General features: G+C 43.5%; 1 pseudogene; it reads left to right on the forward strand.

The window, feature by feature from the left end:
- The first annotated feature begins 39,043 nt into the window (after positions 1-39,043).
- On the forward strand, positions 39,044-60,445 carry LOC123171460 (uncharacterized; annotated as a pseudogene).
- The last annotated feature ends 503 nt before the right edge of the window (positions 60,446-60,948 follow it).

A 60,948-nucleotide genomic window follows, 5' to 3' on the forward strand; every position in this document is an offset into this window, starting at 1 on the left:
GTTCTCTAAAACTGTCCAGCGGAAATTAATTCTCCTAAAATCATACGATTATAAATCGAGAGTCTGTTTATTTCTCTTTTTTTTGGAAATTATGTTCAATGAAATTTTGTACGACATACATGCTACTAAAATCAGACGCATATTAAATTTGCTTCCACCGTCATGAAAATGTGCTTCCTTGAGTTAATCAAATTGCTTCAAATTTATAATATGTTCGATCTTAACCAAAAGTTGTTTTGTGTTGGATAAAATTATTTATCCCATCACATCTCGAACGGGCAATTTGCTTGCTTCCGATGCATACCAAATTTTCTTTGAGGCAACACACGTTTTCAACACAATGAAATCTTGTTTCAATCAATTCGAGAATTTACTCCTGGTGCAACTAAAATGTGCTTCTGGGTTTTTTTTTTGCAAGGAACTAAAATATGGACTTAACGCAAAATGTTATTCATATAATTATTATTTTCATCCATCATAGCTCAGTTAGAGAATTGGCTTCCATGAGATAGATACATGAGTCCAATATAATATAATATTCTCGTTTCCAATCACAGTAAAAATTGGGCGCTCTAATTGTACATTTTGCTTCCATCATGGTTCAAATTTTAGAAATTTGGGTCACTTCTTGGATGTCCAAAAAACACCATGTTCAACTGATGGTGGTCGGCTAGGACAAAAATCTCGATTTAAGAGCACATTTTTTCGGCATCCTTTAAATGACACCAATATTTATTTCCGTGAGCTTATATGACCAATTAAAGGCACCGTGCCAAGTTGTTTTAGTTTTCGACAAATTTTGCATTTTGGGAGTTTTTCGCGGGCAAAAAAACTCATAAATGGCCGAACTTGTCACAACTTGCATACGATTTTGGTAATCGTTCAAATCTGACCTGGATGCCTACCATGGGCATTCCCACCTACTTGCAAGATTTGGGATCATTTGAAGGATGTACAAACATAGACCATGTCCAACGGAGGGTGCCCGGCTAGGCCAAAAGGCTTCATCTGAGAGCACGATGTTTCCCGATATCCTTCAAATGACCCTAATTTTTTTTCTATGCCTTGTATAACTAATTCAAGGCACCATGCCAAGTTATTTTGGTTTTTGATAAATTTTGCATTTCTTGGAGTTTTCTCGGTTAAAAAATGGTCAGACGTGTCGCAACTTGCATAAGGTGTCGGAAATCGTTCAAACCTGGCATGAATGCCTACCATAGCCATGCGCTTACCAAAGTTGGGGTCAATTCAAGAATTTCTAAAACTAAACCATGTTTAATGGTGGATGTCTAGGTATGCTAGAAGGCTTCGTCTGAGAGCATGTTGTTTCTCCACATCCTTGAAATGGCCTAATTTTTTTCATGACCTTGTATGATCAATTCAAGACATCATGCCAAGCTGTTTTGGTTTTCGGTAATTTTTGCATTTTCTGGAGTTATCTCGGTCAAAAAAGGTCGATACAATGACCAAACGTCTCGCAACTTGCATACGGAGTCGGAAATCGTTCGAACCTGACATGGATTCCTACCATGGGCATCCCCACCTTCTTGCAAAAGGTTGGTTCATTTAAAGAATATCCAATACTTGACCATGTCTAACATAGGGTGTCCGGATAGACAGAAGGCTCCGGTTTTGGGAACCTTTCAGAACGTTCCTGAATCACTTTTCTGACTGGTTTCCCTTTTAATATTTTGTTTTATTTTTTTGTTTTCCATGTTTACTTTTATTCTTTTCTGCTTATTTTCAAAAAAAAGTTCACAATTTTTTTTCACAAATTCAATAAAAGTTCCCGATGAAAAACATTTAGAAAATCTGTTTATTTTTACCATGTTTGAGAAAACATGTTTCTTGATAACAAGTGTGTGTGCATTAGTATACATGTAGGCACGGTAAACAAATGCAAGTTTTCTTCCATCGATACAGTAGTTGACCCTTATACATTTCCTGCTTCTAAATATCACGAGCGGCGGCGTAGTCTGGTGGCAAAGAGTGTAATCAGGATGATGAGTTTAAAAAATTTGTTCCCAAATTCAAAAAATATTCTTGATTACAACAGTTGTTCACAAATTCAATAAATGTTTGTAGAATTTCAAAATAATGTTCGCACTTTAAAAAAATTGTTTGTAGTTTTCTAAAATGTTCGTGCTTTCAGTTTTGTTCCTGTTTTTTGAAATGTTCTACTTTTCAATGTTTTTTCCTTTCTAAAACAAATGATTGAGATTCCAAAAAAATCACATTTTCACAAATGTTTTATTTTTTAACTCACAAATTTGAAAATGTCGCATTTCCCAAAAGTTGTTCACAATTTCAAAATTTTTATCATTTTCAATTTTGTTCATTTCCTATTTCCAAAAAACGTTCACGTTTTCACAAAATGTTCTAGTTTCTTTTAATAACAGATTTTTAAATGATCGTGTTTCTAAAAAATCCAAAAAGCAAATGAGATCTGATTTTAAAAAATTCATGGCTTATGGTTCATATAGACCGGGCTACCTTTTTGGACACCAAATCTCATTTAGTATTGTGGCTACCGAAATTGTAGACTGGCGCGAGGTTCCAAGTTCGTTCCCTGTCGCACACTTTGGTTTATCTTAATTTTCTCAGCTCATGTTTTAAGTTTTGCCCGGACATTAAGTTTCTTAATGTTTCGCGTTGATACTTTAAATTCAAAGGACCGAAGGCACAGCGGCTAGCACAGCACGCTCCTCACGTAGAGGATGCAGGTTCGAATCCAATCGCCATCCTTTTTTGTAACGAATTTTCTCCCCGCACCAACAAATGGGCCGGCCCAGCGCAAAACATCGGCTACTTGCCTGGTATGGTACGCAGGTTATGTATTGGAGGTCTTCACGTGGAGGACGTACTTTAAAAAAAAGACCATAGTATCCTTTATTATGAAGGGGTATAAAGTAATCTCAGCCATTGATGTGTTTAAGGGGGTCTACCGAAGCAGAAGTGTCTTTGTAAACAAGAGATTTAATGGTGCCATTCAATCACAAGTATACGAGTGCACACCCTCGCCTTGCCCGGTCAAAGCAAGTAAAAAGACACTCTCTCCATCTCCATTCAACAGAAAAGACCAAGAGCCTCTCCTTCGTAATTCAGAGCATTTCGTGGGAAAACGACAAAATAGAAGATATAAAACAGGAACAGAGCCGTGGTTTTTCTCTCCTCTCATCGATGGAACCATAGGCCAACGTAAATACTGTATATGCACATATTATGGAGTAGAAAGTACTTTATGCAGTGCACACACGCACGATGGCAGAGTGGCCTTCCACCTCTCCACCGCTAGACTTCCACCCCTCTCTCCTATAAATAGCCCCCTGGATCCTCTAGCCCTCTCACCACTGCAGTCTTTCTCTTCTCCAATCCACATTGTTCTGTTCAAGGACGATTTTAAGGGGGGGCCGGGGGGGGGGCGCCTAAACGCCCCCCCAACGATCTCGTTATCCCTTGATAGCGATTAGTTAGGAGCGATATTTTTCCTCGTACACACACAATTTCTAGTTGTCTCGCCCCCCCCCCCCCCCCCATGTACGAAGGCCGCATGTACATACACGGTACACACAACACCAAAGGCCCAAATATATCAGCAAAAGGGAAAAGAAAACACAGCCCGCCATGGTCCGTGGATGGAAGACAAGGAGTTGGAAGCAATACGCACGACCTACGCAGCGCCGCAGTGGCGTGTACCAGGTCTTCTGCTTCCTTTTCAATTTGCTCGTTCTTGCGATCCGAAAAACTTGCTCGCTGCCACCGGCCGCCTCTATAGTCTATCCTCTATGTAATATCTCCATCCGTTCCATTCAGAAGGGAAGGCCTCCGTCCGATCGTCCCTGAGACCCAGACGGCCACACTCCCTTGCGGCCCGGCGTATTCTGGCCGGCCACACTGATGAGCGACCAAACAAGGAAGAAATGTTAGTTTTTTTGCAGCACCAGCATTAGAATAATTTCTGCCTTGGAATGTAATTGTAAGAATATAGACATTAAAAACTAATTAGAATTTTTTTTATTGTCCAAAATTGTGTTCTGTAGACATGAAGAGGAAGAGAGCTCAATCAATCCATACTTATTTCAAGCCAATTGGTTCAATCTCCCAGCCATGTGAACATGGTGATGGTGCTAATACAAATGATCTGCAGCCTAGCGAAGAGAACAACCCTAGTCATGCTGAAGGTGATGCTCAAGATGTTCCAGTGCCAGAAGTTACAGAAGAAGCTACAGTCATAACCACAAAATATGATCAAGACCCAGGGAGGCGCCCTCAAATTTGGCAACTCCCTCCAGAAAAGCAAGATGATGCTAGGCGTTTTTACATATGTGAGGGGGTCTATCAGCCCGAATTGGATAATTATGAATATAATGATAGAAGTGTTGTTCGTCGGCGATTCCAAAAAGATTGGTACACAAATTTTTGGTGGTTGGAATATTCGACTGATACAAAATGTGCCTATTGCTTGCCTTGTTTTCTCTTTTCGAAGAAGCCAGTTGGGAAGTGTGGTTCGGACACATTCACTGTCAAAGGATTTGATAAGTGGAAGAAGGTTAACAATGGAAAAGAATGTGCTTTTCTCAAACATATGGGCACTACTCCCAGCTCTGCTCATAACTTTGCAGTTCGGTGTTACGAAAATCTGAAAAATAATCCAATTCATATTGACAAGGTGATGAAAAAGCAAACTAAGCAAATGGTTCTTGATGCAAGACTGAGGCTTAAGACTTCTATTGATGCCATGAGGTAAGAAACATATATTTAATTTAAGACAATTTTCTTAATACATTACATCTAATAATTATTCTCTATTGATTGCATCAGGTGGTTAATGTTTCAAGCATGTCCATTTAGAGGAAATGATGAATCTGAGGATTCCAAGAATCAAGGTAATTTCAAGGAAATGATTAAGCTTTTGGCTTCTTATAATAAGGATGTACAAGAAGTTGTACAGAATGCTCCTAAAAATGCAAAGTACACCTCCTCAACTATTCAGAAGGAAATTGCTAGCATAATTACACGAAAAGTGCAAACCTCAATTAAAGAAGAAATGGGTAACAGCAAGTTTGCAATACTGGTTGATGAATGTCGGGATGAGTCTAAAAAAGAGCAGATGGCAGTAGTTGTTCGGTTTGTGAACATAGAAGGGTTGATAAGGGAGTGTTTCCTTGATCTTGTTCATGTTAGTGACACTTGTGCTTTGACTCTCAAGAATAAAATCATTGCTGTCCTAGTTGATAATGGGTTGAATGTGCAAGATATTAGAGGCCAAGGGTACGATGGAGCAAGTAATATGAGAGGGGAGTGGAATGGGCTAAAGGCTCTAATTCTCCAAGAGTGTCCTTATGCTTATTATATCCATTGTCTAGCTCATCAACTCCAATTGGCTTTGGTTGCCGCTTCAAGGGAGGTAAATGAGGTTCACAATTTTTTCCAACATGCAAATTTTGTTGTGAATACAGTTAGTGCATCTCCCAAACGTAATGATGAGTTACTAGAAAACCAGGCATCTCAAATTGCTAGAGAGATTGAATTGGGAGAGCTTAACACTGGAAGAGGGGCTAATCAAATAGGATCTTTACAAAGGGCCGGGGACACGAGATGGAGTTCACACTATAAGTCAATCAAAAGTTTGCTCAAGATGTTTGCTGCAACTATTTCAGTTCTAAGAAGTGTAGCAACTGATCGCTCAGCTACAAGGAATTCAAGAGGAGACGCTGCAGGTGCCCTGAAGATATTAAACACATTTGATTTTGTCTTCATTCTGCACCTAATGGAAAGAATTATGAAAATCACGGATATCTTGTGTGTTAAACTTCAAAATAAAAGTTTGGATATTGCTAATGCACTGGATTGTGTTTCTAACACAAAGTCGTTGCTTGCTGAACTGAGACAAGATGGATGGGAAAGTCTTTTTGAAGATGTCAAATCATTTTGTGTGAAACATGAGATTGATATCCCGGACATGGATCAAAGGTATGTCTCTTTCCCTATCTCTATGTTCATTAAATGCCAATGTAGAGATTTAGTCACTTACAAACTTACTCATTATTGTCTAAATCATGCAACTAATTCATGTTTTTCATATATATTGCAATTATAGGTATGTTGATGTAACAAAATCAAGAAATAAGCATGACAACACCACCGTTATCCATCATTACAAAGTAGATGTGTTTAATGTTGCAATAGATCAACAAGTGATAGAGTTGAATGATCGATTCAGTTCTCAAGTTACGGAGCTTCTAGATCTTTGTTCATCATTGGACCCTAGACATGATGCCTTCGACAAGTCAAAGATATGCACTCTAGTGGAAAAATTCTATCCTGCTGATTTTACTAGTCAAGAAAGAGATCGGTTGGAGTGTGAATTACCACATTTTCAGCTTGATACATTGAACCATCCAGAGATCAAAAATTGCAAATCACTTGCTGATATGACAAAAGGGATAATTAAAACTGGCAAGTCTTCTGATTATCCTATGGTTGAGAGGTTGTTACGATTAGTAATAACTCTTCCGGTGTCAACTGCAACAGCAGAGCGAGCCTTTTCCGCAATGAAACTTGTCAAGACACGTCTTCGAAGTAAATTGGGAGATGATTTTCTTCGTCATTGCACTATAGTCTACATTGAGAAGGAAATAGCAGCCAAGTTTAGCTCCGACGATATTATTGAGATATTTGATACTGGTGCTCGTAAATCCGACTTCAAATTAATAGATATGTAATTTTTATTCTTATTATGGAGCAACATACGTACATTGACTATTTTTATCTTCCAATATTTACTAAGTTATGTGACTATGTATCCAAAGATTTTGATGTTTTTTGTTCTTGCCCCCCCTATCTCTATTTTCTGGCTTCGTCCCTGGTTCTGTTCTTCCTGCCGCGAGGAAGCCATTGTAGGAGGTGGAAAAATCAGAGATCTCATCTAATAGAGGTTTTGGGTTGTGCTATTAGATTGTAGCGGGGTTTGTGTTGGTTAGCTCCCGTTGTTCTTAATTAGGGTTTTCTTGATGGTGTTTGCTTTGCCAGGTCGGAAGAATTTCGGAAAACATGGCCGCGATGGGTGGGGACCAAAGACAGAGGATGGAGGCTCCCGCGCATGCTTGCCGTGGACGACGACTGCGTCTGCCTTAAGGTACTGGAGGCTGTCCTGCGCCGCTGCAAATACAACCATGAGTCTCTCTTGATCCCTCCACAATCGGACCCATAGTCCATTACAATGGGAGCCATGTGATCGTTTTCTGTCAGTGATGAATAATCCTTGGTCCTGTACAGCAACGACAGTGATGGATGGGATGAAGGCGTTGAAGATACTCAGAGCGGGGAAGCAGGAGTTCGACCTATTGAATATTGATCACGGACGTGCGCATGCCAGGCATGGACGGCTTCAAGTTCCTCGTGATGGATCTGCCCTTCATCAGTACTACTCTCACTGCTCAAACCAAAGTCTTATTTTTTCATTCTTTTTAACACGCATGAGCTGAGAATACTTTTACTCCTGAATTTTGGAGATCGCAAGGACAGCATGTGAGATCCTGCACCACCCATCCTTCGCTCGCCTCCCCGCTGCTGCTTCCATCGGCCCTTGCACCACCACCTCGCCATCTGCCGCAGCTGCACCTCTCCCCGTTTGCTCCACTTCCGCGCACGAGCTGCTGCCGTGCACAAGCTTTGGCCGATGCCAAGCGGGCTCCCCGGCCTTAGCTCTCTGCTCTTCGCCTACGAACACCAAGTGAGGCTAGCTTCCTCCTCCGGCCACATCAGCGCATGTTTCCTTCGTAGACCACCACCACCCTCTTGTCCCTCTCCCTATGACGAGAGGATCTTCACCACCCGACCCACACCTCGTACCTCCAACAGCAAGGCAATACGGCAGGGACGCTCCAGCGACTACCGGAATGCCAAGTGCGAGACGACCTCGGACATATACGGAAATTGTACAACTACCGTCACGAAGACCGAGACTCCCATGTACTCGTCGGATCACCAAGTTCGTGTATCGACGCCGTGTGCTTTCTACCGCCAAGTACAACAACGACCCGAAGGCCCTAGGATTCGTCAAGTTTTCCTCTAAGCGTGAATGACTACCACCGCTTGGATTCAACAAGACAACCGTGAACATCTACACCGCACCGACTCGCTCCGGTCCAAAAATGCACGCTTTCAAGGTTTAACCCGAGACGGTGCCCGTGGACGAATGCATGTTTTGTATGCACCGTATGTTTGCTCCGTGTCCGAATTGTTACGTGCATGATCCTCATTTGCAATGCCACCGACACATAGGACACCCGGTAACCGGGATCACCCCATCGACACTTTGGACGACACATCCATGCACACCCACACTTATTCTTTTGCGTCGATATCTCAATGAGTTATCGAAACCGGAACGTTGCCGTGGCACCATTTCCTTTTTAGCCGTCATGGGCCCCTTTCTTTCCGCCATGGCGACTAATGCTACATATCATATTATGCCACTATTTCCATAACATTGCACATAACTTGAATATGTCGTGCTCATGCATTTAATAGCTCGTAAACCATGCATCGGACTAAAATGATCTATATATGTTAAATGCTTAGGGTTTTGTGTAGTTTTATAATTTCCAACCTACATCCATGTTATTTTTTTTCAAAATGTTGTTTGATTAAATATGCATAAATGTCTTGCTAAAATCATTTATTTCATAACTAAATATCCTTAGCTCCGAATTAAATAAATTATATATGTAACTTGACTAGAAAAATGCGTAGAATAACATGGTGCACTTACTTTGCATTTTTTACAATAATAAAATTTTGTTTAGGGAAGAACAGTACCAATTTCGAAAATTACATATGGGGATTTCCCTGAAATGTTATGTGTTGTTTCCGGCCTCAATTAAACTCGCCTAGATAGGTAGTTTAACTATGTTTCATCTCTTGCATGTTTAACAAAACTTAATTTTGCCATGTACATAGACAAGAGTGAACTAAATACTTTAATGTGAAGTTCGTCAATATGCAACTTGCTGCATATTGAGCAACACTTAATGTGTAGTATGTGGTTGGTGCATCTTGCAGTAACATGACTCATTAAACCGGACCTGGATCATACTCGATTGTGCATCATGCCATGATTATGCTTCTTCTCGATAGATCCCCGGAACATTACAAGTGTGAGGGTTCGTTCGACTACGATTGTTCGTCTACCATCTCAGCAAACCGTTATCTGGCTATGTTGTCTAATAAAGCCAAATATTGCACATGAACCTGCTAGCCCCGCGGATAATTAATCAACAAACCGGGCCAGTGCTCCACATGAGTGTTGGTCTACATTTCACAAGTATGCCAGAGATCCTCTAACACACCGGTCATGATGACCTCCACGTACCCCACATAACAACTAAAACTCCCACCATCCAAGGAGAATCCTGCTCTCAAAAGAAGCCAAACTAGGGTCGTTCCTTGTTTGGGGAAGACAGTTTCTTAAGAACGACCAATAGCCATTGTCTTCGTACCATGCCAAAGACACCCTTCCGCACCGAGGCAACCTTGCACGGATCAGGATATACCCAAAGAATAAAAAGTGACACAAGGCGTTCGTCGATCGTCCTCACACCGCCGACACCCTCGAACCTCATCCAATGCAAATACAACCAAGACCCCAAAAGTTCCTCTAAGATCCCCCGTCTATGAGATACGGGTCACAAACCCATAACCAACTGTATTGTGAATATATCACCTAAGGAAATACATTCGCCCCCATATCGAACAAGCTGTCAACCACATCTCACATAGGCACAACATCATGATGTTGCTACAGCCTCGACTTCTACTCAAATATGTGACCATTTTGCTAACTCCAACATTCACCATTCCCATGCATGTTAGCGACTTCCACCAGCCTTTCTCCCTATCTATATAGGCCACTACGCCTGTCACATGTCGGAGCTTCTCCTGCATCTCCTCAGGGAAAAACTTCATTTCACATGCCCACCATGACACCAACCAAAATATTGGTTTCTTGTTCGCACCACAGGCGCGTAGACCAATGGAGGGTGTGTGGACGATAACCACATATGGTTGATGCCAGCTAGTGGGAGTTGCGACATGTGGAACCATGGTGAGATATTGATACGCCTTCAATGTATCTATATTTTTGTCATGTTCATGTATATTAATCTCATTTATATATAGTTTTAACACATATGCATACCAATCTCTCTCTCTCACACACACATACACACACACACACACGCACACCATCACACATACTGACACACACACCATCGCACAAACACTCACACCCACACACACCAACAACACAAACACTCACACAAACCACACACAATTCTTTTTTGAAAAAACTACAGAGGCCGCGTCGGCGAACTTGGTCTTGGGAAGCAAGCTCGGGGAGGCGCATGGAGTCGCGGGGCCTCGAGCGACGACAGTGGAAACAGAACGGGGGAAGCAGGCTGATGGCGAACTAAAGAGACAGTGGCATCAACAGCGGTGCTGCTGGGCCATAGAGGGTAGAAGTGAATGGGGACAAGGTGAGGAAGGAGGGGCGAGCTACGCTAGTGCGGGCAAGGTACGCAATCACAGTTGAGCCGGTGACCAGCGAGGAGAGGGTGCCAGCGGGGTGGGCTAGGGGAAATGGCGACGTCCGGATCTGGGCCACGGTGGAGGCGGAGCTGGGGCATAGAGGTGTCATATAGGTGTGGAGGCGGGATGTCCACGACGGGGTAGGTTATAAATTTAGAGGTAAAAGAGAGAAAGACGTGTGTGGCAAGTGGGTTATTTTTGCTAAGTCCCCTGCCCATGATGGCTAGTGCCAGACATGGGGATCTCCGCAGAGACAACGTTTCCCGAGAGCGTGACAAATAGAACTTAGCAAAGACCATTTTTTGTTTTTCCCTTGTTCCATATTTTTTTCTTTAAATTGATGTTTCATTTCGTTCTCTTATTTTCGTTTCTTTGCTCCTTTTCCTAGGACCTTATGTAGATGGGGGGAGGTCTGCACTGAAGCCTTGGATCTTCATGTGAGGCGGTCTGATTTGTGAAGTAGGTGCCACTTCAAAGTTGTGTATTAAATTTTCCATCATTGAAAAACACCTGGATACCCATATTATGACCCCATGCAAAAGGCAGAATGCTTCTGACACTTCCTCCCATGATTTCATATGCCACACTCTCCAACGGGCCCTAGGGTGTCTAGCCCAATTTTTTCTTCTGAAGGATCCACTACATGTGACTTTTAATACTTGTTTGTGCTAAAATATGATATAAGACCAAGAAAACTATGAACAGAGCCAACCGTAGCACGTGTTGGGGTGGGTGAGCCAAAGAGGGAAGGTTCATAGTAAATCACGGAATCTTCCTACGGATGGTCTGGTTTGTGAAGGACATGCCACTTCAAAGTTTGGTATTGACTTTTTCCTCATTACACAAACAATGGATGCACATATTAGGATCCCACGCAAAAGTTGAAGTGACTCCAACACTTCCTCATGTGATTTCATATGCTCCACTCTCTGGCAGGCCCTATGGCGTCTAGCCATAGCTTTTAGCTGGAAGAGGCCACTCGATGTGAATGTTAGTCTTTCGTCATATTGAAATATGTCATAGGATCGGGACAAACCCAAATAGAGGCTAACTCCTACCAGTAATTGTGTTGGGAGCATCAGAAAGTGGGAGGTGCACATTGAAGCCCTGGATCTTCCCGCTAGAAGGTCTGGCTTGTGAAGGAGGTGCCAGTTTATTGTTTTGCATGGAACTTTTTCCTCATTGCAAAACCCTTGGATACCCATATTAGGACCCCATGCAAATGAGTGATTTCGATACTACCCCATACAATTTGACCTGCCACCCTCTCCTTTGGGTACCCTGATATCCATATGTAGCATTTCTTGGGACGGGACCACTCCATGTGACTTTTAGTCTTTTTTATGTTGGAATACGCCATTGGATCATGAAAAACACAAAGAGAGGTCAAATCCTAGCAGGCATTAGGTTGGGGGCACCGGAAGGAGGGATGACCACACTGAATCCTTAAACCTTCCCGCGAGATGGTCTGGTTTGTAAAAGAGCTGCCATTTTCCTTATTACACAATTCTGGGATACCCGTATTAGGACCCATGCAAAGGAGGAGTGGTTCCAACACTTCCTCGTGCGATTTGAGCCCCCTTTTTCAGCAAGCCCCATGGCGTCTAGCCCTTGCTTGCCTCTGGAAGAGACCACTTCATGTAATTTTAGTCTTTGTTTATGTTGGAATATATAATATTATCATGAAAAACCCATAGAAAGGCCAACTCCAAATTGGATTTAGGTCTGGGGCACTGGAAGGGGAAGGTCGCAGTACTGCAAAGCATGCTAGGTGTGGCAGGTGCAAAGCGGGCTGCCGGAGCGGCGGAGGTGGGGAGCTCGCCGAAGATGTCCTCGAAGGCCATGGCGACTGATACCAAGTTAGAGAGAAGATTGCCTCCCTGCACTGTTGTTCTGTTGATGTGAGAGGTACAGGTTACATATACACAGAGGTCCAACGTCTCCCGTGACTATAGGCACGCAGGCCAGCATGGTGGAGAGTTGTTTTTTTTTTTTGCGGGGGAGTGGAGAGTTGGTTGAGATCCTGTAAACTAGGAAAGGACTACAACACATACATATGATACATGCAGTGTATTAGGAAAGGACTGTCACGTTTGACAATTCTCCTTGGAACTAGGATGGTAAACCACGGCCATGCCCAATGCACACACCAGCCATGCCTTGGACACCTGCACGCACGCATCCATAGACAGATATGTGTACACCGTGCCTGGGCCACACACACACACACACACACAAACTGGCCCTTGTCACACACGCATGGGCACACATGCCTCACACAGGCGCTCTCGACCATGGCCGTGCACAAGCGGATGCAGACGTCCAGCGATGCACGATGCACGGTTGCACATCAAACGTGACCATCCGTGCAAAGATGCCGCCAGTGGTAGAACAACTTGCAGGATATTGTTGGTGCTACTTGTGTAAGGCACGCCAGTGGAGTTCGGGTGTCAATGAATGAACTGGCACGTAGTTTCCTATAGATTATACTTCTCCACGACTCATGTGATTATGCTTCCTATGGGGATCGATGCACCATGACATTCAATCATGTAGTTATCCCATTTATATGTTCTCACAATCACGCGTGCAAAAATAGGCCCTTAAAATGCAAAGCACAATACATCATATGTTAGAATATGCATATGGTGAGATTTGAAAAATGCAACGCTGGTTTTTTAAGACAAAAGAAACAGATGGCATAATCCTGAAGGTGAACATATCAGTTACATAATTCCACAGAGCAAGATAAAGAGAACACACATCACTAACAGGATGCCTAATGATTTTGGTAGCACCAGAATTATTAAGAGAAATAAACGATGACTACTCTTGCCTTGATCTCTTTAATGGGGAGGTCACCTCATCATCATCATCCTCACTCAAATCGACAAGTGGAGTGATATACGTTGTAATCGCAACATCCTCATTCTCTGGCAACTGCATTACCTCCTCCACTCGCTGGAAACTCACGTACTTCAAGCCAAAAATATCATGTTTCTTCTTGCATAGCTTCTCAACATGATCCAATTTTGGTAAGCTGATGTAGATATCTCCATTCACATCAAATGCAGAACAATAATTGTTATTTGTGAGACTCCTGACCACATGCATCGCGATGTAGCCCTTGTCGTCGGAACGTGGTTCCACATCAACTTTGAAAACGTTATTAACCGGCCCAACTTCAATCTCTAGTTGCATAATGGTGGCCATTGACAACGTGACTCTCAAATGCTCCGCACTACAAATTAAAGGAAATTTACAATGTTGTGAAGTTAGCGAACATGAAGCATGTAACTTATAGTATCTTATTAAACAAATGTATCATCAAAACTAGCAGCATATGCACATCCTCGATCGATATTAGAACTAGGATAAGATAATCTGTCACACATATAGTAAATCCCCAAAACTAAATAAATCAAACTGTGCAATCCCAACAAAACTTTGTCTTTTCACCTAAAAGGCAGTTTGCGTAAGATATCTTGAAAAAATACAAGAGATTGTGTTGTTGAAATATTAATACAAGCCAGTCCCAGAGGACAAAACCTGAAAATTTAATAAAAAATACTACTTTTTAATTGATGAAGGTTTTCACAAACATCTCTAGGAACTAAACGCGTCCAGAAACACCACGATCGGAGATAGAAAATACTAGTTCAATACTAGATCTATTCTGAAAATGAATAAAGAAAAGTTTTTCAAGGATATGTATGAACTGAACAAACCCAAAAACAACTCGAGAAAAAAATTCTAGATCTAATCTAAAAAAATCAACTATGAAGGGTTTGAAAGCATATGGAGGAACCGAATATGCCAAAACACCATGATAAAAGATAGGAAATCCTAGATCTATTCTAAATATAAACAATAAAGGGTTTGAAAGCATAGAGGAACTGAATCCATCGGAAAAAACATGATTAAAAAGGAGTTAAAATCTTAGATCTATTCTGAAGATGAAGCGGTGAAGGGTTTAAGAGAATTTGTTGGAACCGGATGCACCAAAAAACACCACGACAAAAGATAGAAAATCCTAGATCTGTTCTGAGAATAAGTAATGAAGGGTGTGACAAATATCTGTCAGAACTAAAGTTGCCTAGAAAACATCCCGATAAAGGATTGAAAATCCTAGATCTGTCAAGGAAATGAATGATGAAAAGGTCTAGAATCATCTGCATAGGAACCAAACGCAACCAGAAACACCACAATGATAAGCTGCTAGAAAAATCCTAGATCTATTTTGAAAACGAATTTAGTGCCAATCTTTTTTGTGTAAAAATGAATGAAGTGCCCATCTGTTGCGTTAAGCAACACATATCTTCAAATTCTCTGGCAAAATCCATTCTACAAGTTGGCGAACTCCACAAAAAAAGTTGGGATGATATTGGATCGGAAAAACTCACGAGCAAGACTGCAGAGAAGTTGGCAAAAGATTGGACGTAAAATAACAGAGCACAAACCCCATAATCAAGCTCGGCCGGAATTCCATTAAAATAAGGAGCCCGGTGGCGTACCGTATGAAACCAGATCAAGCATGATTACGTGCATGCAAACGGGCCAGAGTTGCAGCGTACCTTTTCTTTTTTCCCCGTCGCACAGGCGCCATCGTCGACGGTCAGGTACCTACAGACAACTACTGCACGTTCGTTGCTTCTCACGTTGTGATGTGACGGGTTGTGGTGGAGGTGGGTCTGGCTGTTTATATAAAGCGAGCAGGCTGGAACAAAATGGCAAGCCTTGAACGCATTGATAAGGATTAGAATAATGGGAGGGAAACAGCTAAGGATTTTGGCGCTGAGGCAAAATGGGACATTGTCATTTAAAGGGAGCTCATTTTAGAAAGAGATAATGACAGGCCTATGGTAGAGAAAAGGGAACGCGTGGAAACAAGCTGTGAATTACCAATAAACACATTGCTACCTAAACAACCATCCCTTGGAAGGACTTGCCCAGGATGCAAAAGCAAGCAATCATGAGAGTTTATTTTTATATACGAAGCACCCACTGCCCAGGGCTTATACAGCTTCAAGCATGCGCTTAAACAACCAAGGTATTATTTTCCTCGAGAAAAGAAAAATGGTGCATCTCTATGCATTTATCCATAGAAAAACAGTAATGAGAACTGGTGAACGTTCGTTGGGAGGAAGGCCCCAGCAAACGCCCACACATCCATAGGATCTAGATCGCACGGATGGCAGTTTCTGAAAAAAAATTTTGTCCCACAACAAACTAACAGCCATGCACTAACACTAAAATGCCACCCCCACTAGCATTAAAAATACCATCCGCGTCATTAGCAAATGCGCATCAATCTGGATATTGACGTCCTAGAGAAAAGGATTAGTTTTTACGGACCTAAAATCAGGGAGGTGTCATATATCGCCTTCAGCGTGTCCTGCTCCTCAGCACGTCTGCCTTGGTGGGCCGGCTACCCAGTTCTTTTGGCAGCCACCCATAAGCCCCAAAAGAACTGGGCTATCAATGCTGCTTCTAATTGCTAGACTGTTACTTGTACATCTCTGATCGCTAGCTTCTAGTTGGGTTTTTTTAAGCTATGAATGATTTGCTTTTTTTGCCTTTTGGTTTTTGCTTTTCGCACTCTTATATTATATTTATTGATGTTGAAATAAAGACGAAGTTTGATTGAACAGTATTTCAAAAAGTCATGAATGTAAGTAAATGTTCTATTATACGCTGAACCAGTCTTTAATATACAATCTATATTTCTGAATACACTTTGTGCATTTTTGTACACGGGCTGAACATTTATTTAATATGAACTAAAGAATATTTTAATATACAGTGAACCTTTTATGCATGGTGTACTTTTTCTTATTGTACACAAAAAATATTTTAAAACACATACCGAACAATTGTTCACGCATTCAAAAGAAATCATGCTTTAATAAAATATTAACGATATTAAGAATTTGTTAGAGGACTTTTAAAAACGTCACAATTTTTTACAAAATTAAAAATGTTCACAAATTTAAAAAAGGGTCAGAATTTCTTTTAGAAAAGTAAAGAAAAGGAAGGAAAAAAATGACAAAAACAAAAACACAAAGACAAAACTAAAAAACAGAAGAATACCTCAAAACCCAGTGAAAAGACAAAAACGGAAGAATATCAATTGGGCAAAAAGCAGGGCACACAATACAATCAACACAGCAGCAACCAGTCATGTCCCTAAAAACAGTTGCAACCAGTTGAGAAAGGAGAGATGACTAAAAGCCAACCCTAAGAGCAACTCTAGGGGAGTCATCATATGCCGTGGCCCTCTAATAACAACCAATTTGGACACTAGCGGGTCAAAATCGCACTCTAGCTAGCTGGATCGCCACCACATCCTCATACCATGATTTTTAGATGGCTCTTAAAAAAAAGGGGGGTTCAACGATGAGCGGTGTTTTATAGGATGGGCTCCAAGAAGCCCGCTTTTTGAAAAGAAAGAAATATATCTCAAAGTTTCAAAAATATGTTTTCTACAAATACATAAACATGTTCTTGAAATATGTGTAAAGTTTGATTAAACAATATGATCATTTGCAGGCTACAAAAACACACAAAAATATAACTCAAACATAACAAAGGAAAAGCCCATTTTAATATATGTATTTATTGTTTTAAACATCACATGTAAACAACAAGGCATGAACACTCAACCCTAACCCTAGAACAACTACATACTCCTGCCCTAACCTCAGCCTCCTCCTTCCGCTCCTTGCTCCGACAATGTCAAAACAACGCTCCGCCTTGTACTGGCTTGATCAACCGCCTCACCCGGCAGAATGAGCCAAAATGGCATCGGGAGCACCTCTCCCCCGCCGGTGCTTCCTCCTCTCGTGGTGGCAATGGAGCTGTCCCTCTCATTGGAACGCTAGGGCTGAATCTAGCTCCACCCGTAACACCGCAGACCAAGGTGGGACTCCTCCTTCAACGATGAGCATGTCATCCACGCTCGACCCCATCAACATCCTGACACCTGTCAAGGAAGAGGATGAGACCTGACACATCATCGTCCTGCTCGAGCAACCATCTGGAACACGGACTACAGATGCACATAGGAGGATGAGCATTGCTGACGTTGGGTCATCTCTTGGAACAAGACCAACAATAATCATCAGCTCGTACAGTCACTGAGAAAGGACTTGCCAAGACGCAAAAATCAAGCAGTAATCATGAGAGTGATCTTTATTCGAAGCACCCCATGGCATAGGGCTTATACAACCACAATTGCTTAAGTAACCCAGGTTTTTTTACTCGGGAAAACACATAGCATGCTTCAGGATCAATTTATCAACCTAAATCAGGCAGTACATTACAATCAAAACTCATATGAATGTACAAATAGTTGTGTCCCTCAAAAGAACCTACAACTAGTTGTGCGACTTCGACAACTATCAAACCCTAAGAGCAACTCTACCATAATCACCATATGCCCATGCCCACTATAATAACCACCGGTATGGAGTCTGGCACACTCTATCTAAAAGAATCGGCATCACCTCCTCGCACTCCATAACTTTCAGAGGCTGCTTCAAAACGAGAGGTTTAGCATAGAATAGTGTTTTATGGGACGGGCTCAAACAAACACGTTTAAAAAAATGAAATATATTTAAAAGTTTAAAAATATTTTTTCTACCAATAAATAAACATATTCTTGAAATATGTGTAAAGTTTCAGTAAATAATATGATCTGCCTACACAACAGTGAAAAAAATCTAGCCCAAATACAACAAAGGACAAGCCCATTTTAATCTATTTATTTGTCTTTTTGTACAAGTAACATATAAACTTTCAGATGTATATCCTACACATATATGCTTATGTGCATTTTCTTAAATATTTTTTGTCGACAAAGCTCTAGGGCGCTCAGTCCTCATACGCACTTTCCGCAGTCCAACTGCCATATTTGAAGGTTATATAGGATTTGTTGGAGCTAAGTCAAGTATATCCTCGGTAGGGTATCCTAACTAGGTGACTTGGCATGATGGTAATAGGAGCAGCATCTTACCTAGGTTCGGGCTCTTCGGAGGAGATAATACCATACATCATGCTTTTGTTTATTTTGTTGGACTATGTACAGAGTACAATTAAAGTACCGAGAGATTTCAAGTTTTCTAAATACGAGCCAAGCCCCCCCCCCCCCCCCCCCCGGCCGCCGCGAAAAACACCATCAGATTTCAAAGTAGCCCAGTCTAATTCAAAATTTTCCCCTGATTCCGCTTGTATCGCCTGCCGGGCGTCCAAGAGTTACAGATCCTAGTCGGTTATTTAGGTGAAGGTGAACACCTTCATGTCTCCATTTCCTTGTCTTGTACGTCAATTCTTCTGGAGCATTACTAGAATTCTCTTTGGGCCACCTGATGTAGCCTAGGGTGGAACCAACCTATGGGGTCCACTTATGGAGTCCTACATTAAGGGGTACTTGCCACGCCGGCTGCCAGTCATATTGGCTAGGCCGAGTACCGCAGGATTGTAAACTAATAGGCCTCATTCGTCGTAGCCCAGGAGCGCCAAGAAGGAATCTCCTGAAGACTTGGCACGTACTCTAAGATGTAGATGTAGTCTCCAGCACATTTGCCTCTAGATCTAACCACCTATGTGTAAGCCTAGGCAACCCTGGTACCTATACAAACAAAGGGGTGAGGGTCGTAGAAAACAACTCACATCATATGCGCGATCTCATGTTAGATCACTTGTACTTTGTATACCATTGAAATCAATACAACCAAAGAAAGACTTAGGGTATTACCTCTTCGAGAGGGACCGAACCTAGGTAAACTCTTGTGTTCTTGTTACCATCGTGCAAGATTACCAGCTCGGGATCCCTACCAGAGATCTGCAGGATTTAGCGCCGACATCGTGTAGTCGAAGCGGTTTGACGGCATCGACAGCTGACGATCAAGTCGGCGACAACGTGTTTTACACACCTGAATTCTCTTGCTTCGACTTGACTGAACCATTGGACAAGATCGACGCTCTAATACACTGCCGAAACATAGAGCTTGATAGACCAAAATCCACCGACTCTTCCTCTCCAATGATCTTAGAACATGTTGAAGGACCGTGAGTAACCTTCCTCCAAACGACGATGTCATGTGAATCTTGGGATGCAAGTTGCGTCTCATCGTACCAGGCCATGAGCTCAGATCCGGTGACGCAGCATAGAGGCTAGGTATACCAGGCCCCGCGAGTTAACCTAGTGCCGATGTCAGATTGACCCTTGGATAAACCATCTTTGCTTCCGATTAGACCCAAATTTTTGCTCCCACCCACCACCCATGTGAAGTACTGCCCAGATAACATGGGACCTACCGACATCTAGGACCTCACACTATTTAATAAGAGGGAACATAAGACCCTCTGACAATTCTAGGAATGCTTTATATCAACGAAAAACAATATTCCAAATTCTATGAACCAGGAAGCCCCCGTGGCATTCCACCTCAATGTTTATGAAGAAGGGGCTCGAAGAGAATAATTTCACCGACGTCCGAGGTCGTTCGCCGAACTCTTTTACTTTGTGACAGACTACAGCGCCCAATAGTACGCTCGCCTAGCCAACCGGGAGCATCAATCCCCGAGCTCGGGGTCACCCAAGTCAGCAGAAGAAGTCAAGCACCACCGTTGCAAACGGTGATCCAAGTGCAGTAGCACGTATCTTCGTGACGAGCAACCTCGGCGGAAGAAAGTCGAGATGACAACAACAAAGTTAAATCACAGTTGGACACGATACTCGACCAACCATGGTCGATCTACTCCACCTCTTGAGATAAACTGGCCACCAACAAACACAGGAACTGTTGGGTCCTCAGAACGGTAGCAAAACAAGGTTTCGTGATCCTTGACAACCCTAGCGCTAGAGCAAATTAGGGTGCAAATATAAACCATGACCAAGGAAGATATACTTCTAAGCTAAAGGACATGATCATGATCTATGGAACACACTCTTTGAGAAATCAATGGAAGAGAGCTCTTCGAGAGACCTACACCACCATTGAAAATGTGAGAACCTCAGAAGATAGGTGGTTGAACATTCTGATCATCTTTGATCATGAAGATCAACCGCGAAGTCCACAACCAAGGAGTTGCGGCTCTCATCCTCGACTACATAATCGACGGTTACTGTTTCTCCAAGGTCCTGATGAATGGAGGTAGCAGCCTCAACCTCATATATGAGGACACTTTGCTAAAGTTGTAGTTTGATAGATCGCGCAATCAACCGAGCAGGACAACCTTTAAAGGAATAGTCCCTGGTAAGGAAGGATGGTGCACCGGAAAACTCGCATTGACATGGTGTTCAGAACTCACGACAATTATCTGGTCGAGGACTGAATGTTTGATATAGTCCCATTCCGGAGTGGTTACCACGCGCTGCTCAGTCGATCGGTGTTCGCCAAGTTTCATGCAGTTCCCCATTACGCATATATGGAATTGAAGATGTCAGGGCCCAACGGCGTGATTACGATAGACAGCAACCTCGATCGGTTATTCAAAGCCAAGGACAAGACTGTAGCTTTGTCACTTGAAGCCAAATTTGAGGCCTTAGCAGCCGGGGAGTTTTCCGAGTTATGCGCAACTGTCGATAAAGGATGATGTTATTCTCGCCAAGCATTCCAAATCACCATCTTTTAAGCCAGCTGACAAGATCGTCTAGTTCCATGTCCATCCCGAGGACTCACCCAAAATGAACACTATTGGAACTAGCCTGGATGCCACACTGGACGTGCCGCACAACATTTTTCTTTAAAAAAACTAGGATATATTCGTCTGGTACCCCTTCGATCTGCCAGGTATCCCATGAAATATCGCAGAGGATAGCCTGAACCTAACTAACGGATTTTAACCAATCAAACAGGCGTTCTGCAGGTTCTCTGGACCCAAACGGCAAGCCATGGGAGAAGAACTAGCCAAACTACGGGGCCAGATTTATCCGAGGAGTTAAATGCCCAGATTGGATGGCAAACCTGGTGATTGTACCCAGGAAGGACAAATCATGGCAGTTGTGCATCGATTTCAAGGATGTCAACAAAGCCTGCCCTAAAGGATGTAGGGGAACGCAGCAGAAAACAAAAAATTTCCGACCTACGCACGAGCCCAGGACCACTATGGATACTGCATACAAGGTTTGATCTTTTTCGTTACCGACTCGTAGCGCAGCGGGAAGTAGAGTCGATGACGATCGGTGGTGCAGATCCCCGCAACTAGGATTTACAACCTCCCAACCGCGAGGATGTATACCCTCATCTGCCCCTCAGACAGCCCTCCGGGAGGCGGTCGAACAACCCCCCGGACGGTGTCGCGGACAGCCCTTCGGGAGGACCTTCGAAACTCGAACGGTCACTCGGACAGCCCTTCGGGAGGACCTTCGAAACTCGGACGGTCACACGGACAGCCCTTCGGGAGGCACTCACGAACTAAGACCGAAACTACGATCTCTCTACAGAGTTGCACACATACGGTGTCATCTATCCGGCAGGGCTTCGCCGTCCAGAACTAGTTCCTGCCGGAACCCAGACAGCCTTACGGCTCTACGAAACTCTTTTCCTGGGAGGGAGAGAAGAAGCTAGATAATGCATGGCATGTGTATGAGAGCAAGGGATGAGTGTGGAGGGCTGCCCCTCCACCTCTATTTATAGGAAATCCCAAGGGGGTAGGGTAGTTTCACAAAAAACCCAAAATGCACATGAATGAAGTCCTTCCACAAGGACCTAGGAGTGAAAGCAAGGAACAAGAGGGTCCCCAAGGGGGGATACCCCATGTGGTCGGCCACACCCCATGAGGGGCCCAAAAAATGGCTCCTATCCATCCATGTCATCCCCAAGATCTTTTGGAGCAAAGCCCCAAAAGGTGGCTTTCCATAAAGTAACCATAAAGCTGATTTTCACTATTCACGACGACATTTTTCAGCGTCTGATCGAACTGAAAATATTTATGTGGGCTAAGAACATTTCCAGTACGCACTAAAATGATTTTCAATGCGTTCCAAAACAATTCCGGTTTTAGTGATTTTCATCTGCGAAACACATCTGAAGTGGCTCCGGCAGCTCCGGAACATTTCCGGTTTTTATCTCAGAAAATTCCAAAAAGCTTCCAGAATGATTCTGGCATCCTCCAAGAATTATCAGGCATGTGCCGAAACCAATTTGACTTAATGGTGTATCCCGAAACAACTTTTCGGTATCATCGAAACTTATCCGATGACCTCTCTCTGCGGTACGATTCCGCTGTCCGAAACTTTTCAGTGTCCGAAACTTTTTCGGTGATTTTCTCTCAGACTCCCTGTCTAGTATTCAGCAGATAAATGAACCTTAAGCGTGTGACCCTATAGGTTCGGTGAAGTAGAGACATGACCCGGAACCCCTTCCGATCAATGATCAACATCGGAGCCGTGGACACCCATATTGACCCCTATACCCACACGAATAAATATTCGAGTGAACCTCCAGTTGCCGTGTGCTATTCCTGTTGCTTCACGATATGTTACAAATACCCGAGGTGAGACATGTTGGCATTCCCGTGGATCAACAACTTGTCCACTATGCTAGTTACCTCGTTACCGGTATTGTTCTCTTTTCTCGTTATCGTGTTCCGGCATCCCCGTTATCAAATCACAAAGTGTCTGGCCAGACGATGATGGATACCGTAACACCGAGAGGGCCCAGAGATATCTCTCCATCGTTGGAGGAGCAAATCCCAATCTTGAGCTATCAAGTTACTTGACACACTTTTCCATGAACCCGTAAGCCGCCGTAATAGCCACCCATTTACGGATGACGTTTAACAAACCCCAAAGTTCATGAAGCAAGCATGAAGAAACTCGATACTCTCATGGTCTAAGGAATCATGCAAACGTTAACCATCTCTGTGTTATGTACCAATAAACTTGTGACGAATGAATCTCATAGCATAACATCATGCCGGGTCGATTCAACACAAATGTTCTCTTAACATTATGCCCTCAAGGTTGGTGACATAGACATGCCCATGATCAGGAAAACATAACCATCATGCAACACTTGAGCTAGTCTTAGAGGCCAGACTAGGAATACATTTTACCGTTTATTATTCCACACGTGCATATGAGTCTTCCTCCGAGCCTCGTGGTTATAGCATGGAACATAAACATAATTATGAACTCGGAGATAAATAATATCATTTATTATTGCCTCTAGGGCATATCTCCTACAGACTCCCACTTGCACTAGAGTCAATAATCTAGTTAATGCTAATGCACTTTACACCTGTGGCACACCGGTGTAAATATGCTTCGGTTGTGGTATAGCCTGATGTCCAACGGATCTGACGACTTCAGTTCCGTGTGTATCTTTGCATGTCCTCGCATTTTCACGTTTTCACAAAATTCATATTTTGTGTGGACTTGGCTTTGTATGTATGTGAATCACAGGTCGAACCTGGATTCCTCAGACTGAGTTATGGAGCAACGACCTGCAGTAGTGTCCCATTGTCAAAAGCCATCTTGGAACTATACTAAGTTCATGAATGAACTATATGATTCAACATCTTGTTTGTCGCTTCTAAAGCGTCAACATACTTAGCCCTTGTTATAGAATTCGCCACAGTAACTAGTTTGAACAAATTCCAACTAACTGTGCCACCACATTGTGTGTTACACAAAACCCTTAACTTAAATCGAAAATCGCACGGTGAAAAGATGAAGACTATCGATGTAACATTTTACAACGAACTCTTCATGATCTCCGCTTGCAAGAAAACATATCATCAGTACTTACTCTAGTACTCAATGACATCTTTCACTGTTGTCCCACGATCAGTACTTTGATCACTTTAGTATCCATACTCGCAACACCTTGGGAGTATCAGACATATCTGGTTGTTTTACATACCATGGAATACATGATTAATCCAAACACAAAAAGTGTGTGGAATCTGCATTATGTATTTTACTCATCAGTGTTTTGGAACACCGAGTCTTGCAAAAACTCTTTCCATGTGACTTTGGCAAGAATCACTCCTTGGCGTTTTAAATGCTAAAGGGTTTTAGCATCTTGTCAATATGTATTCATTGCTTAGCCCCATTAGGTAAATCTATCTCCATAGATCATCATGCCTAATATTGAGGCTATTTAGCCTAAGCACTTCATCGAAAAACTATTTTCAAATCAAGTCCTAATTCGTGTCAAGAAATTTATTTCCAATTACCAATGTGCCAAGCACATAAGGTTTTTAGAAATATTATTACGCTCCCACTTACTTTCTTGAATTACAAGCATCTTCGTTACCCATTGATGAAGTCAAAACCCCTTTGACCATTTCACAAAAACACGAAGATTCCAACTCCATTTTGCTCTCTTCTGTCCATTGCTAGAACTCTGAAGTTTGCATACCTACTAGCATCCTATGGATCGACAAATTACTTTGGACTGTATCATATACAAGTCCTAGCTTTCATTTCCATCAGATGGAAATCCTTTTATCATCCATGTTTCATATCTCATGATTGAAATATGTATTAATTGCTAGTTCAACCCGAACCGACTTTAAGCATCGCTACGATGAAAAGAACCTCATCGTAGTCAACTCTTGAACTTGTTATTTCAACAAGTCGAGCTTTATGGATAAAACATTTTTATCCGTATCAGTTTTAACTTCCATAAATATTCGTTAGACTCTAAGTCTTCCGAAAGGTGTATCAAGGTTTAAATCTTGAATCACTTATATGGAAACTAATTCGGGTTGTATTGGCATTTAGCCAATTCCGGAGTCAGGGCCCATCAACGCTTCCTTGTGTATCGTAGGTATAATGTTGTCTAACAACAATATCTCGTTTGCGCACCTGAGAGGTTTGCACGAGCCTTGCCTACGTGGTTTAGCTGCAAGTTCGACCGAAGTTCATACATTTTATTGTAGAGACTTCCGTATCAGTCGCAATAGGAAACTCTGGAATTACTTCCAAGGTCTCTTTCCTTTGATCTGATGACGTAGATACTGTTTATCTCGTCGAGTTGCACTATTCTCCCACTCACCTTTTTGAAAGAACCATTCTCTTTAAAAGCACACCGTTTCGCGGCAAAACTATTTGCCTCGGTATAGTGAGGGAGGAATACCCAACATTTTGGTATAACCTACAAAGTAGCACTTGTCTGATTTGGAATAGGTTTGTAACCTTTTACACAAGCCCCATATTCCAAATGTTAAGAAAAGATATAACATGGTTGGGCGTACCATACCATGGCTTCATTTCAACAGACCCGATGTAGCTCCTTTCAGTGTAAAAGCCGCAGTCTTTAAAGCATCACTTTAAAAGGGATAATGGCAAATTTATTTATGTCATCTTTGACCTTACCATGTCATAAATGGTTTGATTACATCTCCACAGACTTTCCACTTACAGTGGTGTTCCGGGAGGTGCAAGTTATGAAACCCCTTTCACAACTCATCAGACATTCGCTAAACATGTCACTCAAATATTCCTTTGTGCAATCAAATTGCAGAAACATAATTTTCTTGTTACAATAACTTCTACTTCATTTTTGAAAACCTTTTGAATGATTTCAAAAGATCCAGACTTACGTCTCATCAAGTAAATATCCATATATCTACTTGAGTCATTTCTGAAGATAAATAAATCCACTACTAACAACACTTATCGGACTACACACATCAAATGTATGATCACTAATAAGTTTGTTGTTCGTTCCTTATGGCCTGTGAACGGTATTTTAGTCACTTCACTTTTCGGAGGAAAGTTGCAAGTGTCAGATGATTCAAAATCAAGAAGACTTCAAAATCCATCATAATAGAATTTTCCATGTGTGACCAAATGTAGTGCCACACTTGTGTGGTATTCTTTTAGTCTTGCGACATTTAGCGTTAGTGTTATGGATGTATCATATTTCCATCAATATTCATAACATACATGCCATCTTGGATGGAAGCATGGCCCTTCATGTTATTCATAATACTTAACAACAATTGTTGTTTTTATGAACAACTCTTTTGCAACAAACATTGTGCAATGGGCTAGCGTGTATGAAACTCTAAAATGAATTATGAAAGTAAACCCAGAGGTATTGTATTATTATCAATATTCATAACATACATCTCATTCATAATGAAAGTATGGCCCTTGTGTTATTCATAACATCGAACATAAAAAGTTCTCTTATGAACAACCTTCTTGCAAGATACCTTATGCAATGGGATAGAGTTTGTAAAACTCTAAATGAATTATGAAAATAAATACAGACGGCAATACACCGATGGAAGGTATAGTAACATTTACTATGTTCCCTGTGTATACCTTAACCTCATTTCTAGCTAGTCTTTCAGGCCATAGTAGTTCTTACATCGAGTTGCAACAGAATGCAATCGAGCGGGCAATTTTGTGATGAACTCACAATACCCAAGAATTAGTGATTAACATGTTTAACCATAATTCGCAAGAACTATATCTTTGACCAGCCTTCTATACATCAAAAACTTGTATGACATTCATACATGAGCTGGATATTCCAGTCTTCTTTCCTTTTGCCTTTATACTTCTAACAGTTTAACTTTTAGTATTTCTCCTACTCTCAGAAGAAGCACCCAACTTAAGAGTGGCATTAGCCCCGGACTTCCTAGGCGTGTAAGTCATACTAACACCCTTTGGACACTTCCTTTCTCTTTAAGTTGTTGTTTTATTCACCTTTCATTATATGACAGGCGTTCTTCTGGATCCCTTTCCCAACAGTCAAATGCATAGTAAACACTTTTACTAATACTTGCAAACAAACATTGCTTTGTTTGTATCTGAAAATAATTTTCAGTTCCATGAATATCATATAACTATCCCAACTTTCGAAGTTTGGGTTTCATGGAAGCAAACATATTCCACTTGACCGTAACAGAATTCTAGCTTTTGGATCGAAGGACGAGAGTCACATGATCCATAGCATTAGCGGGAGGATACGGAAAGCATGCGATAGGACAAAGTCCTTCTCGGCACTTTTGAGGACAATCCTCATATTACGTTAACAATCGTAAAGTTTTAACCAGATATTTAACAGCTATTCAATTTTAATAGGGAAGGTGGAAATGCGAGCCATTATTCTACAACTATTATGCAAGAAACACTTAGACAGTGTTCATAATTAATTGCACTGAGAATTAAACATGTTAATTCAACAGTGCGCTCCCACTCAAATCAATATCTCTCACAATTAATTTTGAGTGATACAAGATCCAGACTTCAATTCATCGCCATAGAATCATCATCTCATAACGGGAATTTTAATCGGTAGGCCAACTTGCCGATCACATCTCTATGTGACTCTTGCTCATCTTTCGATGCGTGTGTTCCGAGCTCAGGACCATCCTGCCATGAATGTCAAGACAACCAAGTGATCTTGCTGCGAAGTCTGACCTCACCCGCCTCACAGTTCTCTAATCGTTCGTACCCATGCATCCATGGCGCACCCTGAAAAGATAGGTGCCGTGACGGTGCTACACTTGGGAGAACACTAACTACTTGATATTTAAGTGAGAGATCACCCTAATAAAAGCGACTACCGCGCAATCAAGAAGGGTGCATCATAAGGGATAAACATCTCAGGCAATTCATAATAGCATGATATGGTATAGCCCTTTCTGACAGCGAAGTATTTCATTTCTTCGTCTTCGGCATTCGCGTCGGTGGTCACCTTCACGAAGATTGCCACCACCTTGTCGATGCACCAGATAATATTGCTATCTCTATAGCTAAAAAAATAATGCATTACAACAAGGTTGACACGCAGGTCATTAAAATGCAATCATATGGCTCCAGCCATCATGCCGAATCATGACACGCAGGTCATGTTAATCAAATTACATCATATAGTCATCTCATACATAATCAAATTAGTATGAGCACTGCTATAACACATCACATGCACATCCTGCAAAACCAAGTTAGATGCCTCTAATCGGTTTATGCAAAAATTTATTTTACGTGGCTTCTAAGGTTTTGACTTAAACCGCAGCTACCAACGTTTTATCATCAAGTATGATTATTCAAGTTGCTAGATTAACATCTCGGGGTGTATGAAACATGAGATAATTAAATCTCGAGCCCCATACTAAACTTCGTCATACGCATGACCCCCGTGCAGATCATATCTGCAATGCCCTTTCATCTGCGAATTTCATCTTTCTTTTGACTACGGCAGAACCCAAAGAACTGATAGCACTTCCATGATCAATCAGGATCACGGATTGCCAGAACTTTGTCAAATTCCACCATGCTGTCTCGAGATTGAGCAAACGCAAATTCTAGGGAAGCAACAAGAACGTCGGGTAACAGATTTCATCTGTCACCCGCATAAATAATTTTCAGCAATATATCTCATCTACTACCTAATTATATTATGTAATACCCATACATCTCTATGTATTCTAGATCGAAACCTGCATCTACGCATAGCACGGCTCATGATGCCACTGTAGGGGAACGCAGCAGAAAACAAAAAATTTCCGACCTACGCACCAGCCCAGGACCACTATGGAGACTGCATACAAGGTTTGATCTTTTTCGTTAATGACTCGTAGCGCAGCGGGAAGTAGAGTCGATGACGATCGGTGGTGCAGATCCCCGCAGCTAGGTTTTACAACCTCCCAACCGCGAGGATGTATACCCTCATCTGCCCCTCAGACAGCCCTCCGGGAGGCGGTCGAACAGCCCTCCGGGAGGCGGTCGAACAGCCCCCCGGACGGTGTCGCGGACAGCCCTTCGGAAGGACCTTCGAAACTCGAACGGTCACTCGGACAGCCCTTCGGGAGGACCTTTGAAACTCGAACGGTCACACGGACAGCCCTTCGGGAGGCACTCACGAACTAAGACCGAAACTACGATCTCTCTACAGAGTTGCACGCATACGGTGTCATCTATCCGGCAGGGCTTCGCCGTCCAGAACTAGTTCCTGCCGGAACCCAGACAGCCTTACGGCTCTACGAAACTCTTTTCGTGGGAGGGAGAGAAGAAGCCAGATAATGCATGGCATGTGTATGAGAGCAAGGGATGAGTGTGGAGGGCTGCCCCTCCACCTCTATTTATAGGAAATCCCAAGGGGGTAGGGTAGTTTCACAAAAAACCCAAAATGCACATGAATGAAGTCCTTCCACAAGGACCTAGGAGTGAAACCAAGGAACAAGAGGGTCCCCAAGGGGGGATACCCCATGTGGCCGGCCACACCCCTATGAGGGGCCCAAAAAATGGCTCCTATCCATCCATGTCATCCCCAAGATCTTTTGGAGCAAAGCCCCAAAAGGTGGCTTTCCATAAAGTAACCATAAAACTGATTTTCACTATTCACGACGACATTTTTCAGTCTGATCGAACTGAAAATATTTATGTGGGCTAAGAACATTTCGAGTACCCACTAAAATGATTTTCAACGCGTTCCGAAACAATTCCTGTTTTAGTGATTTTCATCTGCGAAACGCATCTGAAGTGGCTCCGGCAGCTCCGGAACATTTCCGGTTTTTATCTCAGAAAATTCCAAAAAGCTTCCAGAATGATTCTGGCATCCTCCAAGAATTATCAGGCATGTGCCGAAACCAATTTGACTTAATGGTGTATCCCGAAACAACTTTTCGGTATCATCGAAACTTATCCGATGACCTCTCTCTGCGGTACGATTCCGCTGTCCGAAACTTTTCGGTGTCCGAAACTTTTTCGGTGATTTTCTCTCAGACTCTCTATCTAGTATTCAGCAGATAGATGACCCTTAAGCGTGTGACCCTATAGGTTCGGTGAAGTATAGACATGACCCGGAACCCCTTCCGATCAATGATCAACATCGGAGCCGTGGACACCCATATTGACCCCTATACCCACACGAATAAATATTCGAGTGAACCTCCAGTTGCCGTGTGCTATTCCTGTTGCTTCGCGATATGTTACAAATACCCGAGGTGAGACATGTTGGCATTCCCGTGGATCAACAACTTGTCCACTATGCTAGTTACCTCGTTACCGGTATTGTTCTCTTTTCTCGTTATCGTGTTCCGGCATCCCCGTGATCAAATCACAAAGTGTCTGGCCAGACGATGATGGATACCGTAACACCGAGAGGGCCCAGAGATATCTCTCCATCGTCGGAGGAGCAAATCCCAATCTTGAGCTATCAAGTTACTTGACACACTCTTCCATGAACCCGTAAGCCGCCGTAATAGCCACCCATTTACGGATGACGTTTAACAAACCCCAAAGTTCATGAAGCAAGCATGAAGAAACTCGATACTCTCATGGTCTAAGGAATCATGCAAATGTTAACCATCTCTGTGTTATGTACCAATAAACTTGTGACGAATGAATCTCATAGCATAACATCATGCCGGGTCGATTCAACACAAATGTTCTCTTAACATTATGCCCTCAAGGTTGGTGACATAGACATGCCCATGATCAGGAAAATATAACCATCATGCAACACTTGAGCTAGTCTTAGAGGCCAGACTAGGAATACATTTTACCGTTTATTATTCCACACGTGCATATGAGTCTTCCTCCGAGCCTCGTGGTTATTGCAGACTCGAGAACCATAGCAGTTATAGCATGGAACATAAACATAATTATGAACTCGGAGATAAATAATATCATTTATTATTGCCTCTAGGCATATCTCCTACAGATGCCTACCCCTTCCTCGAATTCACCAGATCGTCGATGCCATGGCTGGCCACGATATGTTATGCATTCTGGATGCATACTCAAGCTACCATCAAATCAATACGAAGGAATCCGACCAGGAAGCAACAGGCTTGAGTACTCCCCTACGCTCTGGTTCAACATTATGCCCTTTGGGATAAAAAATACAAGCGCAACTTACCAACGACAACGAATGATACAAACATGCATGCACACACAGATCGGCAAGACTGCCGAAGCCTATGTGGACCATGTGGTTGTTACTACCAGGCAGACCAACACCGCAATCCATGACTTCGGCGGGATATTAAAAAATACCCATGCATATGCTATCAAGCTGAACCCGTAAAAATGTGACTTTGGCGTTCCATCTGGCAAGCTCCTTGGTTTAATTGTCTCTCAAAGAGGCATTGAAGCAAACCCTGACAAAATCAGGGCGCTAGCAGGGCTAATCACACGTACTGAGCTCCGAGATATCCAAAGACAGGTTGGATGTGTTGCCTCCCTGAGCCGTTTCACATCCCGCATTGGCGACAAGGCACTGTCCATTTATTGGCTTCTTAAACAGATGGAGTGCTTCAAGTGGACCGTCGTGGCTATTTCGGCTCTCGAGGAAATCAAAACACTACTGGACACTAGTCCTGTCTTAGCTGATCCTGACGCCAGCGAGCCAATGTTATTATACATCACAGCAACTAACCAGGCAGTAAGCGTCATTCTAATCGTCGAGCGAGCCATGGAGGGCCACATTTCCAGGTACACACATTGTGTAAAATGAGGTACCCACATTACCAGAAGATACCATATGCGGTTTTTATGGCTTCTCGAAAAATAAGGCACTATTTCCAAGATAGCTCGATAACTGTGGCCTCCGAAGTGCCACTGAACGACATTATAAATAACTAGGGCGCCACCAGTCGTATCATGGAATTGGCCATTGAGCTCCTTCATTTTGAAATCCTCTATCGACCATGTCGGCCTATTATTTCCCATGTGTTGACCAATTTGGTCACCGAATGGACAGAAGCCGAGCTCCCTAGAGAGCATGCAGCCTATTCCAACTAGGTAATGTACTTTGATGGTTCCAAAAGGCTCGCCGGGTTAGGAGAAGTTGTGGTTCTCATCTCACCCACTAGCGAAACCATGAAGTACATGGTCCAGATCATGTACACCGACTCCAATAATGCCATAGAATACCAAGCATTGCCTCATGGACTTCAAATGGTAGTATCTATGGGTATTCAATGACTAGAGATCCAAGGCGATTCCACCCTTGCGATCTCTCAGTTCAACGGTGATTTCCATGCCAAGGACCCACCAATGTCAGCGTACTGGAATAGAGTGATGACCATGTCGGCTCGCTTTGTGGCCTAGAATTTCATCACATACAGCAGGATAACAATCAAGCCGCAGACACGTTGGCGAGGATAGGAGAACGGCGCAAACTTGCTCCCCAAAATAACTTTCTGGAACGGTTGTTCAAATCATTCGTCAAGTGGCAAGGTGCGGCTGGTTCAAGCAAACTAGTCGAGGAACCTACTACCGATTTGATCACCAGGAAATAGTTGGGGGCTTAGAGCTAGAAGAAACATCCTCAACCACTAAGATCATGGCAGTAATTACGCTATGGACCGAGCTGCACCTTGCATATTTGATAAGCAAAGAACAACCCGAGGAACATACGGAGACATGGCGCATCTTTTGACGATTTGTCTCTTATACCATCTTTGAAGGAGAACTCTACAAACATAGAGTTATCGGCATACTATAACGCTGCATTTCTGAAGAGGAAGGGCAACAGGTCTTCAACAGGTCTTATAAAAAGTTCACTCCGGCATGTGTGGGCACCATGCAACACCTCAGACCTTGGTAAGCAAGGCATTCGGAGTAAGCTTTTACTGGCCCACAACAGGGCCGAAGCAGGAGACTTGGTCGACAAGTCTGCCGGATGCCAGCTCTTCGCTAAAAGGAGCCACTTGCCAGCCATAGACCTAATAATAATCCCAATCACATGGCTGACTGCGGTCTGGGGGTTGGACATGGTCGGACCACTCCATAAAGAAAAACCGGAAAAAGGTATCTTTTAGTTATGGTCGACAGGATCACCAAATGGATTGAGGCAAAACCTCGGCCTTGGCAAAAGCTAAATCATCTTGGGTGTTGTACACTGTTATGGGATGCCTCACAGCATCATAACAGACAAGGGATCAAACTTCACGGCTGAAGAGGCAAAATCATGGTGTATTAAGCACAATATCAAACTTGATTACGCCTCCATCTACCACCCACAAACGGGCAAGTAGAGCGAGCCAATGGATTGATCCTAAGTGGTATAAAACCATGCTTGGTCCGATCTCTGGCAGAAGCTGATAACAAATGTGTCGAGGAGCTTAACTCGTGTTATGGAGTTTGCGTACAATGCCGAACATATCCACTGGCTATGCACCATTCTTTATGGTGTATGGTCCTGAAGCCATTTTGGCCGGTGACCTCATTCACGACTCACCTTGGGCACGCTTGTATGAGGAAAAGGAGGCCAAACAAAGGTGACTAGACGATCTAGACGCCATGGATGAAGAATGAGATGTGGCTAAAGCACGATGCGCCTTGTCTAAGTAGCAGTTACGGTGCTACCAGCAGCACGAGGTCCGAAAAAAGGCCTTCAACATTGGGGATTTAGTGTTACGACTTCACCCTGACAAGAACAGTAAGCACAAATTATCGGCCACTTGATTGACTCGTGATTCGCAAAAATTTTGGATCGCGCACGAGATCACAAAAGGTTTTAAGTTTTAGTTTCTGCAACTTATGATTTCGTCGGTCGCTCGTACCAAGTTTGAAAAGTTGAAACTGAAGGAAGTTTTAAAAACTCATCAAAATATATTCAAAATGGATCTCATTTGAAAGCCCCTCGTCACCGAAAACATAAATATTTAAAAACAAAACTTGATTTGGAATTTTGGTATGAAAGATATGAAAGATTGAAAATCAAAAGCCCAAAGAAAAACTGGGCTGCGTGCCCCCGCTCTTGCGTACATTCTACAAAGCCCCTCCCTAGGAAAGAATACAGCTTCATATATATGCTTGATAAATAAATAGATCCTGATTTGTGAAGTTAATATTGAAGATGACACTAGGATCTGATGACGTCCATTGGAGAATGTGGAGGAAGTGAGAACTACAAGTCTACAATTGCAGATCTATTCCCAGAAGAAGAATTCCCACGAAGTCACACAGGGGTCAGGGAACCAGGATTACCATTCAAGGCCTACAACTACATCCTCCAAACTACTAAGTTCGCCAAAAAAAAATTGCTAGTAGGCGTCCCAGTGTCAAAAGAAGAGCGGTATAAAGCCATAGTAGTAATGCAATCACATTGTTGGTTGTCGCTTGTAGAATAATCTGTACTTTCTGGTTATTGCATCCTTCTGTCCACTTAGGATAATTAGAGAGAGGCTTGCCGCTTTATTAATATAACAGCTCCATACTTGCATTGATTCATGGACAATGTACAAGTGATTTAAAATGTCTTCAATTTGTTATTGTTATTTTGTCAGAAGAATTGATAATGAAAATTTTATTGATTTCGTCATCACATCGAGTGCTCACTCTGGCATCTGCGTTCGAAAATAGACTAAAAATCCATGAAGTGCCTACCCGATGATTAGATCCTCATTCCCATCATGCTAGATGATGAGCTCCATACTATTTGCTCAAGGCCAAGGCACACCCATTCGTCATATCCCACTCCTCTTTTCTCTTCTATTCATTGTTTGCTTGTGTTCATGGTCTTTGTAAATTGTTCTCCCTGGAACTAGGATAGTAGACCTCGTCCATGCACAACGCACGCACCAGACATGCCTTGGAAACCTGCACGCATGACATGCGTCCTGAACAGATATGTGTGCGCCGTGCCTGGGCCATGCACATACACACGCGCACACCAATTGGCCCATGGTATGGCACACACGCACGAGCGCACATGCCTCACAAACGCGCACTCCCGACCATGGCCGTGCACACGCGCAGGCAGACGGCCAGGGCCCCGGAGCGGAGCGGCGGAGTGGAGGGACTCCGAACATTGCTCTATTCTAAAAAAAATAAACTATGAAGGGTTTGAAAGCATATGGAGGAAACGAACACAAAAACACCATGATAAAAGATAGAAAATCCTAGATCTATTCAAAATATAAACAATGAAGGGTTTGAAAGCATATAGAGGAACTAAATCCATCTAAAAACTATGATAAAAAAGAATTGAAAATCTTAGATCTATTCTGAAAATGAAGCGGTGAAGGGTTTAAAAGAATTTGCAGGAACTGGATGCACCAAAAAACAACACGACAAAAGATAGAAAATCCTAGATCTAGTCTGAAAGCAAACAATGGAGATTTTGACAAATATCTGTAAGAACTAAATGCACCTAGAAACCACCACGATAAAGGATTGAAAATCCTAGATCTGTTTGTGAAAATGAATGATGGAATGTCTACAATCATCTGCGTAGGAACCAAACTCAACCAGAAACACCACAATAAGATTGTAGCAAAATCCTAGATCTATTCTGAAAACGAATTTAATGCCAATCTTCTGTGTGACAACGAATGAAGTGCACATCTGTTGCGTTAAGCAACACATCTCTGAAAATTCTATCGGAAAATCCATTCTTCAAATGGATAAACTCCATACAAAAAGTTGGGATGATATTGGATCTGAAAATAATTCGTATCAATATTATGGACAAACTCAGGAGCAAGACTGCAGAAAAGCTGGCAGAGGATAGGACGTAAAATAACAAAGCACAAACCCAATAATCAAGCATTTCCTTTTTAATTAAAATAGTCAGCCTGGTGGCGTGCAGTGTGAAACCAGATCCAGCAAGATTACGTGCATGCAAACGGGCCAAAGTTGCAACGTATCTTTTCTTTTTCCCCTCGAATCCACACCATCGTCGACGGTTAGGTGTATACGTACGCATTACTACGCCGCGTTCGTTGCTTCTCAGGTTGTGATGTGATGGATTGTGGTGGAGGCCAGATGGCATGTCTGGGTGTTTATATAAAAGCCAGCCGGTTGGAACAAAATGGCAAGTACTGATACGGATTAGAATTTTGGGATGGAAACAACCAAGGACTTTTGGCGCTGAGGCAAAATGAAACATTGCCGATTTAAAGGGAACTCTTATTTTAGAAAGAGGTAATGACAGGCCAATCAAACAAGAAAATGGAACGCGTGGAAACAAGCTGTGAATTACCAATAAACACATTTCTACCCTAAAGAGGTTACTTTCTCCATAGCCATAAAACCTTCAAAGTCATATGCTTTGCTTTCTCTACACTCCAATCATATGCTTTGAACCCAATATCTTTAAAAAATAATACATTTGAACTATGGTGCAACCAAATAACTTCTACTATAGATATTACGTTCTCATCGCGTGGCCGACCGGAAGACTAGTTTGATGGAGAGACCCGGGAGAGATGTATCTCCTCGGTGGCATAGAGATTTAAAAAGAGTTGTCTCCCTTAGAAAATCATACACGTGCCAGCCCAAGGCATTGATACAAATCTCTCACATTTGTGCTACAAATAGCATTGTTATATACTCCCTCCGTCCCACAATATAAGACGTCTTTGAAAGCTAACATAGCTTGCAAAGATGTCTTATACTGTGGGACGGAGGGAGCATTATTTATGCCCATTACACACGACATATATGTGCCAGATAAAAGGTGACAAAATATCACGAAACACATGAAATTCACACAACTTTAACTGAGTACAAAATAAAGTACAATAGCTGAACGGAACAACGAACAAGGAACAATACAATGACTAGTTATCTTAGCGGACATTCCAGTCCTCTGCGTTCCGCATGGATGGCACGAGCCAGATAGGGGGGCATCGCGCCCGAGCTTGATTGCTGGTAAGTTCTACACCTAGTGCAAGATCTTCATTCAAGCTGAAACGGCATAGGTCAGGAAAGTCTCCATTCCAACTCCTAATGCGTTCATGCATACTGAAAATGCATCCATGCTTCATGAAGGGAAGGTCCTGGGCATCATGTACAGATGGTGGCATTTCAATCATCAGTGGATAATTCATGCCAATGAACAGAGAGTATGCTCCAAGATCATGCTTTCTTTCCCAGTGAGCCCCAGCAAGATTCCAGACCATGCCATTCAACTGGAACACAAGGCAGCGCATTGTTCCATATGAGCGCAGTCCTCGCTCCAGATATGGACTCTCGACCTCTTCCCCTGTTACAACCCCACGTGTGTGGACCAATAACATAGTTTGATTGTCATTTATGTCAGGTACAAGATTCCAAGAGAGAGGCGTGAGGTCCTGTCCATCGATGATAACAGGAGCCGGGATTTCCTGAGGAGCCAAGTTCAATCCTGCCCAAAAACCGTTCATCATATTAGTTGTCTGAATTGCAATAGTTCCTAAAATGTGATCAATGTAGTTGAGCTTACCGTACGAGAGCTGCCAAACGAAAACAGACCCCTCGTTTGTCAGTGCAAAGATCCGTCCGCCATGAAGAACAGCATCTTCATACACAAAAGGGAACATGAGGTCCGACCTTAATAGTTTCCACCCGTCGGAGGTGAAACCACCCCTGGCGATGGCAATTGAGATGTCGAACACCGCGATCACAGTGTACTTGCTATAGCCGGCCTTCTTGGATGGTGCATCAGCGATAGCTATCTTGTTCAGCTTTGCCCTTGCTTGATCAAAGTGGAATTGCACGCTGTCTGGCAAGTCTTCCAGATCAAACCCTATGCTGGAAATGGGCGGAAGTGGCACAGTGACCGTAGTGTACACATTGTGCAGTTCAATATGGCCAGCATCCCCGACATACGCTAGCCAGTCACCGTTAGCACCAACCCACCGTTTGTCAGGAGTAGACATAAAGCGTGCATGCAGTGCCGGGGCATCCAGAGGCATGAGCGTACATCGCGTACCTTCCTGTGGCAGCCCGATCGGCCACGAGAGATCTTCCTCGAGCACGCATGGTAAATCAAGCGGCATGTCAAGGGATATTCTAGGAACTGTCTCTAGAAGGACGGTGCAAGTACCAGCAAGTCGAGCACGACTAAGCACGTCAATCCGAGATGTTATTATTTGCAGGATGTCCTCCTGCATGTTGGCCCATCTTCGCTGGTTGCCGTCCGTCGCCTCCAAGTTTGCCTCGCGGGCATGTAGCATGTTGGCATTCCGGCTAGGCGATGGGGAGAGGATTTGGCAAACATTAATAAGACATGTAAATTCTAAAGGAATTTAGTAATATTAAGGCGTGTCAATTAGAATGGAAAGAACAATGGATAACCGGTGATAAATTACTCATTTGAGATGGGTTTGACAAACATCTCCAAGAACCAAATGCACGTACAAACACCATCAATTCTCAAAAGAAAACGTAGAAACATCATCAGAAATGGTATAGGAAATTTGAAATGTGCTCTCGAAATTATCTATAAGTGTTCATTTGTAGCGTTAAGCAAAACAATGCTTTTTTTCAAATTTTCTGCAAAACTTCATTCTTCAAAGGCGTGAACTTCACAAAAAAGGGTGATATTATAGAGATGACACATGATATAATACATGTCAAATCCATAAAACATGTCGGAATCTGATGGCATACGGTACGAAAAGAGAATCCCATTAAAAAATACAAACGAGAACGAGCGGTGATACATGTGATTGACATGTATTATATCGTAAGAGCAAAAGTAGACTACGAATGATTAACATGCAACGGGCAAGAGCTGCAGCATACCGGGGCCGGCCGCGTATGGAGTTCCTTCTCGACCGTCGAATCCGCGCCATCGTCAGGTGTATCGCGATACAGCCTGTAAGTACTACCCTGCCGTTGTGGCTTCTCAGGCTGTGATTGACTGGTGGAGGCCGGAAGGAGGTGATGGTTTGTCAGCCAGGCCAAAAGGCCGGCTTATATAAGCTGGCCAGTTGGAACAAAATGGCAAGTCTTGATACTATTGATAAGGATTCAAAATTTTGGATTTTAGCGAGAGGCATGTGAACGTGTTCGGGTCTACGCTTTATAGATGTAAACGTGGACGATATAACTTTATTTTCTTATGTATGTGAATGCCGTTGATTTAACCTTCTTGTTATATATGTGAACGTGGTTTATTTTACTTTACGAACACATATGCTCATACATACGAACATTTACTCATTCCTATAGACGCACGCACGCACGCCCTATCCTTATGAGCACCTCCGAGAGACTGAGACGACACATCATTTTGAGATTGAGAAAGTTACCACAGACGTCTACCTAGTCAACGGGAACGTCTCCTCCCACTGAACCCACATCACCAGAAGGTCTGAAATAAATTCAGAAAAATACGAGCACCAGTGTCAAGTCTACACCTGAACCCTCGTGGGCCCGGGATAAAACTGTGCTCCTAGCCATCCAACCACATGTTGGTTAGTGGTTGGTTCGTGAGCGTATAACTTGTTATCAAAAGATAATCAGTGACTCCCTGGAGGGAAAAAAGTAAACACTAGAAAAATGCATTACATTATTATAACGCCATAGACATAAGAAAAATGAATCCTAGCTAATAAAAATGTATAGCTTTGGTCTTATACGACTTTGCTTTTGTCGATGTTTTTCCATGTGCGCGTGAGTTGGTGTAAGTTGTGTGCATCTTAAGTATGCAAAGCCCGGGTGTCTGCTCATTGTGTTATGTATGTTCTTGATGCTTCATTTTAAGGTTAAAAGAATCCACCCTTTGTCGAAAAAAGGATGACCAATGGCAGCACATAGAGACCATTGCCATTAGCAATATCTTTCACATGATTTGAGGAATATTAAACTTGTTTTTTCCTGGGTTTCTCGTGCGCCAAGAAATAGTGGGAGTACAGGTTGCACGGTTGTATTCCACCATGCAACAGAGGCTAAACTACGTTGGGAGCACAACTGACGCTACATGGGAGTACATTATCTGGGAGTTGCACCGAAAAACGGTTCAGCCAAACCTATCAGCAATGTTTCTACTTCCAAAGATCTTCACGTGCCAATTGCAAAGATGAAAACAGCTCATAATTTGGACGCTCGATTCAAGAATATTCCACTTTGAAAAGTTGGATCCAAGAAAAAGAGCACAAGCAACCCACCCATTTGCCTCCCATGGGAATAAACATCAAAAACTCTCTGGTGGCGACACCTGGCGCAAATGCAGTGAGCCACTTGTTCCCACCAGAGAAGTTTGAAAGTGACATTTGTAAGAGGTACCCCTTAACAAGATATTTCGAATAAAACATGTCTTGAAATTATCATTCTACTTAAAACACACGGGGACCTATTAAGAAAACTGGCCCATTGTGCAAAAAACGTTAAAATGAAATACTTATCAAGTGAGACAAAACAACTTGCGCTATAACACATAGTTGAATTGAGCCCATTTTACGCCCGCGGCTGCCTCCTTACTAGTTGAATTGACCCCATTGAGCTCACTCCCTGCCCGAAATCTCCTACACCGGTATGCAAGAGATAGGAGCCCGAGGGGCTACAGACCGTGGTGATGGAACGACTATGTTCGTTGGAGCAGTGTACATTGGACTCAGTTCCAGTGCTCCTCTATCAAGTGTGGCTACTAATGTCATGCACATGGCGCCGTGATCGATTGTGTTGGTCGGGAGGTGGCCACTAGTGCCAATGAAAAATTTGGATGTGATGCCGATGTGCGTTGGATTGGTGCCTAAAGGGTGGCCGAGGATGCGCTAGGGGGATCCTTGGCTCAGATGACCGCCTATGAATGGGATCGGGAATCCAGATCGGTGCAGCGCCCAATCTGATCACTCCTACATTGTAGCTGGCTTCCAAGGCCTGCAGGAGGATGCAGCTGCATTGTGCTGACCGTGGGGTCACATGGAGATGTGTGGGGTTGTGTTATGGCGTTTGATGTTCTTAAGTGTATAGGGTTGAGTTGCAGCCTTTTCAGGGTAGGAGTATTATTCTCACAGAGTGCTTAGCAAATGGTCTTTGACTCATATAGAGGTTTATCAAAATGTGTCTGCAATTTGATTAGGGATGGTGTCTATCTATACAGAAATATATGTGGAATTTCGTGACCACTCTTACAGGATAACTTAGACACATCCAAATAAATAATTTCACTTGTTTTTAAAAATATTTCTTGCACTAGTACTTGCATTAGCATAATAACATACTATGCGTTTGTGGATTGCTCACTCTTTATTTTGCAACCAAGAAATCATAATATAATTAACTATTATGATGCTCTTTAATTGATGTTAAAAAATATTAACAAATTTGAACAATAGGTATACATGAAGAATCAATCATGCCCTTTAAATTACCACAATGATCTAGAGTTAGAATAACTTATTTTGAAGTGTGGAGGTCTTCCCAAGGTGATAGTTTCTATAGCTAATTTACTGGCTACACAAAATGTAAACATTGATAGATAATATTGGTGGGATACGTTAGGCGCATCGGCTGCAATATAAAATTTTCCTACTGGCAGTACAACCAGGAACATGCTATGGAGATGGATCACATATCATTACCACTAGACGTGTAGTACCATGCAGCAGAAAAAGAGTCGTGGAAGCGCGTCACCAAAGTCATCTCCTCCTCGTGATCTCCCATGTAGCCGATCGGACCTCATGAACAGGTTAGTCAGAGCGTAGCAAGTGCACTGCCTCTAACGATATCCTCTCGTGCAGGAGGAGAGCCCGTGTGGCAGACTGCTAGGTCTGATTGCATAGCCGGCAGCATGTGGAGGTGGCTAGTTACAACACATGCAAAGCCCTCATGACAAACGCCGAAGCGATCAACTGAATGCATGTGTCGCACCTCCACTATATATATATATATATATATATATATATATATATATATATATATATATATATATATATATATATATATATATATATATATATATATATATATATATATATAGAGGCATCCACCGCGGGCTCAACACATGGGCCCCACATGGATTATAAAGCCCAAAGTCTGTCTGACCTGGATCTGAGTACGAGTAGGATCATATCCGACTCACCAAGTCGGTTCCGGCTTTACAGGTTCCTTCCCTTAAGAGCGGGACCCCTTAGGTTATAATCAACTTGGTCTCTAGCAAAGCGTGCCTACTCTAAGTGTCTAATGAAGTAGGTTCGGTGAACCTGTATAACGTGTCACACTTCTGTTCCTTTTGCCTCATGATATATGTTGTCGTGCTATAGGCGAGTCAGTCATCCTTGTTGTACGTAGCCCGGGCTCTTTCTCATTCCAGTGATGCTGACCTCAAACCGGATTGTATCATAATCCTTGTCACATGGACATACTTATCAAGGTCAAATCACACGAGGGGTCTAGAGTATATCTATACTAATCGGAGGGGCAAATCCCATCTTACTCAACCATGCCTCACGACATGGGTCAGGACAAGCCCCAACCCTACCTTTATAACCGATTTATAGAGTATCATTTGGTCTGCCCAAAGCAGAATTATCACCATCCCGAGTCCATGTTCCAACTCAGGTCTTAGGATACAGAACCTATGTTGTACAAGAGACTCACATATGACATATCTCCGCATCTCACAGTCGGGTCTATCCGACTCACAACTTATCTGAACTCGGATCCGACTAAGTCGAATCTGACTCCAGATCTTTCTGAGTCCATATAATCCTGCTAGCATCCAATGCTACATGGCTAGTGAGACTAAGCCATCCACCATATCATATGCTAGTCTAGCCGCCTGCTTGTCCACACAACCCTTTTGACTAGGGACCATTTAGACAGTCATCATACAATGCATAGTCTCACAAACAAGTCACGTACTTACTGATACGCATCATTGATAATATCGAAATACTATATTGATTCATGAACTTACATAGGAAATATCATCGTAGCTGATCGCCTCTAGGGCATATCTCCAACAAATGTGCAGTCGTTGATTCCCAAAGTCATGCATCATCCATAGACAAATATGGAGTATAATAGTCTATGGGGCCTATTTGATTGGATGCATCACCATTTTCGTACTTGTCCGGATTAACTCAAGCCATGTATCTTCTGCCTATCAATTTTTCGTGGAGGCCACAACATTTGGCGAAGGGGACTAGTAAGGAGGTGGATTGCAGAAGGTCACTCCAGAGATAGTGAAGAAGAATCAGTGGTGGAGAAAGGGGAGAATTTCTTCTCCAAACTCCTTGATTTGAGCTTACTCCAATAGATGCAACAGTTAGTCACCACTGCATTCAATGACATAAGGATAGTTTCGTCCCATGATAATGGATCCATCCCCGAGTACATTGTATCATGAATAATGGAAGAAAACCTTGTGTTTTCCCTTGGATCCAATCGTATCCTAACCACCCAACGCACAAGGCGTCACCTAATAGTTATGAGAGACTGGGATAAATATAAAATTATCTTTGAGAGCATTGACTTCTCACGGTTATAGTCGCTGATACTGTTTGGGGAGTGGGTATCACATCTCTGTAGGTATGAGGCTACTTTGGGTGCTTGATCTGGAGGCTGCATTGTGTGTAAAGGAGGAAAATCTCAAGAAGATGATCAAGCGGCAGTATTGCCTGAAGTTTCACTCTTTATAATGATGCATTGAGATCTTCCATCTGGCAAGTTCACTTGCTGATATCAGGTTGCTCCAGACTCTAGATGTGAGACATCCCTCCATAGTAACACTTCCTGTGAGCATAACCAAGTTACATAAGCTACAGTATATTCGTGACGACAACATCATCCCAGTATCAACACTGTATGTCTCATCTAGTAGCTCACTAGAGTTACACGCATGCCCTGACATATTTGGTGTTCAGGTGCCTATAGGTATTGGAAAATTTACGGTGTTGTGCACAATTGGTGTTGTCAATGTTTGTGTTCCACGTGGGAAGACCATTGTGGAAGAGCTCAACAAGCATACCCAATTGCACAAGCTTGGAGTGTCTGCTATTAATAAGCGTAACAACAAGGACTTTTTAATTGCAACTGTTAAGCTTTCACTAGTAGAAAAAGGGCCATTTGTCCCGGTTCGTAAGGCCCATTTGTCCCGATTGGGGAACCGGGACTAAAGGGTTGGTACTAAAGCCCTATACCTTTAGTCCCAGTTCTTACACCAACCGGGACAGATGGGCCTCCACGTGGCCGCTGCTGCGAGCCCAGGCAGGAGGGCCTTTGGTGCCGGTTGGTAGCACCAACCGGGACCAAAAGGCATCCACGCGTCAGTAGCTGGCAAGAGCTGAGGTTTTTTTTGAAAGAGGGTGGTTTAGGGGGTTTTGGGGGTTAATTTAGGGTGTTAGCTAGCTAATAGAAAGAAGTGTCCTCTCTTATCTCCGTGCTTGGTCGACGCTACGTACTATATGTATAGAGAGGCCCTCGACACGCTAGCTAGTAAGCAAATGAAGGAAACCATTAAGTACAGAAGTTTGTCATGAACATATGCATACCGAGAGAAGTGATATCGACCTCTCCTTCTCCGAGAGATTGTGCGAACAAAAAGTTTTCGTATATCTATCCGACGCTACTGGCTACATATATACAATATTAAGATCTCTTACAATATAATCCCCTAATTATATATGAACTTTGGCACCCCGATCCGCATGGAACAGGGGGCCTTCGCACGTCAGCCCATTATAACACCGGACGCACGACAGGTCCATGATACAGCATTCCAGGTAAAACAATATTCATCAAATACATGTGTATAAGATTACATCATTGATGAATACAATTTTTCTGGCATAGCCCTAAGGCTATTTACATGGCAGCGGAAGTCCATATAAATGGCGGCAGAAGTCTTGGTTTGGCAGCGTCTCACTAAGGCGGGGCTCCATAACGCACAGGACTGGCAAGATTACGGCCTAGCATGACGGAACAAGCGAACGACCTACAAAACTGGCATGACACGTCAGGTCAGTACATTCAATGTACTTGCAAGACAACCAAATAGATAGCATCCAAACAAACAGATGACAACGCAAGAACCAAGCGTATGCAACAACCTACCTCATGGCAGAAACTAAGCATGGCAATGGCATATCAAACTTACTTCTAACATGGCTACAGCAAAACATAGCATAGCATTTCAATCATAACATGGCATATCAAAGCATGGCGTAAATTCAGTCAAAGCATGGCATGGCATCATGAAACTATGCGGAAAATAAACTACCAGTCATATCCGATGCAAACGTAACATGTTAACTTTATGCAACCTTCTACTGTTCTACCATGGTTCTTTAAATGCAAATAACAACTTACTACTCATGCAATGCAAACAGAATGTGCACCGAGTCCCTTGGACTATCTTACCCGTGGGTTGCATTGCAACCAAGCGATGATCATGCACGGATCACCAATGGAACCACACTTGGTTCAACACTGACCGAGACCTTGTCTCGTGATCATGCCAACTCATCATCGTGATTACTCACGACTGTCTCACAGTCCAAGTCATCACCTTATTTCACATTATTCATCCACTTAGTTATATTTGGTTCACCCTCCATTTCTACCGAGACCTGATAGTGTGACCCACTACGAACTTGTGCCCATGACTGAGGACGCGGCTATCGATAGATTTAACACACACACTCTGCAGTGGTAGCGCATTGTACCCACACCATGAAACCCATGGCCTCGCACTCCCATTCGGGTGGACCAACGGCGTTCCGACAAAACCGATCTATTGCCATGACACTCTCTCGGACACTCCGACCAACACCCCTTTTGGGTTCAGTCCTGGGTGGCCCATGCCTACCAAAGGTCTTACGACCACCGTCGTGGCAAAAACGGTCCCAAATGGGGACAAACAACGCAAAACAACTCGGGCTCACAAGGTTCATGTCCGCCTACCTGATCAGGGTAGCGCGTGCCCATAACCTTCCCTACGTTGGAGGCACCAGCGAGAGGCATGACAATAGACCTGTTAGGGTCTTCCCATACCAAGGCAAATGTGGCTGCACTGGAAAAAGCCCGATTTGGTGGCACTATAACATCCCAGTGATGATGGAGGGGCTTGGTTATTAAGTCATATTATTAACCTCTCCATCGTCGATCATTATGCAAGCATTATTAAAATGAATGCAACAACTAACATGCAACATAGCGATGCAGTAACAGTGATATCATATGAAACATGGCAATACTAAGTACTTGCAATCTTAGCAGTGCAACCGAATTATCATAGCATCGATACTACTAACATGAAACTATGCAGAGGCATGATATTCTCAGTAACAACATCAAACTAGCATGTCAACTATTTCATGAAAACTTAAGCATGCAAGGCAGATAACAAAATCATATCGTACGAGTGAAATATCAGCAGACGGAACAAATAAGAAACTACTACAACTAAACACACACACGAGGTACGAGCAAAGTCAACATGCGAGTTCGGGGCTTATGATAAGAGGTTGGCTTGCCTGGTGTCGAGGATTACTCCGGAAAAAGTGTGAAACGATCGCGGAAAGATTTGCCGGAAACAGTTCTCTCTCGGAGGGGGCTGTTTTCATGCAAGGGCAAAATGGTCATTTTCAGAATGCGCAAACATGGTGAAAATGATTCCATCAGAACGGGTTCGACGAAACGAAGACGTGGGCTTTGGAATCACCTGATTTGGAGCTACGGTTAAAGAGATACGATTGTTTAACTACCAGGGACCTATGTGTGAAGAAAACCATTACAAACTGGGCCCCGACAGAAAAACAAATCGCGCCTTTCTAAGAAATACGATTTCCAGAGGGGAAAGCGCATTCAGGCCTGGAGAAGAGGAAGAATATGCTTTCGGCTTAGGGAAAGCGCATTTTTGGGAATACGTGGTCACTTATCCACGTCAGCGCCTGGGGTCAACCCCTAGTGCGACTGACGGGTGGGCCTCGCGGAGGTGGGGCCCGCCTGGCCTGCGTCTTCAACCTCCCGCTCGCACGCCCGCCGGGAAGAGGGAGGGGCTCGCCTCGACGGCGATAGCTGGCGCGTCTGGCCACCGCTCGCGATGGCCGACCTACCCCCTCCCGTGGTGTTGTCAGCTGCCGTCGAGGGGCACTAGGGAAGGAGCAACAAGGTGGGCGGCGGAGCAGGGCTTCGGCCTCCGGTGAACAGGGGGCTTCGGTGGGGGAATGGGGTGGGCAAGGCAACGGGGAGGCTCACCGGACCCTGGGAAGGATAGAGGTGGAGGTGGAACGGCGAGAGGGGAGCGGCATCACCGGAATCGAGCGGAGCCCGAGACAGCGGCCATGGCGATGGGGAGGGGTTAGAGAGGAGCTCTGGGCTCGGGGAGAGGCTCTGGGAGGCGTTGAGAACTGCGAGGGGGCCGAGGGCTCTACTTATAGCCGCGGGGACGAGCTCTAGAGGGAGGGGCGAGGCGACACGCGGCACGGCTAAAGTTGGAGGGGATTTGGGCAAGGATTTGGCATAGCTGCAGTTCAAATGCCAAATCTGACCCAGAAAGCAATTGATGAAGAAGAACTCACTAGGAGTGTTGTATTAGGCTAAAACTTGGTAAAGCTTCCTGATTTGGTCATATGTAGACGCTGCAAAAATATCATACCAAATGGACTTGCCAAATTGGTACTTGTTTCACAAGCATCAGATCTGACCATAAACTTTGGAAAAATCCAGGAGAATATTGGCTACATGAAATGAGCCAAAATTTGGTCTAGGTGGGTTATATGGATAGGAGAAGGCTTGGGAATTTTTCAGCCATATTGGAGCAAGATAAAATACACTTGCTTCACAAACTAAAAATTTGGACAGAAAACAAGAATTACTCCTGTGCTCACATAGATCAATGAAATGATCTGAATTTGGGTGGAGGCTAATGATTTGGAATACTTGATAAGAGGGAAAAGTTTCGTCCCATTCTTAAACTCTATGAAGGTACTTCCTTCACAACATTACAATCTGGTCAGAAACTTTGAAAAATTGCACAGGGAGCTAAGATGAAGAGAGTGAGCTCACATTTGGTATCCAGGGGTTATTTAACAATGTTAATCACCCTGCCAAATTGCAGCTCAATTGGAATTAGGAATAGAGCACTTCCTTTGCAAAACTTCAGAGAAGGCAGAAACTTGCATTGGATCATGTGCCTAATTTTTGAACTGTGGAACATGGGATAAGGATGGAACTTGTGATTATATAGCAAGGGCAAGCCCCACAATTTATGTGAGAATTTTCCCTGCTATAAAAATAGTAGTTCCTTTAGGAAGTGGCAGAAATGCCATATTGGTATTAAATAGGAAAAGGCAATTTTCCATATTTAATTATGGCCAATATATTTGCTAGAGCTTGGATTAGGCATAAATATCAACTCCACCAATTCTCATGAATTTAGGAGATGGCTAGCTATGCCTTTGGATTTTATTCCTCAGAAAGGCAAGAAAAGGAATAAATCATAATTCAAAAATATTGCATGGGACTTAGCAATACTTTTGCATATCCAAGGATTAGTAGGATTGGAGGGTCTCTTGAAACAGATGGAATGATCAACAGCTCAAAGAAAACGATGACTCCTTTGTAATCACAAAGGCCACATTCAAATTCCAAAAATTTGGAATTAGGGTTTCAGAGGATTTGTGATGGTGCAAAAGAGGGCTTTGAAAGGTTGGAAATGACAAAATTTCTCAGAGTCATCCAACAAACTCCGGAGTAAGTACTACTTTCGGGTATGTAAATCGCAGCTCCCTCGGCAGTCCTGGAGATTGTGCGGTGAATACTTTTCAAACCCTGCGAGACAAAGAAAATAATTACTTGATATCAGGAAATGAACAAAAAGTTCCCGATATGGTGCGATAATGATCGATTGAACTTACTTCTTGAGAGTTTTAGTCATGTCCGCATAGGTCTCGGGATCTTTTCGTCTCGAGTCTAAGACGGTTACTAGTCCCTGGTCAAGCTTAATCTCCAGGAGAATATAGAGGAAGCTGCGCACGCATGCAGAACTCATCAATTACATTACTATAACCTCGAGTGATAAGGGAAACCTGAATATGCACAAGACAGTAACACTCACTTGAAGTTGTAAGGAAAGAGTATTTTATCTTTGTTTTGATTTATTACCAACGATTTGAGCAAGTTGGCCTCGGTTTCTTTGGCTTGAAATTTAACCGTAAATTCATATATGAGATTTGTGTTAATGAACCCAATATCATACATTTCTGCTTTTCTGCATTCGACGATCTTCAATCTGCATAATATAGTGAGGATAATTATAAATACATGCAATGAAAGAGCTGAGCTATTTATAGAGACTTAATGACAGAAGTAGTACTTACAGAGAGTAGCAAGTGACCGTTAATTTATCGAGGGCCTTTTGATTGAAAAACTGGAAGAACTCCTCAAATGGAATAGACAACAGATCAATTCCAACGAGGTCGTGCTCCTCTTTAACTCTCAGCGTCAAAGTATTCGTCCCCCAGACTCTCTACAGGTTTCCATGTACCAATCATGGAATCTTCGCATCATCGTTGTAAGAGATCTTTCATCTTTGACGAGAGGCTTCCCGTAATGGTATTTGTGTTCGTCCACCTCCAAGAAATCATAATGTACATCGTCGGGCAGGTAATCTCCAAGATTAGTATTGGGCAAAATCTCTGGATGATTAGCGACGATATCGCTAGACACCTTGAGCGGGAGCACGATTGGTTTGCTTGTTCGCCGAGCCGGGCAATTTTTTTCCAAGCTCGTCGTTCTGCTAACCTTCGATCACTGATAGTACTTCCCGACCGCTCCGCTTCGATATATACCTTTTCAGTAATGTGCTCATAGTTGTTTTTCGGCGGAGACGGTGGTGGTTTCTTCAGGGCATCGATAGTGCGCTTTACTCTCACCGGATCTATCTTCTCCTCCGGAGGTGGATGTTTCTTTGATTTCACCGCTTGAAAGAAGTCCCTCACTTCGGCTTCCATGATCTTCGCGGTTTCCTCCACGGTCCTCTCGTATGGTAACTTCTCTAGAGGCTTGAGAGATGGACCGAATCTGTATTGCCTCCCGCCTCTGGCTGCACTGCTAGACACCAGAGCAGACAGAGTGGCTGCGGCTGTCTTTTTTCTTTGCTTACGAGGCGGAGGAGAAGGACTACGACGCGCCGGAGCAGCCGGAGCGGCGGCGGGTCTCTTCTGCCCTTGCTGACGAGGCAGAGAAGGAGAAGCCTGGCTGCTCGGGTGCGCCAGCGCAGGCGGAGAAGGAGGCGGAGTGCCGCCACATGCCAGAGAAGGAGGCGTAGTGCCCTGATCACTCGCCGGAGGAGGAGGCAGAGGAGGAGGCGGAGTGTCCTGACTCGCCGGAGGAGGAGGAGGAGGCGGAGGCGTCCAGTTCGGAAGGTTGATGAGCTCCTTCCGCCATAGGCATGGAGTCTTCACAGCAGAACCCAGCTGAGTCTCCCCTTCACCGGTAGGGTGGTCAAGCTCGAGGTCCTCAAATCCCTCCGTTATTTCGTCCACCATCACCCTAGCATATCCTTCTAGAATTGGACCGCAGTGAAAAGTTGCACCGGGTTCAGGAGGTCGAACAGAGCCGACAGCCGCCTTGACTTTTAAGTTCTAACATTGTGCCATAAGGTGGCAATGTTGAGACTCTGTCATAGCATCCACGGGGTAGCTAGCAGGAGCCGTCAAGACAGGCTCCTGAAGCAGCTCGGTGGAAGCCACGCTGCTTCTCCGCTGAGATGGCGGGGCAGCTTCGGGGGTAGCTTCAGCAGGTCGCTTGCTGTGAACTGCGTCTCGTTCGTCTAGCGCTTGTACCCTTGCGTGCAGCTTCTGCAGTTGGGTCTGCTCCACTTTCTTCCTCCTCTCCTGGCATTTGTACCCGCCTGCGTCCGAAAACCCAGCCTTCCGCGGAACGGAGCCTGGCGTGCCTCGTGTCCGTCCAGGGTGCTCAGGATTCCCGAGGGCCATTGTGAGCTCGTCGTTCTCTCCGTCGGGAACGAACGTCCCTTCATGTGCTGCGACGATATAGTCCTGAAGCTTCGTGACGGGTATTTGCAGTTCCTCGTTCATCCAAACACACTTCCCTATTACAGGGTCCAAGGTTCCGCCAACCCCGAAGAACCAAGTCCGGCAATGGTATGGCCAGTTCAATGTCTCTGGTTCAACCCCTTTATGACACAGGTCACTCTCAGCCTTGGGCCACAACGGCCGGGCTTTGAGGTAGCCACCTGACCCCGTGCGATGGTGAAGCTCCTACTTCGCAGCATTTTTCTTGTTTCTCGCTGACATCTTCTTACTCTTATCCGATGTCTTGTGGGCCACAAATGGGTCCCAGTGATCCCTGATCTTCTTATACCGGCCAGTGAATTATGGAGTCTTGTCTTTGTCGACAAACGTTGTTTTCAGCTCAGTCTTCCACCTCCTGAATAGATCCTCCATCTTCTTAAGAGCATGAGCCTTGACCAATGGCTCTATAACTGACTTCTTCAGATCCTCCTCTGGCGGTAGGGTGAAATTTGCCTTCAGCTCGGTCCAAAGATCATCTTTCTGCCTATCGTTGACATAAGACACCTCAGGGTCTTCCTCCTTAGGCTTATACCATTGGTGGATGCTGATCGGGATGATGTCCCTAACAAGAACCCCGCACTGAGTAGAAAAAGCTTCCTTGGTCCGGATGGGTGCAATCGGTCGGCCATCGCGCTATTTCTGTGATCGTGAACTTTTCATCCAAGCGCAACTTTTTCTTCGGGCCTCATCTCTTTACCGAAGTTGTGCTCGATCCGGAGGTCTAGAAAAAAGAAGACAGACGAGAGTTAATATGTGTGCATACCAAAACAATGAATGCATCTAGTCAGCACATGCTTAATTAATATATATACCTGGCCGAACTCCATTCGGTCACCGGAGTCGTTGTCACGGTTTCCTTCTTCCACCGGCATTCGGTCACTGGAGCCATTATAATCATGTCTCTCTTCCTCCATTGTTCGATCACTGTAGCCTGCTTCTTCACCCTGTCCTTCCAGACCATCGATGTCGTAGAGATACGACAAGACATCAGCTCCGGCTACGATTATGTCCCCCAACACCTGTTCTGCTTCCTCGTCTCGTCTGTGCTCCATTGTTTCTACAAATATTACAACATGGAAATTATTATACAAACATGACAGCAGGTGGATATATTAGTGGCAAACGTTGACCTAGCTACCTAATCACAACAAGGAATCATATTAGTGGCCTCGACGCTTCTCTAAGGTTTGGGGTGGCCTCGGCAATGCTTATAGGGTTCAGGGTGGCCTCGACGACAACGCTCTTTTAACTTGGTAAATTTGGGTGGCCTCGGCAGCGCTTCTATGGTTTTGGCCGGACCGCCTCTCTCATGATTGTCTGACGTCCGGACCGACAAGGGATTTAGCAAAATGGCACCATTCTGGATGTGCAGAAAATTGTATAGTGTCAAAGGATTCAACAAAACCATGTCTTCATCATTAGGCGAAAGTAGCAGGCGCATGGTGGTACGAAGTTCTCCAAAGTTCTTCTGGAACAGAGTCCCGGATAGGATAATTCATACAAAAAGATGAACTATCCTATCCGGGACTCCGTTCCAGAATAACTTTGGAGAGCTTCATACCATCATGCCCCGGTTACTTCTGGCTAATGATGAAGCCATGGATTTCTTCAATACCTTGACACTAGGCAACCTCTCGACCCATCGAAGATCCTTGACCCTCGACCCTCAAACCCTCGGCCCCTCGATGACCCTCGAACCCTCGACCCTTGACCCCTCGACCCTCGAACCCTCGGCAACCCTCGACCCTCTACCCTAGCTAGTTCCCGAGCCTCGACCCCTCTGTGATCTCCACACCATCGTTCCCGATAAAAATAAGAAGAAGAAGAAGAAGAAGAAGAAGAAGAAGAAGAAGAAGAAGAAGAAGAAGAAGAAGAAGAAGAAGAAGAAGAAGAAGAAGAAGAAGAAGAAGAAGAAGAAGAAGAAGAAGAAATAAAAAGAGGAGAAGAAGAAAAAAAGAGGAGAAGAAGAAGAAGAAAAATAGAAAAAAAGAGGAGAAGTTCTATTTTTTCTTCTTCTCCTCTATTCCTTCTTCTTCTCCTTTTTTTTCTTCTACTTCCTCTTCTTATTTTTTTTCTTCTCTTCTTCCATTCTTCCTCTCCTTCTTCTTTCTTCCTCTTTTCTTCTTTTTCCTTATTTTCCTTCTTCCTCGACGACCCCAACCCTAAACAGCACAACTTCCTCTTTTCTTCTTTCTATGAATAAAAAAAACATCACATTCTATGAACAAGAAAACATCATATGTCATCCACATCCATGCATACATCATGTATATGATCATCTATGAACAAAAAATCATCATATTCTATAAAAAATCATCATATATATGAACAAAAACAATTATGATAACAAGCATATATATCATCATATATATGAAAAAAACAAGCATATATATGAAGAAAAACAAGGAGAGGGAGGGCGCCGGCCGGACCAAGGTGAGGAGGGGCGCGGGGTCGGCGGCGAGGACGGCGACGGCGACGAAGTGGGCGGGGCAGGGCAACGGCGACGACGGGGGTGGGCCGGGGCGGCGCGCGCCGGGGCAGGGCCGGGGAAGCCCGCGTCGTGGCAGGGGCGGCGAGCGGCGACGGCGTCGGGCAAGGGGCGCGGGCGACGGCGTGTGATGGCGAGGGCACGGCCGACGACGACGACGGGCACGGGCGACAGTGACGACGGGCGCGGGAGACGGTGACGAAGACGGCGGGGGCGGCGGGCGGCGGCAAGACAGCCTGGCAGCGTCGATGTGTCGGCATCGTCGGGGCGGCAACTGCGAGATGAGAAGTGAAATCTCACAAGTGTTTGCTTATATACCAAAGCCTTTAGTCCCGGTTCGTGGAACTAACCGGTACCAATGCCCCCTTTAGTCCCGGTTGGTGCCACCAACCGGGACCAAAGGGTGTCATTGGTCTCGGTTGGTGCCACGAACCGGTACCACTAAATCCTGGCCCATGATTGGGTTTCTAGTCGTATTCAGGCCGTGTTGACCCAGTAGGTGGCACTTTTTTTTGTGTTCTTTGTTGCTTTATTTATTTTATTTTGTTTCTACTTACAACAAAATACTTACTGTTGCTATTTTATTTTATTTTGTTTCTACTTATTTATTAAATTTTATTTTGTTTCTACTTATTTATTTTATTTTGTCTACTTATTTATTTTATTTTGTTTCTACTTGTTTATTTTATTTTCTTTTTGCTTATAATGTTTTGAACAGAAAATACTTTGATAATTTTAGATGCATAAATTTTATATAATTGTAGTTTAAAAAATACTAGAGGTTTTTGAAAGCTTTTTAGTTCATTCTTTTAGCTATTAGTTCATTTTTTTTGCTATAGTTCATTTCTTTTTTATATTAGCTCATTTTTTGAGCTAAATGATCCTGAAATTGAAAAGCACTACAAATGAACTCTGGAAAGGTTGAAAGTTGCCATGGTATCATCATTTCACCCAAATAGCATGTGCTAAAAAGTTGAGAGGGTTACAACAAAAACTGGATGCACTTCGTGTACAAAACGGACAATCTCTTTCGAAGTATCAGAGTTTCATACGGAAACTCGTCTGTTACATGGATATTCTAGATCAAAGGCATCATCATAATAGTCGTGGAGAGAAAGTATTCACTTTTCCTTCGCTTCTGTCCTTTGCTAATTGCACCGTAACCATGGATAATCTTCATCGTTTAACAGGGTGCTTGGGTCAGCCTTGACTTTGAAGGGAGGAATTTCATGAAACTTTTCATAATCTCCGGACATGTCTGTCTTGCCCTCCACTCCCACGATGTCTCTTTTTCCTGAAAGAACTATGTGGCGCTTTGGCTCATCGTATGATGTGTTCGCTTCCTTATCTTTTCTTTTTCTCGGTTTGCTAGACATGTCCTTCACATAGAAAACCTGCGCCACATCATTGGCTAGGATGAACGGTTCGTCAGTGTAACCAAGATTGTTCAGATCCACTGTTGTCATTCTGTACTGTGGGTCTAGCTGTTCCCCGCCTCCTGACAGATTGACCCATTTGCACTTAAACAAAGGGACCTTAAAATCATGTCCGTAGTCAAGTTCCCATATGTCCACTATGTAACCATAATATGTGTCCTTTCCCCTCTTGGTTACTGTATCAAAGCGGACACTGCTGTTTTGGTTGTTGCTCTTTTGATCTTGGGCGATCGTGTAAAATGTATTCCCATTTATCTCGTATCCTTTGTAAGTCAATACAGTCGAAGATGGTCCCCTGGACAACGAGTACAACTCATCACAAATAGTGTTGTCACCTGTGAGACGTGTTTCCAACCAACTGCCGAAAGTCCTGATGTGTTCACATGTAATCCAGTCGTCACACTGCTTCGGTGTTTGGAGCGCAGACTGTTCTTGTGTTCATCGACATACGGGGTCACCAAGGTAGAGTTCTGTAGAACTGTGTAGTGTGCTTGAGACTAAGAATGCTTGTCCCTGCATATTATTGAGTCCCCTCCAAGCGTGCCTTTTCCAGCCTGTCTCCCCTCATACCGCGATTTAGGGAGACCCATCTTCTTAAGGCCAGGAATGAAGTCAACACAAAACCCAATGACATCCTCTGTTTGATGGCCCATGGAGATGCTTCCTTCTGGCCTAGCGCGATTAAGGACATATTTCTTTAGGACTCCCATGAACCTCTCAAAGGGGAACATATTGTGTAGAAATATGGGGCCCAGAATGACAATCTCGTCGAATAGATGAACTAGGACGTGCGTCATGATATTAAAGAAGGATGGTGGGAACACCAGCTCGAAACTGACAAGACATTGTGCCACATCACTCCTTAGCCTTGGTATGATTTCTGGATTGATCACCTTCTGAGAGATTGCATTGAGGAATGCACATAGCTTCACAGTGGCTAATCGAACGTTTTCCGATAGAAGACCCCTCAATGCAACCAGAAGCAGTTGCGTCATAATTACGTGAAGCCATGAGACTTTAGGTTCTGGAACTTTTTCTCTGGCATATTTATTATTCCCTTTATATTCGACGAGAAGCCGGACGGGACCTTCATACTGAGCAGGCATTCAAAGAAGATTTCCTTCTCCTCTTTGGTAAGAGCGTAGCTGGCAGGACATTCATACTGCTTTGGAGGCATGCCATCTTTTTCGTGCAAACGTTGCAGGTCCTCCCGTGATTCCGGTGTATGTTTTGTGTTCCCATACACGCCAAAGAAGCCTAGCAGGTTCACGCAAAGGTTCTTCGTCACGTGCATCACGTCGGTTGAAGAGCGGACCTCTAGGTCTTTCCAGTAGGGTAGTTCCCAAAATATAGATTTCTTCTTTCACATGTGTGCGCGTCCCTCAGCGATATTCGGAATAGATAGTCCGCCGGGACCCTTTCCAAAGATTACGTGTAAATCATTGACCATAGCAAGTATGTGATCACCGGTACGCATGGCGGGCTTCTTTCGGTGATATGCCTGGCCTTTGAAATGCTTGCCTTTCTTTCGACATTGATGGTTGGTCGGAAGAAATCGACGATGGCCCGGGTAGACATTCTTCCTGCATTTGTCCAGGTATATACTTTCGGTGTCAGCTAAACAGTGCGTGCATGCGTGGTATCCCTTGTTTGTCTATCCTGAAAGGTTACTTAGAGCGGGCCAATCATTGATGGTTACAAACAGCAACGCGTGCAGGTTAAATTCCTCCTGTTTGTGCTCATCCCACACATGTACACCGTTTCCATTCCATAGCTGTAAAAGTTCTTCAACTAATGGCCTTAGGTACACATCAATGTCGTTGCCGGTTGCTTAGAGCCTTGGATGAGAACTGGCATCATAATGAACTTCCGCTTCATGCACATCCAAGGAGGAAGGTTATACATACATACAGTCACAGGCCAGGTGTTGTGATTGCTGCTCTGCTCCCCGAAAGGATTAATGCCATCCGCGCTTAAACCAAACCATACGTTCCTTGGGTCACCTGCAAACTCAGCCCGGTACTTTCTCTCGATTTTTCTAAACTACAACCCGTCAGCGGGTGCCCTCAACTTCCCGTCTTTCTTACGGTCCTCACTGTGCCATCGCATCAACTTGGCATGCTCTTTGTTTCTGAACAGTCGTTTCAACCGTGGTATTATAGGAGCATACCGCATCACCTTCTCAGGAACCCTCTTCCTGGGGGGCTCGCCGTCAACATCACTAGGGTCATGTCGTCTAATCTTATAACGCAATGCACTGCATACCGGGCATGCGTTCAAATCCTCGTACGGACCGCGGTAGAGGATGGAGTCATTAGGGCATGCATGTATCTTCTGCACCTCCAATCCTAGAGGGCATACAACCTTCTTTGTTGCGTACGTACTGTCGGGCAATTTGTTATCTTTTGGAAGCTTCTTCTTCAATATTTTCAGTAGCTTCTCAAATCCTTTGTCAGGCATAGCATTCTCTGCCTTCCATTGCAGCAATTCCAGTACTGTACCGAGCTTTGTGTTGCCATCTTCGAAATTGGGGTACAACCCTTTTTTGTGATCATCTAACATGCGATCAAACTTCAGCTTCTCCTTTTCAGTTTTACACTATGTCCTGGCATCAACAATGACCCGACGGAGATCATCATCGGGCACAATATCATTTGGTTCCTCTTGATCATCAGCAGCTTCCCCCGTTGCAGCATCACCGTATTCCGGAGGCACATAGTTGTCATCGTCCTCTTCTTCTTCGTTGTCTTCCATCATAACCCCTATTTCTCCGTGCCTGGTCCAAACATTATAGTGTGGCATGAAACCCTTATAAAGCAGGTGGGTGTGAAGGATTTTCCGGTCAGAGTAACACTTCGTATTCCCACATATAGGGCATGGAAAGAACAAAAAATCATTCTGCTTGTTTGCCTCAGCCACTTTGAGAAAATTATGCATGCCATTAATGTACTCGGAGGTCTGTCTGTCACCGTACATCCATTGCCGGTTCATCTGCGTGCATTACATATAATTATGTGTGTCAAAAACCATTACATATTCACATGGATAGATAAGTGACCAAATTAATAGAAGTTCATCATCAAATTAAAACCAAAGAACATACATAGTTCTCATTGAACAACATATGTAAAACCTTTCAATGCAACAACAAATGCGATAATAATCACAACCAAGGTAACAATTGATCCAACGACGTAATGATACCAAGCCTCGGTATGAATGGCATATTTTCTAATCTTTCTAATCTTCAACCGCATTGCGTCCATCTTGATCTTGTGATCATCGATGACATCCGCAACATGCAACTCCAATATCATCTTCTCCTCCACAATTTTTTTTATTTTTTCCTTCAAATAATTGTTTTCTTCTTCAACTAAATTTAACCTCTCGACAATAGGGTCGGTTGGAATTTCCGGTTCAACTACCTCCTAGATAAATAAAATCTATGTCAACTTGATGGGCATAATTGTCATAAACACTAAATGAACCAAATAGTTATAAAAGATAATATATACCACATCCGAATCATAGACAGGACAAGAGCCGACGGGGGCGGATAACAAAACCATCACACTATATAATAACAAGCAATAAGAACAAGAGGCTCACCACGGTGGTGCCGGCGACGAGATCGGCGCGGGCGATCGACGGGGGTGAAGACGGGGACGGGACGTGACGGACCGCTAAACCTAGACAAATCTCGGGGAAAATGGAGCTTGGAGGTCGAGCTTCGAGAGGAGAAAGCATAACTAGTGTGGCTCGGGCATTTCATCAAACACCTCATGTGCATAGGAGGTGAGCTAGAGCACCACAAAGCTCTCCCCTTCGGCCAGAAAAAACAGAGCACTGTGGAGTGCTCTGCTCGTGGGCGAGGGGTATATATATAGGCAACTCATTGGTCCCGGTTCATGGAAGGAACCGGGACTAAAGGCCCCCCTTCCATCCCGGTTCTAGGCACGAATCGGGACCAATGGTTGTGGGCCAGGAGCGAGGTCCATTGGTCCCGGTTCGTGCCTAGAACCGGGACTAATGGGTCCACACGAACCGGGACAAATGCCTCCCGAGGCCCGGCCAGCCCCGTGGGCACACGAACCGGGACGTATGCCCCCATGGGTCCCGGGTCGTGACAGAACCAGGACTAATGGGCTGGCCAAGCCCCAACCAAAGCCCTGTTTTCTACTAGTGTTCATGCACTAGCCAACGCAACCAAAAGTGCGAACTAATGGAAAGATCTTGGCAATTCACATATACACTTCAACACCCCCTTGCACGTGTGATGCAGAAAGTCAACACGTGAATAGATTTAGAGGTATGGCTCAAGAAGCCTATAAGTGCACAGAAAGGGGGCAATAACAATTTTTGGATAAATCATGAAAGCAAGGACTTGAAGCTCAAGTTCGTAGGCTCTAATTTCCATGTTAAGCTTCATGCACTAGTCAAGGTAACCAAAAGTCCAAACTGATGGAAAGGGCTATGCTATCCACATATACACTTCAACAGCAACCTCGGGTCTTGTGCATTTGGAATCATTTTTATTGTGGTATGGCAAGGATAATCAAGGGGCTTCGATGACATGTTCCTGCCTTGGGAAAACCTACAGCGTCTTCCACTCTATGGGCTTGAAGACGAGTTGCCAAAATTAAGAGACCTTAGCAAGCTAAAGAAGCTGGATCTTGAGATGGTCACTTTGAAGAAATATGACATTGAGTTCCTTCGCCAACAACCTAACAAAACAATGCATTTTTCATCTTCAAGTCAAATAGCTTCAACTCCATTTTCATGTCAAGATGTGTGGGGAGCAGCTGGTCACCTTCTTAAAGGTGAAGATAGTCGAGATTGCTTGCAGCTGCAGTGAGTTACATGTATCCTTGGATCAAAATCGATGAAGAATCTTAAGCTTGTCTAGATTGTTTACTCATGTGGATCATATCAGCTTGGCGGCCTGAATAATCTATCTGTACTCAAGCAAGTCTTTCTCAAGGGTACCAATGATGAAGCATTCATGAAACAATTTGCAAACGATCTTGCCAATCATCCAAAGAGCCCTATCGTAAATCAAGGGTAACTACCGCCATCATCTTGAAACCTCACTGTATCTGAGTATCAGTTTGTTTGCTTCTCCTTTTTGTTAAATCCCCTTTTGTTTGTAATCCTGAAGAGTCTTGGTGTTGGTGTTGCTATTAATCTTAATTTCCCCGGCCTGTTGACTCTGCTTATTCTAGATTTCTCACACTTCAGTATGCTCTGATGTGTACTAAATCAAACGTCCACACAAGTGGAGGTGTCTGTCTTAATACAATATGATTTTAAGTGTATCACCCATACAAGGGAAGGATGGTTTTTTAACCCGCAATCAGGGATTTATGTGTTTTCTGAGGAGCCGGCTGCATCCCTACAGATCTTCCAGGTTAGTTTTCAAACTCTTGTCAAATACTCCCGGCAACGATGATTAACCACCCTTCACTTTCGCACTATGTCGTGTCTCTTTTGAATTGTATCCCGAAACTTTCAAATCTTAATTAATATACAGATGGAGTATATTTTATCTTTGTTCTTATAATCACCTTACACAGAAATCTAATAAACTAGATGAGACCCCGCGCATTGTTGTGGACCGTTGAATACATTTCAATTAGATTGGATTGTGTGGAATATAAATATACAGATTAATAACATCTGAGCCGAAAGTAAAAATACATACAACTTATTATATTTGATTATATATAGTTGTAAAATATTTATTGAATATTT

The sequence above is a fragment of the Triticum aestivum genome, chromosome 7D (assembly GCF_018294505.1).
Source record: "Triticum aestivum cultivar Chinese Spring chromosome 7D, IWGSC CS RefSeq v2.1, whole genome shotgun sequence".
Classification (NCBI taxonomy): domain Eukaryota; kingdom Viridiplantae; phylum Streptophyta; class Magnoliopsida; order Poales; family Poaceae; genus Triticum; species Triticum aestivum.